The 72,089-nt window shown below is 34.8% G+C and overlaps 2 protein-coding genes and 2 long non-coding RNA genes across 10 annotated transcripts; 2 read left to right on the plus strand and 2 right to left on the minus strand.

Moving 5' to 3' along the window:
* Nucleotides 1-4,778: 4,778 nt before the first annotated feature.
* Nucleotides 4,779-22,988, minus strand: LOC128234001 (uncharacterized). Of its 5 annotated transcripts, XM_052947932.1 has the most exons (8): nucleotides 22,862-22,988; nucleotides 21,270-21,365; nucleotides 19,376-19,466; nucleotides 19,019-19,112; nucleotides 13,059-13,197; nucleotides 11,714-11,803; nucleotides 9,260-9,544; nucleotides 4,779-8,726 (listed from the first exon to the last, which is right to left on the minus strand). In XM_052947932.1, the coding sequence occupies exons 7-8, from the start codon at nucleotides 9,510-9,512 to the stop codon at nucleotides 5,299-5,301; spliced, it is 3,681 nt and encodes a 1,226-aa protein (XP_052803892.1). In that variant the 5' UTR covers nucleotides 9,513-9,544; nucleotides 11,714-11,803; nucleotides 13,059-13,197; nucleotides 19,019-19,112; nucleotides 19,376-19,466; nucleotides 21,270-21,365; nucleotides 22,862-22,988; the 3' UTR covers nucleotides 4,779-5,298. The 5 variants fall into 5 exon arrangements, with proteins under 5 accessions (XP_052803892.1, XP_052803901.1, XP_052803882.1 ...); XM_052947941.1 differs by lacking the exon at nucleotides 13,059-13,197; XM_052947922.1 differs by lacking the exons at nucleotides 13,059-13,197; nucleotides 19,019-19,112.
* A 16,838-nt stretch (nucleotides 22,989-39,826) lies between these two features.
* On the minus strand, nucleotides 39,827-55,731 carry LOC128234478 (uncharacterized). Of its 3 annotated transcripts, XR_008260948.1 has the most exons (9): nucleotides 50,466-50,540; nucleotides 49,294-49,776; nucleotides 47,668-47,777; nucleotides 47,087-47,217; nucleotides 46,498-46,623; nucleotides 45,954-46,046; nucleotides 42,832-42,924; nucleotides 41,933-41,976; nucleotides 39,827-41,240 (listed from the first exon to the last, which is right to left on the minus strand). It is a non-coding gene; the product is annotated as an uncharacterized LOC128234478 (long non-coding RNA). The 3 variants fall into 3 exon arrangements; XR_008260951.1 differs by lacking the exons at nucleotides 49,294-49,776; nucleotides 50,466-50,540 and adding an exon at nucleotides 55,451-55,731; XR_008260952.1 differs by lacking the exon at nucleotides 49,294-49,776 and having other exon boundaries at nucleotides 50,466-50,530.
* Nucleotides 50,542-52,075, plus strand: LOC128234493 (uncharacterized). Its single transcript, XR_008260953.1, has 4 exons — nucleotides 50,542-50,625; nucleotides 51,095-51,191; nucleotides 51,431-51,527; nucleotides 51,823-52,075. It is a non-coding gene; the product is annotated as an uncharacterized LOC128234493 (long non-coding RNA).
* A 445-nt stretch (nucleotides 55,732-56,176) lies between the features above and the next one.
* On the plus strand, nucleotides 56,177-59,397 carry LOC128238791 (uncharacterized). Its single transcript, XM_052955045.1, has 2 exons — nucleotides 56,177-56,258; nucleotides 56,429-59,397. Exon 2 carries the CDS (start codon nucleotides 56,485-56,487, stop codon nucleotides 58,255-58,257), a length of 1,773 nt encoding a protein of 590 aa, XP_052811005.1. The 5' UTR covers nucleotides 56,177-56,258; nucleotides 56,429-56,484; the 3' UTR covers nucleotides 58,258-59,397.
* Nucleotides 59,398-72,089: the final 12,692 nt, after the last annotated feature.

The following is a 72,089-nucleotide window of genomic DNA, read 5'->3' on the forward strand; positions in this document are numbered from 1 at the left end:
TTTAATAAAAATTCTATATATTGCTAATAGTCAACATTGACTTCAAAAGTTATTGTGGCACTTTAATATTTATCGTTTTAGTTTTTTTCTGGCGCGAATAAAAAACACCTACAGCACACAAAACCATTCATGTAGCTAAATGAGCGTAGTAGTAATTTTAATATAATGTTCTTATAACATTTCCACGTCCTTTTAATAAAGAACTTTCTTCAATATCTTTAACATTCAATTCGTAACATTTTAAGTCCGTTTAAAATAAAATAAAAAAGTGTAATAACTCATCAAATGAAATGAAAAAAAAATAAAATAAAAATAAAATCCAACAACATTACTCAGAGCAGGTTTGCCCTCAGTTCCATAGCGAAATTAGAGTTTTATTAGTAGGAGTGAGGCCAGGTCAAACGTTCTGCTTAAAAAGTCCCAGTGTTTGGGGTGTTGAGACAGGTTCGTCCGGGAGCTAGATAGTATATCCCAGCTGCTGTAATTTGCTTTACGGTCAAGTGCTTTAGTAAATATATTTCTACTTATAAGATGAATAGTTTCGCTTGGTCATTACTTGGTCATAATTTAAATAGTGCCCTTGTTTGTATTCCTGCACTCATAACCAGATTAATTTGTAATAAAGCGAAATCAGCAGTGATCATATCGTATAAAGTGTCACATAAATAATTAATTAAGTTATTTCGTTAATTAACAAAAGGCCTAAGGCACGGTGACATTCCGTTAGGCCAACGTGAATTTCGGTCGGACACAAGATTGCTTGTACTGAATATTCTTTCATCTAACATAACTGTACGTAATAGCGAACCTTGCATTGGCAAAAATATGAAATGCAAACCTTTTAACATGATTCATGCATTGTCGAAAAGCAGCAATGAGTTAAATTGAAGTGGTCGGTAAGCTTTATACAGTGAAAATGATTTGATTCTTCACAGAACCTGCACATTTCGGTAACAACCGATATATATTTCCTCCTCCTAGTATCGCTTTTGACAAGCTTTTTAAACTTACTCGAATCCGTATAAACGAGACGGTGTGGGGTTCCTCTTCTAAGTTTCATCGGCAAAGGAACTTCTGAGTGAAATATTCAAAATACTTATTTGTTACGGGCTCATTTTTGATAATAGAAATATATTTTCCTAAGTATTAAAGCGAATCTGAAGGACTGCTCTTCATTTGTTCAAATAACCGGTTTTGCAAAACATTTATTAAAAAAAAAAATAGATCCACTACTAAATCCAACGGAATCCCCGTGGTTGGTACAATGTAACCGTTGCTGCTACGACATTATCGTGGATGCTACAACGTTTTCGTGTCTGCTACAACGTTTTCCCGTGGTTGCTTGAACGTTATCGTGGATGTTACTACGTTCTCGTGTCTGCTACAACGTTTTCCCGTGGTTGCTTGAACGTTATCGTAGACTGCTACGTTCTCGTGTCTGCTACAACGTTTTCCCGTGGTTGCTTGAACGTTACCGTGGATGCTACTACTTTCTCGTAGCTGCTACAACGTTTTCCCGTGGTTGCTTGAACGTTATCGTGGATGCTACTACGTTCTCGTGTCTGCTACAACGTTTTCCCGTGGTTGCTTGAACGTTATCGTGGATGCTACTACGTTCTCGTAGCTGCTACAACGTTTTCCCTTGGTTGCTTGAACGTTATATTGGATGCAACTACGTTCACGTGGCTGCTACAACGTTTTCCCATGGTTGCTTGAACGTTTTCAGGGATGCTACGACGTTCTCGTGGCTGCTACAACGTTTTCCCGTAGTTGCTATAACGTAATCGTGGATGCTACTGCGTTCTCGTGGCTGCTACAACATTTTCCCGTGTTGCTTAATCGTTATCATGGATGCTACGACATTTTCCCGTAGATGCTAAATCAAATTCATATACTAACCAATCAACTTGCTGTGATGATATAGTGGTATATATATAGCCAGCCGAAACTATTCATCTTTTATTAGTAGTAGCAATACTTTTACTATAGCACCGTAAAGTAAATTATTGTAGCCGGGGTAGACTGTCTAGCTCCCGGACTAGCCTGTCGCCAAACCCAAAACACTGGGACTATTTAAGAAGCGCCCACTTTGGAGCCGAGCGTGCTCTAACTATTCAATTTCTAATTTCGCCATGGATTTAAGGGCGATCCTGCTCGGAGTAATGTTGTTGGATATCAAAGTTCTTTCATTTTAGTTGATGAGTAATATAACTGTTTTATTTGATTTAAACAGATTTTAAATGTTATAAAAACATTTCTCAACTTATTCTCATTTATACTACACAAACCTTTTCTACAACTGATTGTGACATTTCGTCAACACGAAGTTCCGACAGGTTTTTACATATTGATATACCAGTCCCGTTTACTCGAACATTTTCTAGATTTAATCCTTTAATTGTACTGGAGAATTCTGCGTGTTCTAGAAGGCAAAGCTTAATTGGCGGAGGGATTTGCTTTTTCGGTTTGGAGACATAAGCCCAAAATATTTCTAATTTTGTAATTGGGATCTTGACAGTCTGTACATTTAAGGTCTGCACATCGATATACACCCTTTTGAGGTTAGTCATTTTTGACATGGCCAGCTCCTTATTCTCGTGCGAATTTAATGCTTCCATGCAGTCCGTTAAAAACTTTAAAACGGACATTCCTTCTTCTGAAGACACGTTGCGCACTATGAATTCCATTAGCTTGGTTGACTGTGACAAATCAAATTGTCCCTTCAGTTAAACATGAACAAGACATGCTACAACGTTTTAACGTGGTTTTTATAACGCTATCATGGATGCTACGACGTTCTCGTGGCTGCTAAAATGTTTTCTCGTGGTTGCTTTAACGTAATCGTGGATTCTACGACGTTCTAGTGGCTGCTACAACGTTTTCTCGTGGTTGCTACAACGTTATCGTTGATGCTACGACGTTCTTGTAGCTGCTACAACGTTTTACCGTGTTGCTTTAACGTTATCGTGGATGCTACTACGTTCTTGTGACTGCTACAACGTTTTACCGCGTTGCTTTAACGTTATATTGGATGCTACTACGTTCACGTGGCTGCTACAACATTTTACCGTGTTGCTTTAACGTTATCGTGGATGCTACGACGTTCTCGTGGCTGCTACAACGTTTTCCCGTGGTTGCTATAACGTTATCGTGGATGCTTCTATGTTCTCGTGGCTGCTACAACATTTTCCCGTGTTTCATTAACGTTATCGTGGATGTTACGACATTCTCCCGTAGATGCTAAATCAAATTCATATAAGAACCAATCATCTTGCTGTGATCATATAGTGGTATATATATTTAAGTATTTCAATCCTCGTTACTGTTTTGAATCTTCTTGTGTAAAGTTATTAAAATATCATTCTTGTTTAGTCCACTTATATTTGACCATGTAAGATAAAATGAGAATAATATGAGGAATGTTTTATAACATATAAAATCCTTTTAAATAAAAAAAAAACAGTTAAATAACTCATCAACTAAAATGAAAGAAATTCGATATCCAACATCATTACTCCGAGCAGGATCACCCTCAAATCCATGTCGAAATTGGAAATTGAATAGTTGGAGCACGCTGGAAAGGTGGGAGTTTCTTATATAGTCCCAGTGTTTTGGGTTAGGCGACAGGCTAGTCCGGGAGCTAGACAGTCTACCCCGGCTGCAGTAATGTACTTTACGGTGCTAAAGTAAAAATATTTCTACTTCTAATATATAATGAATAGTTTCGGCTGGTCATCAGTTGGTCACGTTTTAAAAAGTGCTGACCGAAACAGTGCCTTAGTTTTTATTTTAGCACTCATGACCAGATTAATCGTAATTAAGCAAAATCAGCAGTGACCTGATAGTATATAGTGTCACATTATCACAGATGTGATAAATACCGCGACAAAACAGCTTGGACTCAGGAATGGCTAAATGCCTTGTTTTCGCACCAATAATCTGATCATGTGCATTATAAAACTTGCCATTGTTTTGTTAGCTTGATTTTGTTTTTGAACACTGAATAAAAATTCGGGTCACAATATTTGTCAGAACGCCTCAACTGCCATTCAAATCTCAGGTTCACGATTTGCCATGGTATGGAGAGTTTTTCTGCAGTCCCATGCTCTGAGGTGCAATACTGTTGCAGCTAACTGTGACGTGTTCCTTTTCGGGACATCTTTAACTAAGTCAAGAGTTATATCTTTAGTAACATATTGTGGAATGTCACTCAAATCGGACGGGCAAAAAACAATCATTTTGACAAACAATCTTATGAAGTTTAATGGTTGTATGTGCATACTATTAGAGTTAAATCACATTACGTGAAGAGACACATATAGCCCCATTAATATATGACCAAGTTACAGCCCGAACAATTTTTGAACACATGGACCCTTAAAAAATGCTTTGTTAGATTTAGTTTGACTCACAGACATGAGTTTTGCACGCTCTAAGTCTTCTTATTTAAATAAGCATGTGTGCGAATTATAAAATCCCATATGTTGAACTGTTTTCATTAGTTGTATTGGTTATAGCAACAACTGCAAATAAGTTACCCAAGGCATTTTTTGTTATACAAATGTCGTGCATTTCAGTTGAAAGCAATTCAAAACCACAACTAAAACAATTGAGAATAATTGTGAACAGTTTTATGCAATGCTTACATACATGAACTTATTATTTAAACATTCATTCTAAATTCCTCACGTCTTTTCCGCACGCGGCCGCAAAAACGAACTTTGCAATCAAGCTTTGAGTTGCTTCAACATGTCTTTAAATGACAACAACGACCGTAGTACATACAGTTTTCATTTATTTCATTCTCAAACAAATAATTTATATTTTAAATGCATTCCTTGACTAACAATATAGAAAAGGCAACATTGCATAATTTACATTTCTACATTAAATTAAATACATGCAACCAAACAATAACATACAAAAACAACAATTATAATAAATCACAAACTCATATTTCTTGAATAATAACCAATCACAACCATTACAAATTGTACTGTTCATGAATATATTCAAGTAAGATTTCACCTTCACAAAATACAGCGGCTATAATTACACCTTTTACAAAACTAAACCTTGCCTATGCATATGACGTACTAAGGTTATGACTTACCTTTTTTATATTGCGACTAATATTGATATTGAACATGATTGTGCTATTATTCTCCATGCGTGTTCAAGAATCATCTTAAAATGTAACACCTTAACTAAGCGTTTTGGTTTCCAAAGTATGTATTTAACATTTGGCTCAAAGTTGGAGACGCAAGTTCTTACATATGAGATGTCCATTCAATACGGTCAATGATTTGTCTCAAATTTCAGGTAATAGATTTGATGGCTCGATGTTTCAACAATGCTGTCTATAATAATCGGACCCTCGGTAATTCGGCCAACCTTCTTCAATTTGTCAAAAGCGTCTTCAATGTTTGTGCTCAAAATGGTGCTTTTCCTAATGCTGCATTTCAAACCTTTGGAGCGCTTTGCAATATCAATAAGCGCTGCGTCCGTTAGAGACATATCTTCAAATTCCATCTCGTCAACACGTATCTCTGCGAATTGGTCGACAATGTTTTCTACTCGAGTATTCTTGAATCGCACTGATTTGAATGTCTGCAAAGTACTCGCACTTTTAAAAATGGGCAAAGTGGCTTGCTCTTCACAGCGCTCAAATGATAGTTTTGAGAGATTGCCCAATTTAGCTTCGAATAACTTTGCCATTCGATCTTCCTTTACGTTAACAAGATACAGTTTTTTTACTGCATATGCACAAACCTTTTCTACAACTGATTGTGAAATTTTGTCAATACGAAGTTTCGACAGGTTTTCACACATTGATAAATCAGCTTCGTTTACTCGAACATTTTCTAGACTTAATTCTTTAATTGTTCTGGTGAATTGTGCGTGCTCTAGAAGGCAAAGCTTAATTGGCGGAGGGATTTGCTTTTTCGGTTTGGAGACATAAGCCCAAAATATTTCTAATTTTGTAATTGGGATCTTGACAGTCTGTACATTTAAGGTCTGCACATCGATATACACCCTCTTGAGGTTCGTCATTTTTGACATGTCCAGCTCCTCATTCTCGTGTGAATTTAATGCTTCAATCCAAAGTTCTTGTAGCTCCTTGCAGTCCGCTAAAAACTTTAAAACGGACATTCCTTCTACTGAAGACACATTGCGCACTATGAATTTATTTAACTTGGTTGACTGTGACAAATCTAATTGTCCATTCAGTTCAACATGAACAAGACTAAGATGTTCCAGATTTTTAAAATTGGACGAGGCAGCGACGGTAACAATTAGTGGTTGAATCGTATTTGCATTCGGTACACAACCATATACCCATAATTCACTTAGTTTCCCGGCCGCAATGATGATTTTTTCAACCTCCACATTTTCTATAATAAGTCGTTCGAGGTCTTTGAGAAGAGAAAAATCAAGTGTGATATTGTCTGGATATTTTAATGACACTAATTGTACCGATTTCAAATGTGTAAAATGATTAATGTTTTGAAAGCATTTTGCATTGTCTTCGGGACTGGAAGTAATTTGTTGTATTACTAATATCTGTAAATAAACACAATCAGACAAATCAATAGGAGTGATAAGCTTAACATTCATGACACTCAGCTTTTTCAGTTTTGAAGAAAAGTTTCCGTGAATTCGAAGCTCGGCAGGGGTGTTTGATTGTGTTTTATTTTTAGTGTACATCCAGAACTTTTCCAAGTTTCCCGCTTTGACGTCCACAGACGAAAAGTCAACATTTTCTACTTCAATATCAGTTAAATATTTGCAGCCTGTTAGGTCAACTTGCTTTTGCTTTAACTCTACATCTTTGATGAGAAGAATTCGTAAATTCCCACTTGACGGTTCTGTAAGTGTTTCGAGCATCAATGTATCATTATCGCCAGTAATGATAAGAGTACGTAATGATGTCAACTTATTTTCTCTAAACTCCGCATCTAAATCTTTTTCTGTTTCAGAAGATTTCAAAAGCAATGTAATAATATTTTTCACATTTTTTTCTACCAATGAGCAAGGCGGTCCCTTATTAGTTTTTCTGTCTATAAGCATGTGATTTAAAGCAATTTCTGTTCTTTGCGCCCCATTACTGGTGCATTTCTTGTGAGCATTGAGCACAGCATCTTGATAACTGATCAAATCGTATTCATAGTATTTTCCTTCTCTGTAGAAAAGTGTTTTACTTGAACTGAACAATTCAGCACACTTTATCCCCTGCTCATAGTTCATTACACACAAGAATGACATGATATCTGGAGATAAAGTTTTTTCAAAGTATGATAGAAACTGACCCCATTCGCCGCTGTTCAAAGGCTTTGTGGAAATGTATACACATGCAAGCAATTCTTGAAACATTTTGTGCAAAAATGAGTAAACCATTGAATTGTCACTGTATCGGCTGGAGGCAGATCCTGATATAAGACCGGATGCTAAAAGAAACCTTATTTCAGTTTTTTTATCCTTGTCGTGAAGATACTGACAAACAAGTCTTTCCGGCATTTCAGTTTCAGACTTTCGCTTTATGTCTTGAAATGCTAACTCTCCAAGACTAAGGACGAATGATGGTATGCTGTTGCATGTATCAGCTTCATCAAATCCCGTTGGTAGTAGTGGAGGATCTGATCTGTTCTTATCTCTGTCGGACAAAGTTTTAAAGCAATCAAATCCCGTTGGTAGTAGTGGAGGATCTGATCTGTTCTTATCTCTGTCGGACAAAGTTTTAAAGCAATCTGGCTCTTTCTCGCTTGCGAGTTTCAACATCATATCGACTGCGTTGGCAAACAGGTGCGTTCGTGTCGTTGCTAGTAAAAAATGACTCGTTCCTGTTGCATGTATGTCATATCGATCATGATAAATGCAAAGTAATTGCAAGGATAGTGGATTTGACAAAAGACTTTCCAAGTTCTGCTCTTTTAGTTCAGTAGAAAATGCAACATTATCAAGCTTTTTGGCAGACTGGCTATTCAAGCAAACATTGGCATTTTCTATAAGTTTAAGTGCACTTTCCAAGTTCATTTCCTCAAGCTGAATTTCCATGTATTCCGATGTAGACATGCCCAACTCGCAAAGTTTCCAAGGACGAGAAGTGCAAATAAGTGTGTATTTCCTAGATGCAAGCGGAGTCTTGAACTTAGATATGTTCATCTCGTCTAATCCATCTAATATGACCAAACTATTTGTCTTATTCAAGTTTTCTCGTAAAATTCTGTTTTTATCAACATTATCCCACGTATCATCAATATCCTCTAGAAGATGGCTGAATATAATGTCTTCAACATTACCAGTGTTGCATTTGACCTCTTTAAGACTGACATAGAAGAGGTATCCGAACTTATCTAAGTATTCTACGTCATGCAAATAATCTGCTTTCGCTTTGAATTTCTCCAATAGGTGCTTGTCGTCTTTTTTTACGCCACACCATAAACGAGCTAATAATTTACAGAACGAGGTTTTGCCAAATCCAGCGTTTGATGTGATGCAGGTGAATCTTTTGTGTTTGCCAAGTGGATTTAATAGTTGCTCTAGACTAGTTATTGGTTTACTTTCGTAACTGGTAGATTCAGTTTCCTTCCGCTTTGGTAATAGCTGAGAAAGTGTTGGTGGAACGTAAAAATCATCAAGGTCTGGATTTTCCTTTCGAAACAAGGGCCCCAAAGTTAATTTTGAGTTATTAGCCAGGTTATACTCAATAAGGGTCTTTTGAAGATCTGTTAAAAGAAGGAATTTAACATAAACATGAAATGATTCGTCATAACAGCATTTGATAAAAAATGGCATACAAGGTCCATGAGCTTAAAGAATTATTAATTGCCATAAAATTGAACAGTTTGAACGGTTTTAGAATTATAAGGCTTCAAGCAAATTTGTTTTCCTGGAAACAGAATCTTGAAATACAGGGACTCCAAGAATTTTGGTTACTACCAAATGAAACCAAATATCGTAGGGATTCACAATCCAATTATTTTTTCTCGTTTGCAAATATATTTGAAACTTTTTCAATTGTTTTTGCTTTGACCGTTTATGTGAACTTATGATAGCTTGATGGAAGTGCACAAACCTAAATTTAAAAAATAGCGAAAGGAACATGAACAAAGCTTGTACACATTATTCAATTAAATTGCTGCTTGGTGTGAAATATACTTCTGTTTATAACTTGCCATATTCATCCAAAAAGCAGTGATGGCGTTAAAGAAACCAGCTTGACTTTGTTAACATTTCTAAATAATCTACTTATTCCTACCTTTTAAAACACAGCTTTGATGAGTGTTGATATTTTTTTTATCAGCAACAACTAGTTGTATTTGTTGCTGACACACCACCTTTGTAACCGTTTTCTTTAAATATTGTGTTGTATTTTGTCCTGAACAAGATGGAACGTCTACTGGAACCTCGTTTTTAGGATCTTCTGAGCAGTGTTGCGTTTCGGTGCAACCTTCGGCAAGGCCAGGCTCTTCTTCTAGTTTTCGCCGTTTAGCAGGTATTTCATCCGACATCACGGCAGTATGTCCACTAAGTAGTTGAATTTCTGCAAGTTAAAATAAATGTTTAAGGAGGTGCATCAAACGCAGATAAAATGAAGAAAATTTCTCGTTTACACATGTTTTCATGTGCAAAACTAATGCAACCAGGATTTCTACGTCATACAACCTGCGGTAAGACAAGGCTCTCCTTGTCGTTTTCATCACGGCAGTATCTCCTCTTAGTCGTGGAACTTATGCAAGTTAAAGTAAATGTTTACAGAGGTGCATCAGACGCAGATAAAATGAAGAACATTTCTCGCTCACCCCCTATCTTGAGTCCCATTTTGTTGTTTCAGTGCATTTACCATAGTTACAATGTTTGCTACAAATGTTTTCTCAGAAACTTGCACATATTCAGTGTTCAATGATTGTTAATTAAAAGACAAATTAAGGCAATAGAGTCAGGATCCCTTATCATAGAAGTAACGGGGTTTACCTATTATTTTATTATCAATTGTTTCATTATTGTGTCTCCTCAAATTAATGATTTTTTTTTTATAAGATTAACAATTTTCGTTCAACTTTATTCGGGAATATTGGGGTGAAAGTGAGGTTGTGCACATTAACTAGTTTAAACAACCTGTAAATTAACAATTTTACTGACCGTTACAAGGCGGTACCTGACAATCCGTAATAAACACCCCTAGATTTTTATATGTTATATATGCAGTGTTTTGTTTGTTGAATTTTGTGTTGTTGTTCCATGTCTGTGATTGTTTGTTTTTGTGTTCTGTGTCTTTGGCTTTGACCCCGTGCCATTAAATGGGGCTTATAATTACACTTTCGACTACTGTACTTGTTTCTGTAGTTTTTCATATAATATTAAAGGTACGATTGAAGACAAATAGTTTTAATGCATGGAAAACAAAAATGTATATACGCAATTTATTTCAAATTAGACAAATTCATTCAGATGGTCCGATACAAGCGAAAGCAGCAAACGCTTAAAAAAATATTTGTTTTTAAATGTATGATACCTTAACTAAAACTGGCTTGTTCTGATCTTAAAAAAGCTAATTAGATTTACGAGTGAACATTGTTAAGTGTAATAATTAAGGCACCCAGCACTCTAGAAATAAAGATTATACACGAGCCCCAAAAAAGCTAGAGCGTATAATATCATTCACAAAGATTGCGAGTGACACAACTGACTGTTGAATGTTGTCAAGGACACCATTCAATAAATTATACTCTACCGTCGAAGGCAATGTCTGGTTTTATATTAAATAGAGAACTTCCTAAAATACAAAATATGTGGTTATATGAGTTATAAAATTGGTAAGAATTTTATATGAAATTAATATATACAATATATCATATACATACAGTTGTTTAGGGAATTCCGTATCGCAAACGACATTTTAACATGTGATTCGTTCAATGTTACCGCTACTTAGCGCTTTGTTTAATTTTATAAAAGCCAAATCCTTTCTCAGCTTAAACAAATGTAATGACAACCATATCATGAGGCTATTGTTGAAATTTACACGCTCGTGTGCCCGTTCCATTCGCTTAAAGGATTTAAATACATTGTCAAAGGATAACAATTAACGAAATTTTAACTTAAGAAGGTATTTCACAATGAACAAAAACAATGTGCGTCATTCATTTGTTTCAGTTAATGAATATTTTATGCCTTAGAGAAGGGAGTGAAGAGAATAATTACTTTAACTAGATTGTATTGAGTATAAGTATTAAATAAACAACGGAACGCAAAAAAACAAGTCTACGTGCACACATTGATTGAGATATCACTTATAAACGATTATAATAACAAAAAGTAAAAATTAATGAAGATGTAACAAACGTTTGGCTTATTTTTAGCAGGTCAATTTTAAAACATATGTGTAAATAACTGACTGCAAATAAGAGGTTATATAACAGAAATATATAAATTAGACATTTACTGATAAAGCATTAATTACATACTTTACTGGTAAAGCTATTTTGATTCTTGTTTGGTATGTTCGTTGCGTTTGAACGTTTGTGTTTCTAGTCTAATGTCGTTTGTTGGCCAACCATGTGGCTCTAAACATATTTTAAAGTCAGCTGTGCTTGACCTAGGAGTTTAATGTTTTTATTGACTAAACGTCACATGTGTAGAACACTCATTTAATAAAACAAGTATAATGAATGTATCAGTAAGCATGAACTTCAATATGAGATGGGTATACCTTTATTCAGATGCTAGCCAAGGAGGACAACTTTGACGTGGGTTCGCAGCTGTGATAACATAGATGCTATCCTCATCATATAAGACAGTTCTGAAAAAGGAGACACGCATGGAAGTGTACGTGGATCTGACAATTGAGTCCACTACAAGGTATCATCAATTATGTCTTAAACAAGATAAACAATTTAGTTTGAAGTCGTTTTAGTGTTGTGTTCAATAACAATAATCTCCTAGACATAGACGAAAACACAAATGGAAATACATGTGTACATATATTAAATAGATAACAATAAACAATGAAACCATTCCATAAGAATGACCTCGATTTGCATTCAATTTCATTGTTAAATCATTGAGCATAATCATAGCAAACATACGCGCTCATAATACATTCGTTCGTATACATACAGTTGTTTAAGATATTCCTGATCACAGACGACCTTTTAGCGTGCAACAATATTGGATCTTTAAGTAATATTAAATGAAAGGCAAACAGTTTCTCAGTGGAACAAAAAGTAGTCTGTCACAATATCATGAAGCTTTTGTTTAAATTTACACGCTCGTGTGACTTAACAATTAAGGTTATTTTCGGGTCACTTAGGTTAGTTTTGGATTATAGTGTGGTTGTATTTTGGGAACATTTGCACCACATTGCATTGTCAACTAAGCAAATATAGTCTGCTTAGTCGAGTGTTTTTGCATACTAACGTACATGAATAAGATTGGTAAAGTATAAGCAGGGAATAACAGCACACCTATCATTCTCGTCAGGGTCACAAGTTATGATGGTATAAATACTGCCTCCTCATAATATTAAGGACTTTTCTGAAAACCTCTGCTTTTATTCTAGATACATGACCAATGAGCAGACACGCAATTTATTTTATATATTACTGCGTTTGTCTGCGACCATGTCATGGACAGTTGCATTGTTTTTCAGCTCTGGCAGCCAAACAAGACAGGTCTGTCGGTATATGATGGCAATGTATGCGCGGTCAACTTAACGTTTGAATGGAGGATTTGTAATCGTTGGCTTGATCTGGTTGGCACACTGGTCTTTGTTTTGTAAATTGACATGGGGGTATTTACATTTCATTGATTTTTGTTCTCAATATATGTCCCGATTTCTATGGTATTTTTATAAAGGATTTGTAACATTAAACTGATTCCAGCAGCAAGATGGGCAAAATGCTTGGATCGTATTTAACCCGAAGACATAAAGGCAATACTTGTCTTTGGTTTCTGGGGGTGGACTCCTCACAGTAAATGAACCTTTTGCAGTTCCAAGGCGGAACCCAACAATCCTTCATAAATACCCTATGTATATACGTATTATATTTATATACCGTGTGTAGTTTGCGGATATTGTTGTTGTTCCGTGTTTCTGGTTTGTGGTTATCTGTGTTGTTGTTAGGTGTTTCTAGCTTTGGTCCTGTGTCATTGAACTGGGTATATGTTAAAGTTGTGCCAAATATCCCGGTGTTACTATGAAATTTAACATTCATTGTGATTTAGCAGTAATAGACATCAACAAAAACTGCAAGTGTTAAATTCGTTTGTTGTATGATGTATATTAATTAGAGTTTTTCAAGCGTACATTCACAGACAACATAATCAAAAAAAATAATTAAAAGGCGCACCATTATTTATGTACATATTAAAATAACTGGTCTTCGGACAGACGAGCAAGGTTGACAAAAGATGCAGAGGGTATTACAATTGCCAGATACATTCATTTTTGGAGACCACATAATACGGTTATGTGAAGTAAATAAATACAAAGAAGAAAGATTAATAATTGGTTGACTAACATCAAAATGATGTTTTCAAATCAAAACAGTTAATAATGGAAAATGATATTAAAAAGATGATTATTGTATACCAATTATCGTCACTCTTTTATTAACTGCAATATATGATAAAGCGCACATGTGTAAACTATCGGAGATGAAAACAACTCAGTGTCTTGTCTGTGGAAAGTACAAGTACTCTTTCGAACCATTCTGGTATGATAATTATAAGCCAGTTTCACATGATCAAAATATGTTTTAGGGGGATACAATTTCTGACAAATGCATTCTTCAGTTGTTGTCAATTAACAGTTCAGTATATGCATATACATCACATAATGGCACGTGCATTATAGAAAGTGTTAATGCATATTGGCATTAGCTAACGTCATATCTGTGCTCATTAATATTAATAAAACTATACTTTTACCGTTTAAATATAATCTTAGAGGATTTTTTATCTCAAAAAGTATGTGAATTAAACGATGGCATCGAGTTGGCTTTCGTGCTGTTTGTTTTTAACTCGTTTAAATAATTAACGTATCTTGTTTACACGACTCAGTAACTCTTTAAAACGACTTATTCATCTCGTTATAACGAGTGACGTTTCTCTTTTGAAGGACTGAGTATATCGTTATATCGAGTAACGTTTCTCTCTCATACAACTGAGTATCTCGTTATAACGAGTGACCTTTTTCTCTGAAACGACTGAGTATCTCGTTATATTGAGTAACGTTTTTCTCTGAAACGAATGAGTATCTCGTTATAACGAGTGACCTTTCTCTCTGAAACGACTGAGTATCTCGTTATATTGAGTAACATTTCTCTCTGAAACGACTGAGTATCTCGTTATATCGAGTAACGTTTTTCTCTGAAACGACTGAGTATCTCGTTATATTGAGTAACGTTTCTCTCTGAAACGACTGAGTATCTCGTTATAACGAGTGACCTTTCTCTCTGAAACGACTGAGTATCTCGTTATATCGAGTGACGTTTCCCTCTGAAACAACTGAGTATCTCGTTATAACGAGTAACGTTTCTCTCTCAAACGAATGAGTATCTCGTTATATCGAGTAACGTTTCCCCCTCAAACGACTGAGTATCTCGTTATATCGAGTAATGTTTCCCCCTCAAACGACTGAGTATCTCGTTATAACGAGAAACGTTTCTCTCTGAAACGACTGAGTATCTCGTTATAACCAGTTAATTTTTTCTCTGAAACTACTGAGTATCTCGTTATAACGAATAACGTTTCTCTCTGAAACGACTGAGTATCTCGTTATATCGAGTAATGTTTTTCTCTGAAACGACTGAGTATCTCGTTATAAAGAGTAACGTTTCTCTCTCAAACAAATGAGTATCTCGTTATATCGAGTAAGGTTTCTCTCTCAAACGACTGAGTATCTCGTTATATCGAGTAACGTTTCCCCCTCAAACGACTGAGTATCTCGTTATAACGAGAAACGTTTCTCTCTGAAACGACTGAGTATCTCGTTATAACCAGTTAATTTTTTCTCTGAAACTACTGAGTATCTCGTTATAACGAATAACGTTTCTCTCTGAAACGACTGAGTATCTCGTTATATCGAGTAACGTTTCTCTCTGAAACGACTGAGTATCACGTTATATCGAGTAACGTTTCTCTCTGAAACGACTGAGTATCTCGTTATATCGAGTAACGTTTCTCTCTGAAACGACTGAGTATCTCGTTATATCGAGTAACGTTTCCCCCTCAAACGACTGAGTATCTCGTTATAACGAAAAACGTTTCTCTCTGAAACGACTGAGTATCTCGTTATAACGAGTAACGTTTCTCTCTGAAACGACCGAGTATCTCGTTATATCGATTAACGTTTCTCTCTGAAACGACTGAGTATCACGTTATATCGAGTAACGTTTCTCTCTGAAACGACTGAGTATCTCGTTATATCGAGTAACGTTTCTCTCTGAAACGACTGAGTATCTCGTTATATCGAGTAACGTTTCTCTCTGAAATGACTGAGTATCTCGTTATATCGAGTAAAGTTATCTCTAAAACGACTGAGTATCTCGTTATATCGAGTAACGTTTCTCTCTGAAATGACTGAGCAACTCATTTAAACTATTTATTTTCCAAACAGGTATTTATTATGAAAGCCAGAGACTAAATGCGATTATTAAGATATTGAGCAAAGTCTTCCTCATATAATCAAACATCTGTGTATATCAAGGTAGGACATGTTCGACCGATAACAGGTACTCTACTTTTATGGTGCGAAGTCATTGAATTAAATTAATGACGACAAACAAAAGACGGTGGACAGCACAACAGGCGGTGACATCAGCATACCACGAGCCAAACCTCAACAAACAATGATGACACTATTAAGTGAATTCAATCAGTCGATCTTAAGACTTAAGTATAAATTTGTTGACGGTGCTCAATGATGAATTTTTTTTTTGTTCGTATGACTATAAAGAAAAAAAAATACTTACTAGACGTTTTCCAAACAATGACTAATATTAGTTTCTTTTAAAAATCACGTTTAAAAGCATTGTTGAAAAATCACGTGTTTAATAAAGCATTGTTTTACAAACTACAACACTTTCATTGAGTGAAGATCAATCGAGAACAATACCACCCATGCCTCGTTTGTTTTTTAAACAGAGTTCATTAACCTATTTCTTAATTTAAGTATACATCGCTTGCTGATCTGTCATAATCAAATTCAAAAATTGATGTTCAAAGGGTATTTATTATAATTATAAGATATTTCATTTTTATCGTCCATTTTCTTGTCATCGAATAACAAAATAGTGAGCCTATATAAGGAATCCATATAATGAACATGTGTTGAAATTGTGATGTTCATTTAAACAATATTAGATAAACTATAGACGCTTTTCTGAGTGTAAAGAGTTCATGAAAAAGGGAAGAAAACACACACACACAAACACGCACGCACACGCACACGCACACGCACACGCACACACACACACACACACACACACACATTTATATATAAATTAGACATTCAAAAATGTGAAGAAAAGTTTTCCAAGTAGCATATAGTAGTTTTGTTGCTGTCAACAATGTCAAAATGGCAATTGAAACAAGAGCTATTTTCACCTATATTAAAATATATGCATCTTTAAAAAAGGCAGGTGAAGTAAGCCAACAAAACTGTTTTAACATCTCCAGTGGTCTGATCCTTGGTCCGAAATTGTATTTGGACAAATTTTGTGGTCCCAGAAAAAAAATCAAGCAGACGTTAAAGGAACTTGCTCATGGTTTTTAAAAAAGCACTTTTGAAATTACGAAAATAAAGATTGGCGCTTCATACGAAGTGATAAATCTAAAAACCAAAAGCTTGAACCCTTCAGGAAAAATCAACATTTGCTCAGTTATCGTCTTTGAAGGCAACAATATACAATACCGTTACTACCGGGTCTCAGCGATTTAATTCAATTTTTGGCTACTGAGCTTGTTTCTGTAGTTTTTCACATACGTATTATCACGTGTTGTTATCAAAGTATTATTAAATCGTCAACATATCCAGAACTTTTGTTTAAGTCCATGTGGTATTGTGGTTAAGGCATCAGTAGTTTATTTGTATTCGACTGTACCGCCGTGGATTCGCACTCTACTAAAACCAAAATATTTTTATACTAAAATTATAAAAAAGTCGTGTAATTTCGATGTCATAGTGTAAAATAATGATGAAAATAACAGTGTTTAGAATCATAACCAGGAAAATTAATTGTTGGTCCAAAGACATGAGCAAGTCCCATAAAGATTCATATGTAATCCACCAAAGTGAAATTGAAATACAGGTCTGGATTTCATTTTGATCATTCTAGCTTGACATGCGTTTAAAATAGTGCGATAAAATTATTTTATGTTAATATAAAAACGGTAATGGTATGTGTTTCTTTTCACCAGCAATCGACGTTTTTTTTAGATGTTATCTGTAATGACAGGATATCAGAAAACAAATTAATTAGTTGCGACTGAAGTACAGCTTTGACCATGCATTTAGAAAATAATCCATTGTCTATATAAGTCGACCAGGATTTCATTTAAACAAAGCATTTCAATGGAGCCATTGAAAAAACAACACAAAAGAAACAATGAAGTCATTGTATTCTTAATTTTTATACTGTTAATTAACTTTCAAACCCAATTAATGTATTACTCAGCATTTTATATGTTCTAAAAATATATATATATTTATTACCCTTAGACTTTACCGAATTTTATTGAAGGTCATGGAATTCGCTTTGTTCAAGTCGTTCTAGATGACAAAACACCTATTTTAGTAACGTTTAATGTCCTGATCACTGCTACTCTAATGTTAATGTCCTGTTATTCAACCGCACAATCGTTTTTGAAAGATCAACGCCAATTCTGTTTGTAACCGATCAGATATGGATAAACTGAGTAAATGAAAACATAGGAAACACTGGAATACGGTACAAGTTTCCATAAACAAAGGAGCACATGTGGCAAAATGATGCCCTTCATTAACATCAGATAACATGTGTCCATCATAAACCGAACAAATGAAACGCGTTATATAGATATATACAAATTCCGGGGTATCACTTAGCAACTGTCCATCGAGAGCCCTGCGAGAGACCGTCGAAGGCCGTGTCTGTTTTCATATTAAATAGAGAATTTACTAAACATCTCACACCATGTGGCAATATATAAAATGTGTTGTTAAAGAGATACGAGATTTATATGAAAAAAGATACAATATATCATATACATACATTTGTTTAGGGTATTCCGTATCACAAAAGACATTCAATTCTTTTAATGTTATTGAACTGATCGTTTTGTTATATTATATGAAAACCAAATCCTTTTTCAGCTGAAACAATTGAAGTTGCGACCATAACATGAGGCTATTGTTTAAATTTACACGCTGGTGTGACCATTCCAATCGCTTAAAACATTTTAGGAACATTGTCAAATAATAACAATTAACGAAAGTGTAACTAAAGAAGGTATTTCACATTAACAAGAAACAATGTGCGGCATTCATTTGTTTCAATTTAGGATGTTGTTATGACTCAAAGGAAGCAGTGAAGAGAACAATTTCTTCAACTTATTTGTATTGTATTCAATTAACAACGGAACGCAAAAGTCAAGTCTACAAGTAAGCACTGATTAAAATAACAACGATAAGCGACTGAAATAGTATCATGGCTAATACATTGACAACTCAGAATCTGAGGCAGGGAGAGAATATCGGAAGAGTGGCAGTAGATGGACGTTTAAACAACTGCAAAAGTTAAAATCCTTAATGATTAAGTCCAGCACTAAGTGATTGCCTTTCTGAAATTTATTGGCTTAAAATGAAGGTTGAATTTTAATCAAATTTGATCAAGATGTTATCAATTTTTGACTCGTTTTGAACAGGTAAATTATGAAACATGCATACAAATGATAGACTGCAACTACGAGCTTATGTAACAGAAATAACATAAGCAGAGATGATTAAAATACTGTTAAAGCTAACATATTGTACCGGTAAAATTATTTTGTTGTTTGCGTGGTATGTTTGTGGCGTTTGAACGTTTGTGTATCTCCTTCAATGTCGGTTGTTGCCTCACCGTGTGCCTCTAAAAAGATTTAACAGTCAGCTGTGTTTGTCCCCTGAGTTTAATGATTTTATTATTGAATACACTTTTAACATCATATGTGCAAAACACTTCTTTAATAAAACTATTTTAGCATGTATCAGTAATCATGGTCCTAAAAAAACACTATTCATTAAACAAATTCACCATTAGCTGAGCCTTCTGGTATTTCGTGGAGTGTAACAGAGTGACCGAAATGTCAAATTTACTTGATGTATAGGTGAAACAATATGAGAAGGGGATACCTCTTTGTCAGGTGCTAGCCAAGGAGGAAAGCTTTGACGTGGGTTACGAGCTCTGATGACAAAGATGCTACTCTTCTCATCTAGAACAGTTCTGAAAAAGAAGACGTGTATGGTAGTGTACGTGTCTCTCGCAATGGAGGTCCTAAGAAGATACCTCAAACTAATTCTAAAACAAGATGAAAAAGTCACTGTTAATAAAAACATTATCTTTTTACTAATGTTGACAAATACTACAGCATTTGACGGGACTCCAATTATTTCACATGAAATTTATATTTTCCTATTCTATTATTTAAGATTACAGCCCGTGGACTTTTACATTTTATACACACTGGAAAATATGTGTATGTTCATGTATAATCTCAAAACACATAATTTATTATGTTAAAATTTTTGCAGGTTAAGGGGATGTTTGTTTAATCCATAAAACTCCTTATGGAATATAACTTCTTAGCTGCATGAATTTATTACCAGCGCAATATGTGAAGTGTTTGTGTTCCGTGAACACTACAGTGATATTTAAAATGTTCAAAACATTTAACTAGATTGTTGAATATGAATTAAACGCTCGAAATAATTGTATCACTGTTTGTCAAGCAATTTTGTTGAGTTTGCAATATTTCAGTACTTTTGACATTGAATCACTTAAAATGAGTTTTTATAACATATATGACAAGGACAACATGAACAAAGGAAATTCTATGCAATTCAGCAGAAGTCGTGACAGTTGAAGGTTGATATCTTCAAGATCATTAAAAGTGCTGAATAATTCATTGATTGCATTTCAATTTTTAAAATTAAGTTTTGCAAAATTTGAGAACCCATGGACTCATTATTTGTTTTTTATAGTGTATTTCAATAGTGCAAATTATTGTCAATCATTAAAACTCTGGTCTTTATAATAAACGTTTCACCTGGCTTATCGTTCTATTCAAATGCAATCCGGGGATGATTTTATAGATCATGGGATATTTACTATGTTATTATAAATTGAAAAGGTAATTGAACATATCATTGTTGATTGCATTGAACTTTCATTGAAAACCGAGTCAAAATTCAACATCTACCACGTAACCAACGACGAATTATGTTTTCAAATCGGTAGAAACAATAATTTCCCATTTGCTCTTTAGATTAGTACTATCGCCCTGACACCAGTTACAATACCACACATATTTTGAGCAATGTCTGCAGTGGAATTCATTTGACAAAACATATTCAACAGTAAGTGAAGTTCAAATAGGTGTGCTAGAATGGCTGGACGGTCGAAAAAACACTTCCAGCAGGAGCATCTATTTACCGGTCGGAGATATGAATTATCCGGCCGTGTCAAATATTATACGGCCTGATATTATTTTTCCTGTTTAGTTTGTATACGCAATATTGCAGTTGCCCTTAGTGAATTATGGGAATATCCACTTACCTCATCATATAGGTCATAACTCTTGAACAACGTTTTAACCAGTTTAAAGCACTTGCAGCAGATATGCCCAGAACGATAGGAAACCCGCTTTCCAGTTAAGTCTGGTGTCTACTACAGTGAAGTAGACAGAGTACCACCTAGTAGCTGTGGTAGGGAACAAGCCCACCTACCACCCATTGTAGGTAACCACTAAGTAAGACTTGTTCATCCGTTAAAAGCACCCGCAAAAGTGGACCCAAAAGTAATCACTAGAATTAAAGAGACGGAGAAGCGCATTGAAGGTGCGGTAGAGGGCATGCCTACCTACCACACCATATCGGTCACCACTCGGGAACATTCATTAACTCGTTTAAAACTATATCATTTGTTTGCCCAATATGATAGACAATAAGTTAACCGGCTTGGTACCGGCTTGGTGTTGTTTTCAACGGTGAGGTTAGTGGAGAAAAACTTAGTAGATACAAGGGATACCTTTTTGTCAGGTGCTGGCCTAGCCAAGGAGGAAAACGTTGACTTGGGTTACGAGCTCTTATGAAAAAGGTGCTATTGTTCTCATCTAGGACAGTTCTGAAAAAGGAGACATGTAAGGTAATGTACGTGTCTCCGCAATGGAGTTCCTAGCAAGGTACCTCATTAAACTCTAAAACAAGATAAAAAAAGTCACTTTAATGAAAACATTTAATATTTTTTACTGTGTACAATGATAACAATTACTTACACCAAAAGGCGGAACTCCAATTATTTCACATGCAATTTATGTTTTCCTATTCTTGAGGTACAGGGGTTATATAATTTAAGATTACAGCACGTGGCATTTTATATTTATTCACACTACTCTTTATATACTTTCAAAATAGTCAATCGGGAAATATTATAAACATATATTGAAAACCGAGCCGAAATTTAACATCTACCACGTAACCAACGACGAGTTATGTTTTCAAATCGATAGAAACAATAATTTCCCATTTGCTCTTTAGATAAGTACCATCGCCCTGACACCAGTTACAATACCACACATAATTTTAGCAATGTGTGCAGTGGCATTCATTTCATTAACTCATTTAAAGCACTAGCATATGTTTTCCCATTACGATATAACTTCCGTTTTCCGGCTGTGTGTGGTTTTCATCGGTAAGGTAAGTGTATTAGCACTAAGTAGAGGCAGACAAGATACGATCAATTATAACCCCACATAGATCATCACTCTTGAAAAACTCGTTAACTCTATTTAAGCACCCGCAAAGCGCGGACAAAATGCTAGACATTCCGTTTACCAACAAGGTTTCGTTCCCACTAAGGCAAAAAAGGCAGAGGACCACCAAGTTGGTGTAGGAATGGAAACGCTCACCTATCACCCAATTGTGAGTAAAGCAATTGCAAAGCAAGTTTTTCCCAACACGACTGGAAGCCCGTTTACCTAATTTTCTTAATTTTGTACTATGGAAAGGTGTTTGATAATACCTTTTTAAAAATATATTTGCACTACTTCGATTATTAAGAAATATATTCTTTTTTATATTAAATGACATCATTCGAATGTTGTATGTTGTAATTATTTTGAAACAAACGCACGATAATGATTTTACTAATCACATAATTGTACAGCAATGTAAACCTGAACTTACTTTTAAATAAAGTAAGTTATTAACGTTAATATCGCCTTGGTTGTATAAGAAAACAAATTTTGTTTTTATTTGTGAAACATCATGATCGAGGTACATCTTTTATAAATACATATAACGTTTATTACTGTCCATACAACTAATTGCCGTAATATGCAATTTTACCCTATTCGTTCCTGACATAACGTTACAAGAAGATATTAGATACCCAAGTTTGAAATAAATTTGGGCTTTTTTTCTTTTCTATATTCCGATTGCAATATGATAAGACTTTCCTATTGAATTATGTTTGCGAAGTTAAATAAATATCACACAAGCACAACCGTTTTTATTAAAATGCGATCAATTGTACAATGAATAAATATTGGTTTGATTCTACTACACAACAAAAATGAAATTGAAAATATTTTCCTTGTTTTAAAAAAAAGGAAATTTTACCTGATAATTTATATCTATCCATTCAGTTGCAAACTTACTGAATGCGTCCCGAGGCGATCTAAAAACCAATGGCTTGAAGAACTAATATATATTTGAATTGACGAGCGTTAATGTCATGAGCCGCATCGCGCGATTTAGGGCCTTTGTATATAGTTATTACAAATCAAATACTCATCAATAAAACATGTTACATAGTGTTTGTTTCAAATTACCAGATGTTTAAAACACTAAACCACTCATCGATATTTTCCTAATATATGTTCCATAAAAGCGTCGTGTTAGGATACAAACAAATACTTTTAACTATTAATACTTTTATACAAAAAAATTGCGTATACTTTCAAAAAGGTATTTTTGTTATAACGTAATGTGTGTGACGTCAAATCACAACATACGTCAAATGTGTATTGCTTGGATTTTACATGTTAACAGATATTTGCCGCAATTTTCGGTCCAAGAATTTAAATATTTAAATGTTCAAAGCAAAATTGCTGTATAAAATTTTGATACTGATTACTGTGTACACTGGATTTTGTTTAGATGTTTCCTTACCACCAAGAGAACTTATTTCTGCGAGAACATTCAAACACAAATCTCATTTTAATTGTCAAATAACGGAACAGTATGTAAAACGTTTGAATGCGCGTACGACATAATAACGTTTCATAACACACACTTGTATTAAGATGACTTACAAATCTAAAACTGAATCGAAAGTTTAAGAAGCAAATACAAAATTGAAGTATATTCAGTCGGAATATAGATAACGGTAATTGCATTGCACAAATATTTGGACGGAACATAGACAAAAGTTACTGATTTGCACAAATATAATCATTAACGCAACATTGATAAAAGTAACCAAGCTTATATTCAGACGAAAAATAGATGAAGGAAACAAAATGTTTGTTTATATACAGAGATAATTAGAAAAGAAAATTTAAGTGTAGGTAATACTCTGACGGATCATACATGAAGGTAAAAAATATGTAGCAATTATTTAGAAAATCTTCAATAATACAATAAGACTACAGTGAGAATAAACAAAATAAAAAAATAAGGTAACACAAAAACTGATTCAGATGCAGATTAAATGCGGTGCTTTTAGGGTTCTTATTCATTTTACATTTCTCTCTCTCGACATAAACATTTGAAAAGCTATTGCACATCAAAACTGTATAAGCAGTTCATTATTACAAACCAACTATAGGGTCAAGCAGTGAGAAAATGGGTACCTGATGTATATGTATGCAGCTGTGGCTTGTTTTGTTTTAAAGAGCCGTTTTTATATTATTTGTATAATTTGTTTTTGTGTTGGTATTGTCTTCATATAAGATTCACTGATTAACTGTTCGCCAAAAAAGATGCCGATTTAACCAGCTGCAGTAATATCCTTAACTCGCATTAAACATATAATTACATGATATCTGTATTAAGTAGTTGATACTTTGTTTGCGAAAACGAGTCATGTTTGATGGATTTATTTTGTCCAAATGCTTATTTCGGCCAGGTGATACAATCATAAAAAATGAATACACTAATTTTAGAGATTGTTATAAAGGTATTAAACGCATCTATTAATTGCCTTCTTCAAATGGCTCGAATTAGTACATAACGAAAGTGTCCCTCTTTCCTCAACAGGACTCATTTTCGCTTACAATTTGACATTTGATATCGAACTTAAGTTATATAAAACCGCACCAAAAGCGTGGCAAGGCATGGGGCATATTTGTATGTGTACGTGAGATTTACATTATAAAGCTCAAAAACAACCTCGAGTAGGTGACTGAACATAACCTTGTGAAACGAAACATGAGAGCAATAATAATTTGATTGATTTTGATGTAATTCTAAAATTGACAGTCGGACTTAAAATAAAAATAGACACGTGTTTGACAAATGTAAAGTTTGAGTGATAAACCTATTACTTACTTAATAATGCATTTATGGAAACTATATAATAGCGATAACAAAAGTATAACCGTGTATTTAATAGCTGAAAACGCCCTAAAATTAAATGATGGGTATTAAAACATAACTGTGAACAACTATCGAATCATCAGGTAGAAATACCATGTTATCTGCACTTGTCGTTCAAACATATCCCGCATAAGAACAACTGTTTTCGATATTTATTCATCCTTTTCGTAAGGTTAAATCAATTCTATTAATTGTGGTTTATATTGTTTGGTAGTAAGAGTGCATCTTTAAAGCCTTTGCAGACATGATATCAATATGTAGACTTAAAATTGTAATGACTAGCTAATTGTATCGTACAAATAGAAATACCTATGGCAAAGGTTAAATAAACGCACAAGTACGTTGTCTGGTTTCATAATTTGAAAGCGTAATGTACAAGTTTCATATTACCGAATGTACTCTACAATGACATATTATACTACAGGTGTGTTGTGAATATTTTGAACGACGAAGATAAGATTGTGCTATCACAATTTATCGACTATTACATAAAAAAACAAAGGCAAGCTGATAATCACAGATATTCTAGACAAGATTAGCAATGTATTGCATATTTGATCCTATTTTTTTATTTGAACACAGTATATAAATTAAGAACAACTTAATTTATATGTCAATTTTGTCAATTTTGCTCCACACCCTATCGGATATATTATATATACATTTTAGTGATATTTAATGGTTTTAATGTAAATAGTTTACACAAAAAAACAACATTGCTTTTAATTTGAAATTGAACTCAAATTGAAATATATTCTTACAGAATACCAAATTGTTAAGTGTTTCCGAAATTAAGGCCTGGCTAAAGCATAAAATGACTCTCTTATCGTTTCAACAATAAACTCTATCGATACACAGAACATGCAATAAATTGAAAAAATAAAGTTTGAGTTTATACAAAAATGATATGATTCAATAACTAATAATCGTACTTTAAGATTACAGAAGTACACAAGTAGAGATAATAGCCGCTCTCCTGACTTAGCAAAAAATATAGAATATATCATTTAAATCATGAGACAATTAAGTATAAAATTAAACTTCCGGTGCCGAGCAAGGCAGCAAATAGAATGTATAATAGGACATAAACAAAAACAAACACTACAAAAGATATATGACAGGTATATCGCTTTTCGCTGCAAAATATATTACATCGTAATTCGTTTCACTCCATCAAGCAAACTGTAAATTCAAAATTTTTATAACCCGCGTTCTTTGTCGGTATTTGACAATTAACATCGTAATTAAAAAAAATATCTTCATTAAGTGTGTAAATTCTGATCGAAATATTCGCCGACGTGCTATAAACATGATTTCTCGATAAGTGAACACGCATGGTAATCGTTTGATGTTATGGGCATTTTCATTGGACGACTGAAGTATCCGAGGCTGTCGTTCTTTTCCGTCAACTTCAGTATCAATTAAAGCTGTGAATTGGCAATAATTACTTGCAGTAGTGTCAGTGACAAGGGATAAGTGACATCTAATAAGTGTTTTATGGTTTCACGGGGACAAATATTAGTGGCCGCGGCCGCGTTAAACAGTTGGCCGTTTAATGCACGTAATTTATATAGTAAAAAGGTGCGGGGGAATTCGGAGTGACCCGCGTAGGCAGGTGGCCATTTAAAGCAGGTGACCGTTCAACCAGGTTTGACTGTAGTTGACTTCAGGATTCCTGAAAATGAATTTAAAATCAAGTTTGTCAAATTGAAAGTAACGTTTTAAAAATTTGCCTAAGCAGATGTGTACCATGGCAAAAGCGAATACGGTAAATTGAAATTGAACTACGTTTTATTTTTATTTAAGTGTTTCATTTCTCAAATGTATAATGTAATTAAACAACAAAAAATAAAAGAACAGTAGACTCATTTACTTAGTTGCGCACTCCTGGTGGACCCTTCTATGATAGCTCAGACCGGAACGTGAAATATATCATATACACCAGCTACGTTTGTACATTTTCTTCCCTCTGTGGGATCACAGATGGACCTCTAGATCGCTTCGAATATGGTATTAAGCATTCCACATTTAACATTCAATCTGGGCTTCTGTTTGTATCATTATCCGATGGTTAAACAAATCCTCATTGGTGGCGAACGTGCACTGGCACTGCATTCCCTCACCATGGGCACAACCTCTGAATTTTCATAAAATAGAAGTATTTGTATCTTATATTTGCATATAGAAACAGTTAAAATATTTCTAAACATTTCAGGTAATATTTCATATGCATCCATTATCATGAAAGCAACGAATTCAAAATACGCATTCTGAAACGGATACTATACTTGGCCGTTTCAAATGAGTTTGGCTAAAGAATATAAGTCCGCAGCATCAGTATAGTGCTTAGCCTGTATGTTTTCTTTCATGTCTGTTTAATGCGGCTTTGGTCTTGTACAACCAACAATGTCGGCTTAACATATTCTGCAACAAAATAAATGTAATGAAGTGTTTGGTTCGAATACTATTACTTAAGTGTTTGGTTCGATTAATTGTTTAAGCATTATTACCACGACGTTGTCATGTTAACGTAACGTATGACATATCGATAGGTGTACATGCAATGTTTATAAATAGTTCTGTAAACGAAATTGCGAAACTTTAAAAAAGGATAGTTTATGCTTTGTTTAAAGATTTCCTGCAGCACATTTCGCCTTGATTGAAAACTTCTGACACGCATTCCAAGTACGAAAATACTAAAATACTGTCTGACAAAATGAAAGTACCAAACCACGGGGGCAATAAGGCGGTGGAACATGGTCGATGTTAGGAAATTTAATTGTTTAATTGTGGGGAGAAAATAAACAAAAATACATACCATCTCAATGCGCACTACCAGTTTTAGTGCTTGGCATCAAAACAATGTACAACATGATAACCGCATCTGGCGCTAGTAATTAGTATATTACCTCGTTTTATTGTCTACACATCATGTATGAAACAGTCTCTAAAAATATTATCTCTTATATTGATTGAGCCTTGCCAACCGTTCCAAGCAGTACTTTCAATACTTTGATTAATCCGAAATGTTCAAGATTATTATTTGTTGAAAATGGTGCGATTGTTGACAAGGTGACTAGCGCGTGTTATTATCTAACACAATTACCGAAATTAAGGCTCGACCTTCCTGTACAGATTGTCACATGGTAAAAGGGCAACTCACAATTTACCGAATTAGTATTTTTATATATATGGTTTACGAATTGACATAAAAGTCTTGAATTATGATATAGATGTCGATAAACAAATTTGAGATATGCAATATATATAAACGCCGTTCATTTAATGAACTTAGCTTAACAAAAAATGCTGTTGATCGATTCGTTTGATGAAACAAGAGATTACCAATTGGCACCTAGGATTTTATTTCGGGCAGAGTAAACAATGCGCACAGATCCTGCCTTTCAGAGGTTCTAAAAATTTAAATTAAAACGGAAATAATTTATGTTTTCCTAATACTTAGGACTCGTTTGTTCATTTAATGAATGTTAAAACATGTATGTCCCATTTACATAAACAATTTCTTAAGCTAGGCTGTAGAAAAAAAACTGTTGATAGTTGATAGTATTCATCAAATGTCATTTGATCGAATTTCAAAGGAAAATATGAAAAGGACATAACAGCCGTAGTGATCATGTCATTGAACGTACCTAAAAGGGTTCTTATTATATCTAGCATAAAGACAATGAACAAAACAAATGAATTGAATTAAGCAGAAGTCGGTCCATTTAAAGGTTAATATGTAATAGGTCAAACATACTGGCAAATCAAACATTTAAATTTAAGTTTTAACGGATTGACAATTGAGAACACTGTATTTATTGTTCGTTTTGTATTGTTCATTTCAATGGTTGAGGTGATTATCAATCACAATCTTCGTTACTGATTTTAAGCACATTATAATTGGTATCCGTTACATTTTAATTCCACTCGAATGCTGTATTTTTCAAATGAAAAACTGCCGGTGGGTTGATTTTGTAGATAACATATAAGTTTTTAAAACGCATGGAACGGTTTGTACTTTAGCCGTTATTAATTCTCTTGTTTTCTGATCATATCAGATGGCTTCTGAAATTTGTCAAATGTCGGAAGTCACATCAAACATAATATTCCATTTAAAACAAAAGAAAGTTATACACGTCATACAATACAACTCCACCTTTTCTTAAGCTAATATCATGATAAGAAGTCAAAAGTTAGAATAATGATTGCGTTTTGTGCCCATTCCCGACTTATACTCCGATTTGACTTCGACTTTAAAAATATCAGACACGCCCTTTAAAAAAAATCACATGTGAATTTAAACATCTACAGTATTTTTCAGGGACAAAAGAGGGGACCACTTGGGTGCAAGATCAGACTGTTGGAAGTGTAAACAAAGTTCTTGGAACACGCCCACATACCACCGAATATAGGTGACTACTTTAAAGAACCCAAGTTTGGCCCAAAACGTTTTCGGGCTGGGTCTTGTACCCAATAGAGTGGACTGGCTGAGTACTACCTCGTAGTTGCAATAATGGACACACCCAACTACAACACTTTATATGTCATCACATTGGGAACACTTATTTACTAGGTTGATCCTTTAAAAAAACGATAATTTGTTTAAATTACTCGCAAATTTGGGCTTAAACGATAGAAAAGTAAATTTTCTTGCTATGTCTCGTACTCACCGATTTAAAGTAGACATAGTCCCATCCAGTTGATTAAATACGGTTAACACAGAATAAACATCCAATATATCTTATCACTCTGGAAAGAAATCATAAAGTCTATTAAAGCACTCTCAAAATTTGACCAAAGAAAATAAACATGCCGATTTCATGCTGGGTCTATAACCCACTAGAATGAAATAGGCGTAGCACCACCTTGAAGGTGTTGGATTATTTACGCCTACTTACCATCTCACACACGTCTCCTCTCTAGTAAAACTCGTGCGTTTGTTTTCTAAGCAAAAGCCAAAAAGAAAAACAAAATAACGATTCCGACTAGGTTTGATTCTCGTTTCAGTCAGATAGGTGGAGTACCACCAAGTAGGCTTGGTATGGGACTCGCCAACCTTCACCCCAAAACAAGTTCCCGCTCTAAGAAAAATCGTTAACTCGATTAAAACACACGCAAAATCGTATCTGAAACGATTTGAAATATGTTTCCTTCGGAGTATGGTGCAAATTAACGGGAGATGGGAGGTGCATTAACTACGGACTCAACCACGTATCACCCTGTATAGGTTAACACTGTGGGAAATCTCATTACCTCATTTAGAGCACTGGCAAAACCATCCGAAGCCCGTTTTCTGACTTGGTCATGAACTCACTAAAGTGAAGTAGACGAAGGCCGTTTTAAACAGTAGAGTTCAGTATTTCTTCAAAAGTGGTACCCTATATGGTGTGGAAGTTGAATGTGAAACTAAATCTATACAGACCAAGACCTATACACGAATATGCCATTATCCTGATAAAGCTTGTTCAGCTTGAATAAAATACATATTGAATATATGTTTGCTAGCAAGAAAAGTGAAAAAGAGCCCAACAGTGATTTGATCACACATTGAATCACACAATGAATGTTGCAGCACACACATGCCAAGTACTACTACTTGTAAAAGCACTCGCGGCTACAAACTATTCCCCCTGGAAGCACAATCTTTCACTAAGAAAACATGATTCAAGGATACATACCCATCAACGTTGTGATACACTGAAAATTCTGCAAGTACATAAGGCACGAAACAACAACTGTTTATGAGAGGTTCTGCTGCCCTATTTGCCTTGCCATTAAACCCATTTTCTATGACTTTCTATCGTTGTTTCAATCAAGGATTGCAAAGCCACACGCTCAGTGTGGAAAAACATTGGCTGAAACATATAGCATGCGTTATATAACGTGAAACATTTGGATGTTTTGGCATAACAAAATATCTTGATATAGTTATGTAAAGTAAACGATCCTATAACTTGAACTAAAAGTGTTGTAAATTTGTATTTTTTTGTTAAAATAGTGGTATTGTAACAATGAGAATGAACATATTGCTTTGGGTTTTATTTCTTAAAACAATTAAATGTTACCGGATGTATGAGTTAAATTAAAATAATGTAACATTTTATTTATTTGTATAATGTAACCCACTTTTCCATACACAGAGCTATAGAACAGACGCATCGGATTCTACTCTTAGATGATTTCATGAACGGTATCATGAATACATCAGGCTATGTTTTTTTACCATGGAATCACTCGACCTGAAGGTGCGTAAACATACTGGAGAGTGTGCGGAACCATCATTCGAAAAGCCCCATACAAAAACAACCGCCAAAAATCTATGCTTAGGTGATGAACCATATATAAAGCATGATACGCAACAACATGCTCTGCTCCACTTCCTCCGCCTCCTCCTCCTCCTCCTCCTCCCCCCTCCTCCTCCTCCTCCTCCTCCCCCTCCTCCTCCTCCTCCTCCTCCTCCTCCTTATAGTAATGAAAAGATTCACAGTAACGATTAGTTGTATTTGTATAGCATTTATATTTGTAGTACTGTATATTTATATATGTATATATAATGTATTTTATTGCTTAACAATAGAAAGCTATTATGTGTTGTATGTTTTTGCATATGTATAAACACTGTTTAAATTAATTAAAAGTAGCCTTAACCTAAGCCTGTTATCTTCTTTTAATAAGAAATTGACGCTAAAGCTATCAAATGACACGCAGGTTTATGAAACGCTTTATAAAATGGACAGTCGTTAGCTTAATCTGATTAAAATCAATAACACTCTGTTTAAATTCATGACATAGCATTTCTTTGTCTGTAAACAATTTAAATCTGTAATGTATCGATACTTACTCTTTAAAGGCCGTTAAAAAACCAAAAACAATTATGAACAGGTGATTATGAGTTTTGTCATCTGATAGGGTAACAGATACAGATTTAGATAAACAACTTAATTATTTGCACATTAGGCAATTTCATCATACTCAGATCTATCTGAATTTGTGAACTGTAACATCACATTCATTTGTTTGTATGCATATGCCCTATGGTATGTCTGTAATAGGAAATCCTTCAAAGCAAGGTTTCAAAAAGGGAGCTCCCTCTTTAAGACAAGACACTAATGTGAGTTGTTTTTGTCATTTGATAGGTTTATAGATACAAATCTAGATATACAGCTTAATTATTTCTACACCTTTAAGTCGAATTTTAAAGCTGTCGTAACTGTTAAAGAGGAATTTGTAAATCATATCGATAAAACACTATCGCTCTTATCGGAGCGGCTTTTGGAGAATACGTAGCGTGCCCTATTTGCTGATCGCTCATTGTCAGTCTTATCCGGTCCGCTTTAAAAATGGCGTCTGCTAAGAATCCGCTTACGTTACACAAAAGAGAGCCCGAAACAACAATTTAATTCAACGAGTTCAAAAAATATGTAAGTAATCGAAACTTATGCACCGCTTTATTTCAGCTAGTTAATAGAAATCAAGGACAAACAGTGGCCTTATGTTATTTGGTTTAATCTCCCGTTTTGCAAAAAAATACCGTTTAAATTAGGATCTCCCACTGTGTTTTGTTTGAAATGAATACACTTGTCGTCTGCGTTATTCGCTATTTAAACCAAAGTAAGTATTTATCCTGGATAGATAAAGCTGTATGAATGGTGAAATGACAACCGCTTTGTATGTACTGTATACTTAAAGAAATTATATCAATGGATTGTATTAAAACGCATAATCATTTGTAAAAAAATACAAAAAAACTGTTGATAAATGATAGTATTCATTAAATGTCATTTAGATTGTCAAATTTCAAAGGAAAATATGAAAAGGACGTAGTGATCATGTCATTGAACGTACTTCAAAGGGTTCTTATTACGTCTAGCACAAAGACAACGTGAACAAAACAAATGAATTGAATTCCGCAGAAGTCGGTACATTTAAAGGTTAACTCACTCACTCACTCACTCCACTCACTCCACTCACTCCACTCACTCACTCACTCACTCACTCACTCACTCACTCACTCACTCACTCACTCACTCACTCACTCACTCACTCACTCACTCACTCACTCACTCACTCACTCACTCACTCACTCACTCACTCACTCACTCACTCACTCACTCACTCACTCACTCACTCACTCACTCACTCACTCACTCACTCACTCACTCACTCACTCACTCACTCACTCACTCACTCACTCACTCACTCACTCACTCACTCACTCACTCACTCACTCACTCACTCACTCACTCACTCACTCACTCACTCACTCACTCACTCACTCACTCACTCACTCACTCACTCACTCACTCACACAACCACACACCCGACCACCCAAGCACCCACCCACCGAAACCAACCCACCCACCGAAACCAACCCACCAACCCAACGACCCACTCAAACCAACCAACCAACCAAAACCCAACAAAAACACACCAAAAACACACCAACTCACTCAATCGCTCGCTCGCTCACTCACTCACTCACTCACTCACTCACTCACTCACTCACTCACTCACTCACTCACTCACTCACTCACTCACTCACTCACTCACACAACCACACACCCGACCACCCAAGCACCCACCCACCGAAACCAACCCACCCACCGAAACCAACCCACCAACCCAACGACCCACTCAAACCAACCAACCAACCAAAACCCACCAAAAACACACCAAAAACACACCAACTCACTCAATCGCTCGCTCGCTCACTCACTCACTCACTCACTCACTCACTCACTCACTCACTCACTCACTCACTCACTCTCTCTCTCACTCTCTCACTCACTCACTCACTCACTCACTCACTCACTCACTCACTCACTCACTCACTCACTCACTCACTCACTCACTCACTCACTCACTCACTCACTCACTCACTCACTCACTCACTCACTCACTCACTCACTCACTCACTCACTCACTCACTCACTCACTCACTCACTCACTCACTCACTCACTCACTCACTCACTCACTCACTCACTCACTCACTCACTCACTCACTCACTCACTCACTCACTCACTCACTCACTCACTCACTCACTCCCTCCCTCCCTCCCTCCCTCCCTCCCTCCCTCCCTCCCTCCCTCACTCACTCACTCACTCACTCACTCACTCACTCACTCACTCACTCACTCACTCACTCACTCACTCACTCACTCACTCACTCACTCACTCACTCACTCACTCACTCACTCACTCACTCACTCACTCACTCACTCACTCACTCACTCACTCACTCACTCACTCACTCACTCACTCACTCACTCACTCACTCACTCACTCACTCACTCACTCACTCACTCACTCACTCACTCACTCACTCACTCACTCACTCACTCACTCACTCACTCACTCACTCACTCACTCACTCACTCACTCACTCACTCACTCACTCACTCACTCACTCACTCACTCACTCACTCACTCACTCACTCACTCACTCACTCACTCACTCACTCACTCACTCACTCACTCACTCACTCACTCACTCACTCACTCACTCACTCACCCTCCCACCCACCACACCACCCAATGTGTTAAACGGACTTAAAGCTATCTGGGTAGAGGTTTAAATACGTAAACATTTTTTAACAAAACACCGCCAACCAGGGACATTGACACACCCAAAAAATGCGAACGAAAAACCTCCAACCAAGGACATTCTGCCTCCGACCTCCAAATGAGGACAATTTATTACCAGGCAAATTTGAAGAAAAAAACAAAGCGGTTGTTCGGGAAACGTTATACGTCAACCTGTTCGTTGTGTGATTTGACTGTAAACCCTCATTTAAGAAAAAAAATATACTCGGACAACGAAGAACCCAACGGGGGTCACACCGACCTCATTGGTTCATTTGTTTAACATTCTGCATGGCGTTTTTTAACAGATTCCGTCTGTCATTCTTACATGTTTGCTTCCTTGATCCACATATATCCCTCGATATTCTTTGTTTATGACAAATAACAACTTCTAAATCCCAGAATATGTTCAGGATGCACATTATCAAGTATGTTCATTCTAGATGGACCTTCGATTTCGATTTCATTATTCTGTCAAAGTCGACATTGTTTCTCCGTTGTGTTTTTTTTCACTGGTCCATGGGACTCGTTTCGTGGCCGTTGGAGCGCTAGATTGCAGAGTTGGTGTCATGGACGTTGAAACACAGGCTCGCGGGCTTGGAGTCATGGTAGTTCCGGCGCTGGGTCGCGTGACGAGACACGTAGTCGTTTGAGCGCTAGGTTGCGGGGTTAGAGTCAGAGTCGTTACAGCGCTGGGTTGTTTGATGAGAGACGTGGTCATTAGAGCGCTAGGTCGCGGGATAGGAGTCAATGTCGTTGAAACCATCGGCTTGTGATGAGACACGTGTTCGTTAGAGCGCTAGGTCGCGGGAATGAAGTCATGGTTGTTGAAACGCTGAGTCGTGTGATGATAGACGTGGTCGTTAGAGCGCTAGGTCGCGGGAATGGAGTCATGGTCGTTGAAATGCTGTGTCGTGCATTGAGAGACGTGGTCGTTAGAGCGCTAGGTCGCGGGAATGGTGTCATGGTCGTTGAAATGCTGGGTCGTGCATTGAGAGACGTGGTCGTTAGAGCGCTAGGTCGCGGGAATGAAGTCATGGTTGTTGAAACGCTGAGTCGTGTGATGAGAGACGTGGTCGTTAGAGCGCTAGGTCGCGGGAATGGAGTCATGGTCGTTGAAACGCTGGGTCGTGCATTTAGAGACGTGGTCGTTGGAGCGCTAGGACACTGGAATGGAGTCATGGTTGTTGAAACGCCGGGTCGTGTGATGGAAGACGTGGTCGTTAGAGCGCTAGGTTGCGAAATTGGAGTCATGGTCGTTGAAACACTGGATCGTGTAATGAGAGACGTGGTCGTTGGAGCGCTAGGACGTGGGAATGGAGTCATGGTCGTTGAAATGCTGGGTCGTGTGAAGAGAGACATTGTCTTTAAAACATAAGATCGCGGGATTGGAGTCATGGTCGTTGAAACGCCGGGTCGTGTGATGAGAGACGTGGTCGTTGGAGCGCTAGGATCCGGAAATGTAGTCATGGTCGTGGAAACGTTTGGTCGTGTGATGAGTGACGTTGTTGCAGCGCTAGGTCGCGGGATTGGAGTCATGGTCGTTGAAACATAGGCTCGCGGGGTTTGAGTCATGTTCGTTCCAGCGCCTGGTCGTGTGAAGACAGACTTGGTCGTTGAAGAGCTGTATCACTGGTTGAGGTCGTGGTCTTTGAAGCGCTTGGTCAGACTATGCTATCAATATACAAGATAACACTGGGCGGACACTTATTCTTAGTAAATCAATTAGGTAATTGACCAGATAAGGCGTTGTAGGTATATAAATCAAACAGTTCAATGGAATTTCGCTAGATTTCGCTTATGTTTATTTTTATTTAATCAAGTTCTGCCCGTAATCATTAGCTGCATTATGACTTTGAACTGCCATGATGCTATCACTACATGTGTTGTGGTTAATGAACTTAGTAAGATGAGATAGCAGTGACTGCACTTCTCAGTCAATTTATATGAACATTTGAAGAAACAGAGTGATCCGTGACAAGAGATCCGTGTGCGAAGCATGCAACCGCTTGGTTCTTTAAAGCACCGGCACTTTCCTTTGTATCACCAGAACAAGGCAAGAAATGTTTATTTGTAATACACGTGTATTAACAAATGAGCTATTTCCCAACACGTTTAACATCATAATAAGCAATATCATAAAAAAGTGCACAGCGGGAAAGAAATACAAGATATTAAATTTAATGCCGAAAATAGAACGACACAAAGGCAATCATAAAGTTGATTCCTAAATAGTGGGTGATTAGGAATTGATTCACACAAATAGAAACATTATCATTTTAGGCCAAGGCATAAGAATAGCTAGCATAAATATAGCCGTGATCCATGACAACTTTATAAATATTCTTCTTTATGGTTGACTTCGCCAGCATTCTACGATTTTGAATAATATATTTCCTTAACTTTTTCTTAATTTCGAAAATAAATTTAGATAAAACAAATAGGACCATGGGATATTCATTTGAAAAACTTTGTCGCCAAAGACTGTGAAATCTACGGTCATTTTTCAAACTTGCATATTTTAAAGCATTTTAATACTGTACTTTGATAGCTGTATTGGTAGGGAATTTCTTATGCATTTTGTTTTCTTTTTCATAAGCCGAACTTCAATGAATAAAGATTTTTTTTTCAATATATCTATAGAGTCGTATATCACCCAATAGGGCGGTGTTTTACCCTATACAGTTATTCACACTATTACCAAATAAGTTTACAGTCGGAATGCTCGAACGAAATTTAACAATGAATTAAAAAATAATTAACATTATACAGGATCCCCGAAAGGGCCGTGTTTTCCGTATACAAATATCATAGGGCCTTACTTGGGCCGCATTTTACACTAGTTTACAATCGGAACACCCTGACCATCTCCGCCATAAAACGACGGCCGAGGTGTTCCGATTGATTACTGTAAAAGGTTGCGTTGCACGAAATTTGTGATGGTTGGCTTATACCATATTTATCGAGTACCGCGATTGATTTGTGTTTATATACGAAGTCGATACATGTGTATTTATTGCAAATATTTACACCATAATAATAACTTAAAAGGTATAAGTTTTAGGTAGGCAAACAAGCTCTTTCTCCGGTCACCTGCCTTAAAGTGACACTCTTATTCAAAATCAACTCATACCCATGTATAAGAAACATACATTTTAAGCGATAAATCTTTAACTACTTACTAAATAATACATATATGGAAAGTATAACTTACTGATAGCACGATTGTTATCGTGTATTTAATGGTTAAAAACGCAAAAAAATATTAAATGATTGGTGAATGCTAAAAGATTTCCTGTGATTAACAATAGTCGTATCAGGTTGGAATAACGTGTTTTCTGCAACTTTCTTTCAAATATAACTCGGTATCCTTCATAAGAACCATTGTTTTGACATTTATTCATCCTTTTTGGTATTTTTAAACAATCGTATTAGTTATGGTAAATCTTACATGGGTATAAGAGTGCATCTTTAAAAAAGGGTATGTTTGACGGCAAATCTTTTTTATGTTATTATTTTTATTACCAAAATTTACCCTTTGTGACCCAAAACCATAGATTCTGTGCTTTAAAACATCAGAAATTCCAGCATTAGAATCTTTGACATTATCTAAAGCCTAAAATACTTCAGTGTCCTACTTATGGTGAACCCAAGCATAAATGTATAATAAAACTATGTACAATCCTCCAATGTATATCAGTGTCATGGCAAAGGGTTACTTTATTTAATGGAGCGATATCTTGGTAAATCATTGTCAGGGTGCATGTAATGTAAATTCATGCATATAATTATGTATGATTATTAAAATAATGCAAATTAATAACCAGTTCTCTTCATTATAATAGCAGGGTTGCAGACGCTTTAATGCTAAGAAATATCAGCCTCGACTATAGGCAGATAAATTACCCATTTTTTACTTTCAAAAATCCATTGTTCGAGTGCTCTACACTTATTCGAAAAATCATGTAATGTTTGTTCGAGATTTTCTCAGTTTGTTCAGGCGCGTAGGAGCTGGTACCACAGGGGGCGTGGCCGCGGTCCCAATATTCTAGCTAGTAACGGCAATTGGGCCGCAAAATTTGATACCATTTTTTTTTAAAATTGTATTTCAAATGAAGCTACGCGCATATAGATTAATACATGTCTGACACGATATTGAATATACAGGTCACCATGGCATGATTACTCTAATTGATTAAAATGAATTTAATGTGTGTGATTTATTAATTTGTGACTGTTTGTATTTGGTACAGAAATAGAAAATACTAGTATTAAATGTGTGCTTACAAACGTGTCCATAACATGTGTATTACTGTTTTATCATATTAGCAATTTTTTCTCAGTGAATAAATGTTACCAAACGATATTAGTTTTAGATTTCATAACTATTTGAAACGTAAAAAGGTTTAGAGAAAAAAACATGAAAACAAAACCTGAACTCACTGGAAATCGAGTCTTTCAATGCTTACAATTGAAAAAAAATATCGACCGGAGGGGACACACGGGCGTGACACGAGCCCAACCCTTCCGCGGACCAAATGTCATTTGAAGTCCTTTGCGCCTGATGTGTTTGTTTCGAAAGATACCCCGCTTGGTATCTTCCTAACTGTAAACTTCATTTCTATTTTTGTTCCTAGATATGATCGTAAGAAGAACACATGGATTGATTTGTTCGGCCCCTACTCAACCCCCCCCCCCCCCCCACCACGCCCTTCCATCCGGACTCGTCAGTTAATTTCCACCATGCGGAGCCCTTCATGTATCTTAGTTCTGGTCCATAAACGAAATTCAATCCACCAGTGTTAAGCAATGTTGAGGCTCTTTGCTGCTTGAAATATTTTTTGTCTTCGGCGAGTAGGCTCTGGCTGCCTTCAAATGGATGGAACTTGGAAAGGGTGTTTGAATGTATTTGTGAAATGCTTTTATTATGTTGTTGTTGCTATTCATTGAATATATGATCAGACCATACTTTTTGCATTTTTGATGCATGAAAAATGCCTAATTTAGCGACGCCGAAGGGTATCAATCCAGCGAATTCGTACGGTACTACAGAACAGAAATGTTGTCGGTGCGTTTATAGGTCAAGCTGGTAAAATCTTTCTCACTGTTTCTTTTCTAAAAAAATGACACCTCTGCATATTGTAACTCTTATATGGAAGTAAAACAGATAGTCATACTAACTGCCCTTAATTTCAATGGCTATTTCAGCGTGTGATAACGACTGCGTTGAAAAAACTGAATCACCCAGTGTGTTACATGTGACTAATACTATAATGTAATGCGAACAACGCATCATCTTGTGGAACTAAAATGACTCCTTTGCACTTTAAGGATGTGACACAGATATCTGTTTGCATATACATCAAGGATAATGTCAGCAAGTCAGTAAAGTTTTCAGAAGTATTTTATTGGTCCGATTGTAATACTGTAATAGTTAAGTGTCAATAAACAGAAACTTCAGATGGATGGATCTATTTATATAGCTGATCATTACAAGACAGGTATTAAATACGAATATATCAATACTAAGTAATCAGTATAATGTAGACAAATGGATACATAACATGCTCGGATATGTGAAATAAGTACATAATTATCAATAGCCGGAAAGTAGATAATTTTTAGCTCCAAAGAGCAGAATTCATACTTCTATTTATATGATAAAATATGTTGAAAGTCCACTTTACACAACAATCACTATTAAAGCTATTAAAGTCTAAACTTGATTGTCAGACTTTCCCCTGTTAGTTAAAATAACTTACAAGGCATATCTTATTTCAACATTGAACCTTGATCTCGCCAAGGTCAACAAGAGCGCCATGAAGAAAACACCAGCACTCGTCTGTTTTTTTCTCCTTCGAAAATGAGGCATAACTCAATACAAACTAAAGCCAGAGTTATGCTCCTTGATGTACACATGCATATTGTCCCTGGCAACATCCTAACCAAGTTTTATTTAAATATGAAAAGATTTAGTTACTGTCCTAGGTAAAAGACTGCATGATGCCCACAGCCCTGACAGGTGCCAAGGCATATCACAATACCAAGATACTTTTTTTCTGAAAATTTTTCTTTTACAAAAAATAATGCATATCAATTTTCAGTAATAAACAAATCTTCATTCATTGACTCTAGATACAATTCAGCCAAACAAATACTTAACGTTTTGATAGCAAACAGAAGAAAGTTAATACATTTTTGTTTGACATGTTCATACATGATGATATTTCATTTGCATTTCATCAATTTATCCAACAACACAAAAAACATCACATCACTGAGAAATGACAGAATCATTCAATACAAAACAATACCACACACCATTATTTACCATGGAACAAAAAAACAATTGAATACACTGCAGTGTAAATGACCACAAACATCATGGACAATTCTAGCAAAATCACCTCCAATTGAGGACAAGTTATTACCATATTCAATTTCAAAATTTTAATTGTTAAAAAATAAATAATAATAGAACAATATCCAAAGAACATGTCAATCACTGATGGTATTCAGATATAAAGCTTAAATCAAAATGCAATCTAGTCTATTCTATAATTTAAAGTATCTATTTGTTTAATTGTTTGCTTTTTGATGAGCCTATTGCAAGGCGAGTTGCATTTTTCTAATGTACCCTTTCACCATTGTCCTTGATCGCCTGGCAAGAATTGGATACTTCTTTATAAGTTCAAGACATTCTAAATTATTTTTGGTAAGAGTATTAAGCTTAAAACACTTTTTAGGGCCATTTTCTACCACGTCTTCTTCAGCCTAGCTCCAAGGTGTTCTGACTGTGGCTGTTCGTTTTTCCTAAAACACAGAAATAAGGCTATTTTATAGACAAAAAAATCACTATATTTTCATCTATTTTGAGCACTAAAATATGAAAGTGTTTTCTTGATAGTCCTCTATAGGACAAATAACCATAAAACATATAATCCTACATTAAAACATGTTTTATCAATTGAAGTTGTCTAGGAATTAGCAACAGTGCCTCTGCAAGTCAATATATAAATATGACCTGTATTCAAGATGATGTGTTTTCACTGATAACCTTTATATTATTTGATTTCTGAATTTGTACAATAAAATGGGCACGGTAAGCAAACTCATTTTTCTGTAGCACTGACCCTAGCAACATGTCTTACAGTGCTATATAATATACATTGTTGTCCATGTTAAATATGTTTGACTTCAGGATTTTATTTGATGTAGAAATTCAATTCAAGGCCTTTCTGTTAAATACAATTACATATTTTTACTGTAACTTTTTACACTGATCAGTAACATGACACACATTCTGGTAATTTAAACACTGAATAGGTTTTTTTTAAGATTACAAGTATGGTTGTTACACAAAATTAAATGTATACTAAAAAAGACAACAGAAAAGCCTGATCACAAAAGTGCACTTACTCCTTTACAGAAACAACTATTTTTAAATCAAATTTGCTTTAAGAATAGAAATTTCTAATTGCTACAAATTTCAATATGATTCTTACATGGTTTGTGCCAATCCCAGCATTTACGACTGCTTCGAGTTGACCTATGGAGACAAAAATATATATATTATATACGCAAATAGGTCTGCTATGTTTCTTAACGCTAACAATTAATGCTATTTATAATAATGAAACAGGTGTCTCTCGACGAGTATTATTTGAATGAAATTGATGGACATTAACAAAACCTCTTTCTGAGGACTTCTAAAAATATCACCTCCAATGGAGGCCAGTTACTTTTATTAGACACCATGCCTGTATTGAGATCTCAGGTATTTCAAATTTCCTTGATGCCTATTATTTAAAATGCAGTACTGGTTATGAAATATTGAAGATGTAGTGTTTTTAATACAGGAGATAATTTATCTCAAACACACACACACACAACTATCTCTACACAACTAGGCTAAAAGAGACATGTTGCAACAAAATGACATAGTATTTTGTCTTTTGAACCTCTGGTATTTTGATTATGTTCTGTGGTAAGCATAATACTGAAAAAAAGTATTCAGCTTTACTGATTGTAAGCACATGCAGGTACATTATTAAACATTTCGGTTAATGATAATGTTATTTACATACAATGATGTACAACCAAGATTGTGAAATGACCTTCAACCTACGACTTGAATGATGTCAAACTGATTTTAATATCTCTGGTGGTTTGAATTTCTTATTTGTTAAGCAAATTTCTACATGTAGTCATCACCTCAAAAGACAATGAATTTGGTCGAACACCCATTGATGTCCAAATGAAGACACTTCATTCCAATCACTTTGAACCCATTATGAAAACTACATTCCAAAGCTAATTCTTTTACAACAAGGGCAAATCTATACATGAAAACATCAAATATCAGGCACCCGTTTATCTTATATTATAAAAACGATAAGTGTACCTATTTCAGTCCCTAGTTGATCAACGGAGGCATCAACATTATCAACATCCACATCATCAGCATCAACAGTATTCACATCATGGCACTGTCCAGCTGCAATACAAAAACATCACATCACTGAAAAGTGACAAAAGCATCAAAAACAGAACAAGATTATACATTATGGTATTTACCATAGAAGAAAAACTACTGAATACAGTGCAGTGTGAATGACCTCCAACTGAGGACAATTCTAGCACAAACACCTCCAATTGAGGACAAGTAATTACCCTTGGACAATACATAAAACTATTTCATAAATATCTCTTGTTTCAAATATCATCCTACTCTAGGCACTTCAAACAATTTAGTCTTTAAGAGGCACGTTTAAAGAAAGTATTTAAAGAAAACCCACTGACAACCAATATAAAAAAAACTTCTGCAACTTCTAGTTAAGAAACAAGAGCTGTTATAAGACAGCGCGCTTGACTACGCCGCTTTGACTTAGAAGTGAAAACAATAACAATGTTATATGTGCCTATCAAACACAATAAAACAATCAAATTAAAAAAGTGAACAAGAAGCGGGATGTGACCAGGTTTTTAATGATTGGCAGAAGAGATTCAGTTTCAACTGCTTTCTTCTATCTTTAGTAGCAGTGACCTTGATGCCATGGGCCCCAAACACAATCCCATGGAAGTCCTCCATAAACTCTTCCTACATATTAAGTTTGGTCACAGTATGTCAAACATAACTGAAACAGTAATCTATTTTTAGTAACAGTGCCTTTGACCCAAGAGGGCCGAAAGGCAATCCATCAAAGCTCTGCATATTGTCCTATATTCCAAGTTTGGTCACACTATGTCAACCCTTACTTGAGATATTCAGTACTAAGCATATTTTTATTTTTAGTAGCAGTGACCTTGATTCCATGGGCCCCAAACACAATCCAATGGAAGTCCTCCATAAACTCTTCCTACATATTAAGTTTGGTCAAAGTATGTCAACCATAACTGAAACAGTAATCTATTTTTAGAAACAGTGACTTGACCCAAGGGGGCCGAAAGGTAATCCATGAAAGCTCTGCATAAACTTGTCCTATATACCAAGTTTGGTCACACTATGTCAACCCTTACTTGAGATATTCAGTACTAAGCATATTTTTATTTTTAGTAGCAGTGACCTTGATTCGATTGGCCCCAAACACAATCCAATAGAAGTCCTCTATAAACTCTTCCTACATATTAAGTTTGGTCAAAGTATGTCAACCATAACTGTTACTACATTTTCCTGTGCTACAGAAGTTCATTACTTTTATTTGGATTGGTTTTTCTTACTGCTTAAAGACCGACTGAATTAGTTTCAGTAAGTTATCTGTCCTCTGACGGTACCTTCACCATTTTTACTTTCCTGGGCTCTGTAAGGTAAGGCGTGGATTCCCTGTGGGCCACTCACATTTTTTCATATAGGTTTTCCAATTTAAAAACTTGATTATTGTACCTGAGATGTTATATTTCTCTGATTTTTGACAGTTAGAAATAAATTACTTGGAGTTTATTTTTTTATACTGTGTTTGTCAATTTTTGACACTCGACAGAATTGTTTCAAACTTACAGCCTAAAGTTGCATTATGGCTTGCCTGAGCAGCTAGGTATATCTAAGGCATTAATTAGTTTAATAGTTAGTTTGGTTTTTACAGTGTTACTTCCATTTGAATTTAATTAATGAACTTGAATTCTTGAATAGATTGTATAAAAAAATGCAAACATCTCAGTTGTTCTTCACACCCAACCTCCCTGCCTTTGCCCTGTGTCGAACCTGAGGGTTCTTGTAACCGCCCGTGCGGCTTACTACCACTTGTTGAGGTTCGGTTACACAGTAATCTATTTTTAGTAACAGTGACATTGACCCTAGGGGGGCGAAGTCAATCCATGAAAGCTCTGCATAAACTTGTCCTATATACCAAGTTTGGTCACACTATGTCAACCTTTACTTGAGTTATTCAGTATAAGCATATTTCTATTTTTAGCAACAGTGACATTGACCTAGACCATGACTCTAAGGACCCAAAACACAATCTCAGAAAAGGTCTCTATAAACTCTTCCTATATACCAAGTTTGGTCTATTTATTTCAAACCTAGCTAAAATTATTCCATTCATAAGGTGACTTTGACGCTGCCTCCCACCAGCCGCCCGAACAATGACGCAAGTCGACATTCAAATAACTGGTTTTCCCTTTATGAAAATGTGGTTAAGAATATATATAAAAATGTGCCTTTCAAAGAATATAAAAAAAAAATTGAAAAAAAAATCATTCCCATAATTTGTATTAAGGGTTAAAATGGAGTTATGTTCCTTCTTCTAAGATGGTCGTCAATAATTATGCAAAGTATTAAGGGCATTGAATGAAGGGTATAGATGTTTTCTTATTAAAATCCCAACTTGCCCTACAACTTTAACCTGCCCTAAAACTTTAACCTAAGTCAATCAGGGGCCATAACTTGTATTAAGGATAATATGGAGTTATGTAACCTCATTGTGTGACGGTCATAAACAATTGTGTGAAGTATTAAGTCAATTGAATGAAGAGTATTGGACTAATAAGTGAAAATCCCAACTTGCCCTAAAACTTTAACCTGCCCTAAAAGTTTAACCCAAGTCAATCAGGGGCCATAACTTGTATTAAGGATAATATGGAGTTATGTAACCTCAAAGGAGTGATGGTCCTGAACAACTGTGTGAAGTATTAAGTCAATTGAACAAAGGGTATAGAAGTTATTAATAAATATCCCAACCTGTCCTAAATCTTAAACCGAAGTTCAATAGTCAATCAGGGGTCATAATTTGTAAAAAGGATAATATTGAGTTATCTAACCTCATTGTTTGATGGTCATGAACAACTATGTTAAGTATTAAGTCAATTGAATGAATGCATTGGACTTCTAAGTGAAAATCCCAACTTGCCCTAAATTGCAATTTCTAACCGGACGCTGACGCTGGGGTGAGTAGTATAGCCCTCCTAATTCTTCGAATAATCGAGCTAAAAACTGTATTCCAAGGCTTATCATAAAACAATTTTTTTTGCAATTTTGCTCAAATATCAGGCACAAATTCATCTCATATTATAAGAAAATAAGTGTACCTATTTCAGTCCCTGGTTGATCAACGGAGGCATCCACATCATCAGCATCCACATCATCAGTATCATCAGTATTCACATCATGGCACTGTCCAGCTGCAATACAAAAACATCACATCACTGAAAAGTGACAGAAGCATCAAACACAAATCAAGACTATACATTATGGTATTTACAATGGATGAAAAACTACTGAATACAGTGCAGTGTGAATGACCTCCAACTGAGGACAATTCTAGCACAAACACCTCCAATTGAGGACAAATTATTACCTTTGGACAACACATAAAACTATTTCATAAAAGTCTCTAGTATCTAATTCCTTTAACTCTAGGCACTTCAAACAGTTCTGTCTCATAAGATAGGAGGGACCTCTACTGAAAGTATTTGATAGAAACCCCACTGAAGACTAATATCAAAACACTGCAACTTCTAGTCAAGAAAAAAACTATATTCCTCTAGGCTTATATTAGAACAAAAAATAATTGAAATATTACTTTAATTACAGGCACCCATTCATCTTATATTATAAGAAAGATTAAAGTACCTATTTCAGTCCCTGGTTGATCAACGGAGGCATCCACATCATCATCATCATCCACATCATCATCATCCACATCATCAGTATCCACATCATCAGTATCATCAGTATTCACATCATGGCACTGTCCAGCTGCAATACAAAAACATCACATCACTGAAAAGTGACAAAAGCATCAAAAACAGAACAAGATTATACGTTATGGTATTTATCATGGAAGAAAAACTACTGAATACAGTGCAGTGTGAATGACCTCCAACTGAGGACAATTCTAGCACAAACACCACCAATTGAGGACAAGTTAATACCTTTGGACAACACATAAAACTATTTCATAAATATCTCTAGCATTTAATTCCTTTTATGCTAAGAACTTCAAAGTCAGTTCCGTTTCATAAGACTGGAGACACCTCTACTTAAAGTGTTTTATAGCAAACCCACTGACGACCAATATTTAACACTTTGCAACCGTTAGACCTTTAAGAAAAAAACTAAATTTCAAGGCTTATAATGGAACAAAATTAAATTGCAATTTTACTTAAATATCAGGCAACCATTCATCACATATAAGAGAAAGGTAAGTGAAAAAGCGTACCTCTATTAGTCCCTGGTTGATCATCCGGGGCATCTACATCATCAATATCCACATTATCAGCATTATATCATCAGTATGAACAGTATCCACATTATCAGTATCAACAGTATCCACATCATGGCACTGTCCAGCTGCAATACAAAAAATCACATCACTGAAAAGTGACATAAGCATCAAAAACAGAGCAAGATTATACATTATGGTATTTACCATAGAAGAAAAACTACTGAATACAGTGCAGTGTGAATGACCTCCAACTGAGGACAATTCTAGCACAAACACCTCCAATTGAGGACAAATTATTACCTTTGGACAACACATAAAACTATTTCATAAAAGTCTCTAGTATCTAATTCCTTTAACTCTAGGCACTTCAAACAGTTCTGTCTCATAAGATAGGAGGGACCTCTACTGAAAGTATTTGATAGAAACCCCACTGAAGACTAATATCAAAACACTGCAACTTCTAGTTAAGAAAAAAACTATATTCCTCTAGGCTTATATTAGAACAAAAAATAATTGCAATTTTACTCCAATAACAGGCACCCATTCATCTTATATTATAAGAAAGATTAAAGTACCTATTTCAATCCAGAGGCATCCACATTATCATCATCCACATCATCATCATCCACATCATCAGTATCCACATCATCAGCATCATCAGTATTCACATCATGGCACTGACCAGCTGCAATACAAAAAACATCACATCACTGAAAAGTGACAGAAGCATCAAAAACAGAACAAGACTATACATTATGGTATTTAACATGGAAAAAAAAACTACTGAATACAGTGCAGTGTGAATGACCTCCAACTGAGGACAATTCTAGCACAAACACCTCCAATTGAGGACAAGTTATTACCCTTGAACAACACATATAAAACTATTTCTTAAATATCTCTGGTATAAAATTTCATTTAAGCTAGGCACTTCAACCAGTTTTGTCTCATAAAACTTGAGGCAAGTTTACTGGAAGTTCTTTATAGCACACCCACTGACAACCAATATTATAACACTTTGCAACTCCTAGTTAAGAAAAACACACCATATTTCAAGCGTATCATAGACAACAAAAATCTTCAATCACTTATGCTTTCTCAAACCAGGGGACAATTCAATACAATTTAACAGAGCAACCTTGGAGTTTACCAATTGCACTGACGGCAAATAAAAACTTTCTAGTAATTTTAATTGTAAACAAAACATGTAACAAGCATGCAAAGTTTCAAAGCCAGGTGTCAATGGACTTTGAAAATATTTGAGGTGGTACGTAATCTTTAACGTAAATTCTATGAAGAAAAAGGGGCATAATTTTCTCAAAATGCTTGATAAAGTTACCTCAACATTTGGTCTTTGAAAATATTTGAGGTGGTACACAAACTTTAATATAAGTGGTTACGCCGACGCTGCTGCCGACGCTCGGGTGACTATGATAGCTCTCCTTATTCTTTGAATAGTCAAGCTAAAAAATCATTGATTAACACCTTATGCTGGGGCCTGAACTATAACTTTCTGCCAACAAAGTTATGTCCTGTTATACATGTAAAATAGGTGAGTATGTATTTTCCCCAATTCTGCGACAATATTTTCCTTTAGATTGTCCTATTTATGAAAAAACATTTGATAGAAATCAGGTAAGAATTCCCTTATGAAAATACGCTCTTTCAATAAGATCGTACGAGCTCGCGACAAGCTCGTTACGACCTTGCACAATCTTAATTTCCCCTGTTGCTTGCTCGTACAAGCTTGTATGAGATCGCGCAAGGTTTTGACAAGAGCAAGCTCGTGCGAGCTTGCTATCTTTACGAGCTTGCACGAGCTTGGACCACAAATTATATTATATGGAGCAAGCTATGAGAACTTAGAAATTTTAACAAACTCTGAAAAAAGACTAAGTCCATAAAATATCAGAAAAATCACCAAATGTCACATTGATGCACATTGTAAATGTAAAACATAACTTAAGTACAAGGACATAATTTTTTTTATTTAATTATATATATTTATAATTATTTATGATTACTGAATAATAATATCTCTTATAATAATAATCATCATCATACGTGTTGAATACTAAGCACGTATTAAACATATTATACATGTATGAATATCATTAATAATAACACTCAAAAAACAACAGTTAATTTAACCAACAAAAAGATCCAACAAGTACTAGCAATGGGAATCCAACCAATATGACCTGACAACCTACAGTAGCAGTTCAATCATCACTTCATCACTTCATTTTGGTCAAATCAGGCACAAGTAGATATCCATCCATTAAATGCAGTCCAACCAACACTTGTGCTTCCATTAAATATTGTTCAACCAAAACTTGTAAATCAACTGATTATAGCTGTCCAAACAACAATAACTGTCTATCCAACAGTGATTCAAATAACACTAGTTGTCCATCACACATTCTGTCCAACAAGCAGTCCAAACAACACTGGTGGTCCAACCAACACTTCCGGTCCAACCATTTATAATTGTTCAATCAACACGTATGGTCCATCCAATATAGCGGCCCAGTAAGCAATAGATGCCCAACCAACATTAGTGTTTCAACAGGCACTAGCTGTCCATCACGTTGCTACCAATCTAGCAGTCCAACCAATTGTAGTGATGTTCTTCATTGAAAGCAATGATCTCAGAAGATAACATCAGCATATTTGAATAATATCTGTAAAGAAAGGAATGGAACATAAAAGTATATTTTTTATAAAAAAAGTAAATAACTCTCAGACTTATTTATGGATGGGGTTTAAGACAATCTGGACAATTTAAGTGCAGGCCTAGGTGTATGTGACTAGTCCTGTGGCCATCATAATATTTAAACATAACTAACTAGTAACAAATTATTCAGAAGACTACACAGGTGACAGCATGACATAATTGCTCTTTCTAAGTAAAATGTTTATTACATAGTAATAAAATACACAAAGCATTATAAATATCATACCTTATATTGATGAGGATTTATATATGTTCATTCATAAGACTTATTAGTTATACCTGGTCATGTACATACAGATTCCTTATAATAGATTTTGATGGTCAGATAGTAAAACAGACTAATGTATTATTTGTATTGATTTTCAAGTAAAACAGACTAATGTATTATTTGTATTGATTTTCAAACAAATATTTTTAGAATAGATGAGAATTATTTGTTGTTAATAATACTCCAATAAGAAAAGTACCGCAGTCTTTTCTGAACCATCTACCCCACCCACCAGAACTAAGTGTCCAGGTAAACAGTCAAGCGATTTATAGCTCAAATAACAAATGTCATTCAAATAATATCACAATAATGTAATATAAATTCATTAAAATGACAAATCTAATATAAATAAATAAATTATAACAAACCTGGAATGATAATTAGTCCGCTGTTATTGTACTTCGTTATAACCCGGAAATAAACCGGAAGTCACCCTGGACCGCAAAGGATTATGGTCTATTGGAAAGTCGAAAATGTTTGTCGAAATAATGCGCCAAATAAACTGAAGTGTTGTTTCGTTTATTAAAGGTAAGTTCAAGCAAAGTTTGGGGTATAATTCAATTACATTTATAAGGATCTTTTACGCTAACATTATTGTTTAAAATAACATAGCAACATTTTAAAGTAATGAACAAATATGTTTTGTTGTAATACATTTTCGCGACAAACGTACGAAATACGTTTTTGTAGAAACACAGTTAAATGAATGTTTGTGACTAGCGTACAGCTAATACTTCATTGTTATATATTTTAACAGCTATTATATTTGTTACTTAATGTAAGTAGGCTATTTTTGTATAAAAAAAGAATCAATTGCCATAAATGTCCGGCAGCGATGCAAAAGTGGGTGGGAAGGTCAAAAACTAAAACGTTTAAAAAGTCCTTATATAGTTTTGAGGAACGATCTTTTAGGGGAGTGAAACATCTATTATTGGCAACATGTTTTGGTGTAGTAAGTTATAGTTAAGTGTCTGAAATGTTGTTTCGTCTATTTTAGCCGGCCTAAGTGAGCTAACAAAGAAATCATCAGTCCACAAAAGAATCAACCAGGGAAGGAGAAAAACATTCAAAGCTGCAAATTGCCAAATCCATCAGTGAGTAGACTATTTTTAAAGCACATGGTAAGATTTCCATGTTGCAATGGATAAATGGGTATGAATCATGCTAGTGAAATATTGAACCTCAAAACTAAGTAGAAATTGATTTTTTTTAACATTTTAAAGTTTGGTCCTTCAATGGGCTTTTGCATCACTGCTGACCCTTGACCTTTTAAAAAACCACTATGCAAGCAAATTATGGTTTAGTGTCTGAAATGTTGTTTCGTCTATTTTAGCCGGCCTAAAGGAGCTAACAAAAAAATCATCAGTCCATAAAAGAATCAACCAGTGAAGGAGAAAAACATTCAAAGCTGTAAATTGCCAAATCCATCAGTGAGTATATAGACTATTTTTCAATTCCCATGGTAAGATTTTCATTCTGATTTTGAAAACAATATGGTGAATGTGTGGAGTGGATTTTATTTGTAACGGACAAACACTTATAAAAATATTTTTTAAAAATAAGACTCAATAATTTGAGCACTTTAGTTTGAACAAATACAATAATCTATCATTAATTTATATACCTGCGACATTGAAATCTTAATTCGCACTGATTTGATAACCAACTGGCCGTTAGTTATTGGAAAATATTGGCAGTACAAATAAAAAAAGAAATATTTTTCAGGTTGGAAGATGGATGTCAAAGTCTCAGACAAAAGCTTCCAGAGTTAAGGAGAGAACACTTCAACAAAAACAAGCACGAGAAGAATGACTGCAAAAAAGTTTTTCGCAGATTCGTTTCCTTATCAAGTGTATTTAAGGAAAATGGACCTGTCTACAGAGACTAGATGTAAATGTCAAGGACTGCAATGAGCAATTCAATGACTCCTTTCTAATTGTGTCAAGTGTCATAAAAAATTAAAACTGTTATAAATGGACGTGTAGTAATGATGAAATTATTACCCTGTTGCGAATAACATTAACTATTCATGAACTTAGTTCATGAATGACATTTTGAAAAAATCATGTTCATGAACTGTCAAGTTCATTAACTAAGTGGGAGTTCATGAACATGATTTGTCCAAATTGTCATTCATGAATAGTTTATGTTTTTCTTTAAAAGCACACGCCAGGGGCTAGAATAAGGTTAGGTGAATAAGGGTCCTCTTATTTAAACTTCAGATAGGCTTGCACAAGCTCGCAAAGTGAATTGTAACGAGCTTATCAAGCTCGTAATATTGCTCATACAAGCTCGTAAAGCTGCCCATGACGAGCTTGTACAAGCTCGCGACGTGAAATGTAACATGCTTGTCAAGCTCGTAAAATTGCTCATACAAGCCTGTAAAGCTGCTCGTGACGAGCTTGTACGATCTTGTATTTAAGCTTGTACTATCTTAATTTTGAGCGTGTACGAGCTTAAACGAACACGTACGAGCTGGTATTTGTTTCAATTACGGCCCATAATAGCTTAAAGCTCGGGCGCGCTTGCTCGCGAACTAGATTGGGAAGTTGATCGTACGATCCCTTGACAAGCTCGTCTTCTAGCTCGCGATTTTCATAAGGGTTGGCCAAGAAAAAAACTTTGTCTGCAATAAAATAATTAATTATGCCTCCACTAGAATATGTGAATGCAAATGTTTATATGGCACATCATCACTTACATTCATTTCTACTTTGATAATAATTATATTTTACATTTTTTTTTAATTATGCTTCCTTGTTTTAAACAGTATTCTATTTTACAGTCAATTATTGGTTACAATCAATTGATTAGATATTGGCTGTACTTGAATGTAAAGCTGTTGCTATTTATATATTGTTTAACTGTTATATATAACAGTAAGTCACTCTAAGTTGAATTTTATGTATTTTATCGGATAAACATGGTAAAGACTGATTTAGACTCTTAGATTGTTTTTTAAAAGAAATAAAGAATATACATTATATCATATCTTGCTTTCAACCGGCTAGTGGTAACATTCAATCGTATTTGGAGTTTTTTTATAAGATGAAATTAAACAAAATGTATGCCGTTAAATATGATATTGTTTTGGACTTCTGCTACATTAACAATATATCTGACTGCAAAACAACCATGTATCTTAAAGATAAGTGTTTAACATCACATCAGTTCACATACAACTTCTGAGCATAAGCGACAGTAAATTTTGGACATATAGATCTATATTATTTTTGATCTTGATTGTTTTAATTCCTAATGACCACACTTGACTTAAACATTAACATTAGAAAGTTAAGATTAGTCACTGTACCCTAAACAGAATAATTTTGCATTCACAGTCACCTGACATAAAAAAAAAACATAATCGGGTCAGGATTCTTTGTCGGTAGGGTTTGGTTGTCTTGAAAACCTATTCAAATCATATTGTAGTTTATTTTTCAGAGGGCTATAAGTTTGCTAACAGAAGTCGTACCAACACAAACTCGCACCAATACGAGTCGTGCAGAGTCGTGCAATATACGGACAGGTCGCCCCACATATGTATTATATAGGCGGTATGGGTAGATTCATATAAGTAGCTTGTCATATAGACTTTATATTAATTTACCATCATAAATTCTTAATCAATAAAATACCTTTAAAAAAGATAGCCAATAAATATTGTAAAATTTGACAGAAATAATATGTACTACCGTATATAATCCATATGCGGGGCGACTTCTCTATATATATGGTGAGACTTCATAGTAGTACTAGTTTGTGTTGGTACGACGGCTCTTGTAATCACGTGTTTGATGAAGTTCATGCATGGTTGTTAGCTACAAGCATGATTGTATGCTAGTCTAAAAAATAGACGTGTTATACAGGATTCTTCCAATACCTAACGTCTAAACGGGTTTGTGCAAAAACAGGGGTTTTTGAAACGTATTGAAATTTTATTTCGAGAAGAATTTTATGTTTGAAATAGGTCATAAAGGTTTATATTCATATTTACCATGTAAGTGCAAATATATTTTGCACAAAAAGCATAAATTGCAATAAAACAAAACTTGACTAACACAGACTAACACAGACTACAATTATGCAAAGCTTAACAACAATGCATTGTTAAATTAAACCACAAAGGTTACACTTGAATTATTTTTAGACAATACCTTTCTCTTATTACACTTAATGCACCAGTCAATTGTAACCTCGGCCCCCGGGGTATACCGGGGATAGCCGGGGAAAAGGGCTGTGTTTTTATTTTCCAGGTGCCCCGCAGGGCCGGGTGATCGCGATAGTTTAGTCATAACGCCAAATTTAGCAGAGATTGGGCCTTATATAGAGTCTCTGGGGTGCGGGGGCATTTGGCCGGCAGTTAACAATCAGTTCGTCCCCACAAGGCGGGGATTTTACCCGGGGTTTGCTGGTTTGAAAGTCAAAGTCCGGTTATTCCCTTGGACCGGGGGGGGGACGTGGTTACAATTGGCTGGTGCATAAGTGTTTCATGAAACCAGTCGTCGATATTAGACTTTTGGATGAACAAGCCTGAATTCTTAAACTTTTGCTTGGCATCAATTTTTTTATCAAGCCCTGCTATATAAAATTCAGAATATTAACAAGCCCGGAAGACATTTTTCCAATGCAGGGGTTGCTAATTCATATTGGTCTGTCAACAAAGCATCACCAATTTAAACTACCTAGCAGGTGCCCTTTATCTTTCCGCTCAATAAACTTAGCGCTGGGCTCTGTCATTCTTGGCTAGGAAAACAACAGGTGGGACATGGACGCTTAGAGTCGCCAAATAAAAACCGTCTCTGAAGACTGAAGCTAACATTCATCAACGTACAATTATTTGGACTAAGATGTATGCTAAGCATAATGCTTTAATGCACTGCTTTTGTAGATACATAAGCTTTAATAAATTAAACCATTAAAAAATAACAACTGGCGAATAGCTGGTGTTTAAACATAACAGATGACCAACATAAATCTTGTTTTGTTCATTTTTACAAGGATACACTGAATGTCTCCGAAAACTCGTCGTGTTGACATATAATAATTCTTTAAATTAGCATAAAAAATGAAATAAATTTCTATTTAAAGAAAAGTATATCGTTTCTTATATAAACAGCTAATGGGCACATCATAATTGTAGAAACCATCACTGTATCTTCATTTTAATGAAATTTTCCGTTTCCGGGTCAGACATCGCGAAAACATATGACACTCTCAAAAATCAATCGAAGTAAACAACGTCTGGTCATGACCGTATCATACTGATAAGATAACACCTTTAAAACATATATTTTACGATAAAATATTGTTATAAAGTTAACTAACAATTGAAAAAAGATGTTTCACTCACTTGATGATGCGCGTAACACAGCCAATCGAGACCACTGGAGTGTGACCAAAAAAGAGGCAAAAAATGGAAATTTACGGACGGTCACGCACTTCCCATACACTTGACCCTTCTGACCTCCAACTGAGGACAGTCCATTTTTATGATTTTATTTTTCGTTTCAAGTCATAAAACGAACTTTGAGACTACCTTAAAAAAATGCCAAATGAGACCGTCCTCAGTTGGCGGTAATGGTCTCAATCGTTGCTGTTATTTCTAAGGATTGTCCTCAGTTGGCGGTGTGTGCAAACCCACCCACCCACTCACTCACTCACTCACTCACTCACTCACTCACTCACTCACTCACTCAATCACTCACTCACTCACTCACTCACTCACTCAACAATTCATCGGACGAAGGCTTACAAAAGTCTAGTCAACTTGACAACGAAATAAAGAAAAATAATGAAAATAGAAAAAGATATGTAAGTAACGATTTTTGTCAAAACAAATCTTCATTATGAATATCCTTATCGTCTTGTTTTTGTATCCGAATGCAACGTGACACAGGCATGTTTAAACACTGCTCACCTTCTTATCTTTTCAACTTATCAGCATGCAAACACTCAGAGATCATAGATACAAACTATCGGCTCGCAAATGTATTTCAAGTTGTTTGTTTTAACGGCGAGTCAGTATAAATCGTTCGGTTTAAACTAAGATACAATGAAATGTATTTTACATGTATTTACAACGAAAAAAACTTTCATTGCGGAAGATTTCGTAGATACCACGGTGTTATATATGCTTTATATGGATATTTAAAAAACTGGTACTGTATAGCATTGACTTTTAAATGAAAATAAAACCTTCCAATGTATTTCCAATATCATATTCGTGATAATTAGCTCTTTATAAAGATGTTTTAGTTTATATCAGACGCAACTGTGTGTTCATGTCATGTTTATTTTACAAATCAGTTCTTTTTATCAAATTCAACAGAACAAAAGAAGAATGTCGGTTTCGACTTATAAACTAATTTGACGTTTAAACAGCGGATGAAAATGTTATGTGAAATGAAAGATGAACAATTATGCGATGGACAACATGAAATACCGGAAACAGCCGTCGCCATCTGTTTTGTACATCAAGAACTTCTTTGTGTTGACTGTTTAATTAACAAGAAACAATCGGAATGTAAGTTGAAACGTATAAACAAGCTCTCGTCGAGTGAGAATCAATTGATTGAGGTGTTAAAAATTAAGAAATGCCTCGCTGAACGGAAACGTTTAGTAACGAGACACAAAAAAAGTGTGCGTGAAGAAATCGATACATTGAAAAGTAGAATCAAATATCACGCTCAGGAATTGATTCTTAGAGTGCAAGAACATGAAGCAAACACGATTAGGGATCTTAACGATAAATCGAAGCTTCTGGTTGTCACGGATGATGATGAAATGGAAAAGATTCTAGATTTAGAAAATGACATTTCTGTAGTAACTAAGTGTTTCTCTGCGGAAGATGGTAACATAAAGCAATCAGAGGTTTTAAGATTAAAAGACAAGTTAGAAAATATTGTGATTATGAAAGACAATACAGTATTGAGTAGATATACTAAAAAACTATTTTTATCCTCTTTAGACACAAATGAATTAGGAACTGTGGAAATACTCGATGCAGACAATATGCTAGATATAAAAGATGTTCAAACGAAGAAACAGTTTGAAAGCGAATCTTTTGAATATAATCTAGGATCTGAAGAAACGACTGATTTAAACGCCGAAGAAGACGTATATGTTATGACAGTGCCATCGAATGGAAAAGAAAATCATATTAAAAATAGATCACTTCTAGAGTCAGAAAAAAATAAAGAGGAATGGCAAAAGTGCACTAGTCCTTGGGAAAAAGACATATCAAAAACTCAAGAAACTCCCAACAAGGAGCAAGGGTTCCCTCCTTTCTTTGGTTTTGTTGGGTTGGAAAACAATCAAATTGTTATTCATGAGAAATCTGAAAAAGCCAAACTTTCCACAGCATCATTTACTCACCTTTTAGTAACGGATCATAATGAGCTGGTATTGTTTGATCAATACACACATGGACTTATTGTTTGTAATTTTTCAGGAGAAATCAAAATGAAACATGCACTTTTAAAAGCTCCACTGAAAATCACACAGTATGAAAACAACTCCTTTGCAATATTGAATTGTAAAGACTTCACGATTCAAATCTTCTGTGTCGAGAACGAACATCTAGCAACATCGGATATGGACTTTTTAATACCTGTTTCGAAAGCGTTCCATGTGCTTGGATTTGCGTACGACAATAACCGCAAACAATTTGCTTTACATGGGATTGAGAGAGACGAGGGCTTATTGTTTCTAATACGCGCCACGGACAATGAAATGTCCTATGAAATCCGTAGATTCCACGTGTCTTCAGTACAGCAACAGTGCAGACCTGGTGATTATCAAACACAGTATGACTTTGAAAGGAATTGTGTTTACATACTAAATAAATCGCACAAGACAATAAAATGCTTTTTGTTTGCAAAAAACAAGTTTGGATGGAAAATCGCGTGCAATGATGCCAGTTTTGTCCCTGATCAGCTGGTGTTCGATCAACAAAATCTGTACATTACATCAAAGGAAAACGTCACAGTGTTCTCGAAGAATTCTGGGGAATGCAAGACGACACACAATGCATGTATCGGAGAGTTGAAGGCAATCTGTTTAATGAAACATCATCACATAGCAATTGTGTCGTGTAACTCTTCCGATCCACAAACATCAATGACCCTTGAATGTGTAGCACTTCCAGCTTGTGACTGAATTTGAAATAGTGATCATAATTAGAATCAACCCATTAAAACGGACATAAAAGAACAATATGAGAATGTATGCGACTGATTCCCCGAGATTAGAGTGAAAAGTTAAAATAATTTGAATTGTCCCTGTATATATTTAACTATATATGTATATAAATAATCAGATTAATGAATATTAAAACATAGTTTGTTTTTACCAGACAGTTATGAATACGTGTTGAATAAGCAATAATCTTAGAAAGTAATGTCTATGTTTAAGATATGGCGGACACATGCATGTGTAAATGCACATGCAATGTTTGTGTATAAGCTTGTAAAGGACGATTTGATAGTATGCATGTTTTACCAAATATTTTGCAGGATATCCCTGGATTTTTTTTATTTGTGATTTTAGAAAGAAATTCATGCATTAAATGGATTTGATTACGTATAACTAGACATAATCATTTTTAAATACTGTGTTTTGAACACTCTTGTGCTGGATACATTTAAACTAATTTCATTAGTCGATAAATTAGCATGTAACGAAATGAGAAACAAAAGGGCCAAGCTGGCTCTATATCGCTCACCTGGTTAGGTCAAAGAATATTGAAGAAATTGATCGGTCAACATACTAGATACAGATTAAACGCCGGCCCACTCGTTCACGGCAGGTGAAACTATGAAATGGCCCGTTCTTTAAACGGGCTTATAAAAAAAAATGTATTTCTTATTAAAATCTAAACGACCATAGCTCTTGTTTATTTGGAGTTATATAACTTCTCACAAAATAGCCATTACTGTCAATTAAATCATGAAGTTAGAAGTTGATATCTCAATGATTGTAAAACAATAAATTAATAAAAAAATAATAATTTCGAAAAAGTTCGGCAGACGGTTGCTGAAGAGGAGATTTTAGGTAATATTCAGCATATTATTTAATATAAAGGGCAAAGGTAGAACTAAAGCGATATTCATTTGTGTATTCATTTTGAATATATATAACCATTTTAAACCTTTTCACGATCTGTGTTAAGCTATCTCCGTGCAGTTAGTGCTGTAAAGCACGCCCTAATTTCGTATCTTTGATATATGTGTTTTGTTTATTATTGTCAGTGTTGCCGACTATGCCAAGCATCAACTGAACGAGCACTTGTGTGTTTTGTACCTCGAAATAAACATATTGGTTTAAACTTTGTTTTAAAAAGAATACCATTCATTTTTAATACCAACCTATGCGGCCTCTAGTAGTTACAGGTTTATCTAACACAACATCATTCGGAACACCTCGTCCATTGTTATCGAAAACAACTTAGGATGTATGCCTGTACATCAGTTGAAGTAGTTCGTAATTGTCTTAATTATATTATTGATTAAATGTATTGTTTAAATTAATTGCCAGTGAAGTGTTTCATTGCAAACATAATTAAGATTCCAAAGAGTTAAGTCATAAAGTTTAACTGCTAAATAAAATTACTACGCGATCTACTTGCAGCGGACTTAAATGTACCGCTTTTTGAGTATTTTAACCGTCCAAATACATCCGAGGTTGTTTTCGATGAAAATGGCCGAGGAGCTTCGAATGACACAACATAACATTTAAAGCCTTTGGGAGTCACGTTAAGTGTGTCTGTGACTCTAAGTGGGTTTGATTGGGTATGCAACAAAAGATTGCGTACAGTATAATGAAATCGACATGCTTTAAAGATAATTTAACCTGGTAAATGGTATTGTATTAATATTGTCGTTCAATAATTTAAGTTCGCTTCTGCAATCACTTTACAGTAAACTTGTTCAATTTACACAAGCAAAACATGATGCATAGCATCAAGTCGGCGCGATAAATATAAATGCATATAGATTACCAAAACAAGTTGTTATTTATATTAAATATACATGTGCTCGAAAGGCACATTAATTGCTGATTTTACTGTAATAATTGTTTTGTTTTATTTGTGTGAAGACCCTTTACTGATACAAGTAAATTCAACGAGGAATTAAAAAGATTATACTTAATGAGGGAACAATATGAATTTGTTTTTAATGGCATTTGAAGAGCAAACAATTACGCTTAATGCTAGTTTTTCAAAACTCCATTTGTCGCTGCTGGCCAAGGGGAGACTACTGCGTTGGAGATGGGAAACTTATACGAAATTGTTATGGCACCGTGTAACCTTCATCTATTCGGGGAAAGTTGGTATTAAAAATCAGTATCCAATGCCGTTATGATTTAAGAAATCATTTTCAATTAAAGTATACATTTTTCTTTAAACACACCGTACATCACATTAAATAGTTCAACGTGGACACTATCAAAAGCGTTCTTCATGAACTGGTCCCTAAGTTAAAGCATCATTTTGGAAACCGACTCCTTGGGCGCAAGTAGTATTTACTTGGCTTAAAAAGTGGTTTTACCACATACAACATACAACGATTTGAGTGATTGCATAAGGGTATCGTTTATGTGCAATATTATTGTTCCAGTAATGTAAAACTGCTTTTAAATTTCCAATGAATTCTTACTTATAAGTATTCCATGACCGTGTTAATGCGGTTACCATACAGTTACCGATAACGACGTTCTGAATGTTCTATAATGTTTATTTCTTGTAGTTTTCTTTCACTTTTTGAGTGTTTTTAGGCCTTGCTCAATGCGCCTTTAAACAGGATCTTGGTTACACTTAGGGCTACTGGGCTTGCCCACCAAATAGTTCCGAGTGGGTTACCCTTTTTTCGTGTCGATTCCTGTTTATATTTCTGTTCCTGTAAACCGTTTCAAGTTATATAATACGTGTTAATGCCATTATGTTAACAACAAAATGATTGAAAAACATTTAAATCTAATTTGAGTCCTTATGCTATAATTTATCCCTTTATTATTAAAGTTCACGTACGCTTTATATTTCGTACTGTAACCTTGCACACACTTATTCTTGATTGTTGGTATGCGCGTACTAATGTGCAAAATATCACGGTGAGCTTAAAGCACATAAAGGGCCTTCCATTGGGATGAGCCATTGGAAGGACCAAAATATAAAATGTTAAAAACCAACCGGGTTTATGTTTTGACGATTTGCTACTGCGCTTGTTTCTGTATTTTTTGCATAAATAATGAAGCTCAGTATTTAGCAAGAACAATAGATTTAAAAGTTGTTAAATTTGTAGCTGTAATTAGGAGTTGAGCAAACTTCCAGAAGGAATATTTTATTAAATTTCATAAAAAAAACACAACTTTTCTATGTCACTGGAAATGTCTTTATACAACATGAGTATGTCTTTTGGTCAAAATAGCCATTGTACCCAATCTAAAAATGTCTTATGGGTTGGTATTGATTGGGGATATTTTAAGAAACAATTTGCAATTTCGTAGGTTAAACCAGAAAATCAAATTCACTATTTGTTATAATGTTATTGAATACCTTTTGAATTTAAAAGATATCCTCAAAATATTTCATACATTGCAAATTGGGTAGTCTCTGTCATTTTAACACAAACACATGGTCATATAGTTGACAGACTTTTCCGAATAAAATACATATGCTTTTTGGTCCAAACTCTGATAAAATTCCTCTTTCGTTAATATGTATCGAATGTTTATTAACTCAGCCAAAGCCACAAAGGATGCTTGTTTTATCATCTGAAAATAATGTGCATGAAAACTGAATAAAACATTTGAAATTTTAATGTTTGGTCATCCCCACATTTGCATTGTGGAAGGCCTTAAAAGATGACATGTTATTCAACAATCACATAAATTGCGACCTATACCATTCAACGTCATCTGCGCGGTTGTTTTAATCAAATATACAAAAACTTATCAGAGCAATTCAATAAACGTTTAATGACTTTCCTTCTAATGTAATAAACGTTTTCATGACGGATTCCTGTAGAAAGCCTTTCCAATCATATTAAATGGTTTATTTTCTAGGAACAGCGAGCGAGTTCAATATCTATGACCGATCTTGTTAGCAAGTCTGGTATTAAGCATTTCAAAATATTTATATTTTCCTTCTCCATGAAGTGATTTATTCAGAGTAAATATGTGTGAATAAATAAATCAATTGGCTAACAGAAGCAAGGAAATATGTGTTAAGATATACCGAGCATTCGTTAATCTCAGAGGAGTGGATGTACATGCTCAATCGGCAAATCAAAACCACTGAGTATTGCAAGGTTAATTTCAGAATCAAACTATTGAATTAACGACTCGACTTTCGACAGAGTGTAACACATTAGCCCAAGTAACCATCATTTTACACAGAAAGTTGTTCAAAAATGGATTGTGAACTTAAAAAATTATCATCGTTACATTCGGATAAATCGTACTAGCCACAAAGATCAGCGGAAACAAAATGAAGAATTCAACGAATATCATCAGATCTTTGCTCCAATATGACATCAAACTCATTTCCCCCGACGTCATCGGTGATGTCAACCAATCGTTAACAAGCATTGTTTTATCCAACACAACAGAGAGCGTAATGAATGGTACCACAGGATTTGACGAACTTCCTGGACAACTAGGATTTTTCATGACAAATATAAGGCTCATCAAAGCTGTTATATTATGTGTAGTTGTTGTGATACTTATACTTACAACATGCAGATTTGTGTTCAAGAGTTTCGCAAATTACTTGGATGGGGGCAGGAAATAATAATAATGGACTACTTTTGCATAGATTTTCCACAGTTGTTTTTGACATCTCGATGGATTACTTGTTCGTACGGAGTTTTATTCGTTAGTTTAGTCCAAGTTGATAGACTACTGCTTGTTTAATTCTAGAGATCATTTTTTTGTCAAAGGATTACTTTTCTCTCTGGACAGTTTAGTTTTGGTGAATGGTAATTTTTTCGACAGTATTTTATTATATTAAGCAGTTTGTATATGGTAAATGAATAGTTGTTTTCTTAATCAACAATATGTTTCTGTATCCATATATTTTGTATGTTTAAAAGTACACGTCCAAAAATGTTATACACACCAAATGATATAATTTGCAACATTCCATATGTTTTATTACGTCAAATTATCAATATATCAATATGTTATAATTGGGCTACAAAGCGCAAACCAAACAGAGGATATTTTGTTATTCCCTTCCACCTGTTATGTGTTTTTCATGTAAAGAAATAATGATTGTTGTAGGTTGTATTTAACTAATATTGTTATGTTTAATCAATCATGTTTCGGATATTAGCAAAATATATGCCCGATGCGATTTTAAAACAAAATCTGGCGGCTATACGGGATACAAACGGCAGACAACAAATGACATCTGTTCACCCTTTAACCTGTAACGATGAAGTGTTTAATTACATGTTAATAAATTAAGAGTGTTGAATACAGTTCTTATTTGTATACTTGTGAATGTTAACTGTCATCAGCCGCATAATTCCTAGATGAACCATCAAACAAATGCTAGTAGTCATCATTAAGGTTTCAGTGGTGATTTTCGGCCAATAATATTCAGTTTTTGGTTTATCTTCTACCACAGAGAGTCATATAATAGTATCGATAAAACACAACAATGATATCCCATTCCTGTCAAAACAGGCATGAGGCATACTTTCTGTGGCTTATTTATTCAGAATCCCATGACAACGCACTTCTATTTTTAATCTACTGATACATCTACGAAATTTGACATGACACCACAGTGATAAAAAATTATTCCGTCGTTCCAATATGAGTTAGCATTTAATTCGATTTTCTTGATATTTAAAGCGTATTGGGGCAATTCTAACCATTTTATGAAGCTCTGAACATAATTGATTTCAATTGTAATAAAATAAACAGTTAAAACACATAGTATGATATATTAAATACGATTATGAATTGTTCTTTGTAAGAGATAAAAAATGAAGAACAATCAATCTAATAAAACAAATTGTGCTATCGTTTTTTATGGCATTCCAAATTTGACTTACTGCAACCGTAGACAGCATTAACATACGAACAGATGCAATCAATTCTTAAATAATTATGACTATGTACATAGTGTACAGGCTTTAAGATTGGCAGTGAAAACATTATATTTTGTTTTAAAGGTCCTCGCGAATGTTTCGACCCCCTTTTTTTGTCGGTAATACATATATGTAAACTGTAATATTACACTTATTTTACTTCTCAAAACCTGAATCAAAGACAAATATGAATAAAGATATAAACAACTGGTTGTAGTGGGAAGCGAACCCATGCCGGTACAGTCAAAAAGAAGAAGAAAACGGTATCAGAAACACCTGCACACAAGGCGTCATACAAAGCTGACGGATGATAGACCTTTTTTTGAAAACATTCGTAGTTTCATATTATATTGTAAATCAACCAATCACGATAAAGCCTTTTACTAAATCACAACTGTAACGCTTTTCAAAATGAGGATATATTGATCATATATCACAATTTGTTGAAGGGTTCTAGACGTCAATATCTTAGTTGTTACACTCCAAATAACTTACCACACTCCTTCCTTAAGTGGCCATGTTATTGCATGATACAACATGATAAGCTTGTAGTAAAACGTTCATTTAAGTTAACTAAGTACTTTATTATTAAATTAAATACAAATGGTTAGGAAATGCTTCGTATCGTAAATACAATAAAAACTAAACGGAAAATCCTCGGAGTAAAACCAAACAAATCCCTGTTTAGCAACACAATGTCAAGCCCTATTGACCCTGAATGAGAGACGCAATTGTAAAAACACAACAAACTAACCACACACTCATCAAAATAGCCTTATCAATAATTGATAAGATTACCGCCATTGAACGGTCAGTGAAACACGATTACTGGATTGCAAGCTCATGTCGCTCTGCGCTCAAATAAGTTGTGCCTTACTACATCGTTGAATCGATGAATTCGACCACTGGCATACGACAGCAGACTATGATGATATTTTTATGCAAAAGGCGCCGTAATGATTCATAATCTGATTGTCTGATCCGCATTGACATCGCATGCTTGAGAACAGTGAGCATGCATGGTAGTTTGATCTGGACATGTGCTTTACGGGCATTTAAATTATTAGATTTTCTGGTGGCATCAACTGAATGAAGTTATAAAAAGTTCATATCAAAATTAAGAAAAAAATAATATCTACTATATAAGTACTGGCAAAGCAATACAAACAATACAGTCTGTATGCTATATACAAAACTGTATATTATACATGTTAGGCCCATTGTTCAGAACTTTGATAAAACTAGCAAAGTAATTAACGAAATATGTTCATCTAAACAGCTGTCCTCAATTACGTTAGAGTGTGAACGTCAACAAAGTTGTAAACAACCGGTGAATTCTTTGACAAAGTAATGGTGTTGTTACTTCTAAGGTGACAACGATTAAAGCTTCATCTGTATGAATGTATGTCTAAAATAAAGATAAATCACATTTAAAATATTCATTCTAGTACAAACTGAACAATCGAATTTCAAAAGGAAGTTATAAATTTTATAATCTGTTCTACACAAGCATCCAAAACGATTTCGCAATGGTAATTGGATTGCAACATTTGAACTGGAATCGAAACATTAAATCCTGGAAATTAGGTTGACAATCAGCAAGGTATGATAAAGTAACAGAACATGAAACAATAAGCAATACACTATTCATAACCTGATTACTTGTAAATGCTGAGTAAAGCTTGAAAACCAAATCGGACAGTCTACTCAACATGAACATCAGAAACTATTTAATTAATCAGTTTGCATTATTGTATTTAAGACTTTTCAAACAGCAGATACGCATAAGTAAAACGCATTTGTTTTGTTTTCATTCCGTTAAGTGAAGAGAGATTAAATGTCACATTGTTAAACTTTTTTCTCTAAAGATATTATAGTAAGGCAAAAACATTCAGCTTTACTATTTCATATTCCATTGGAACTCTTGTTCCTAACCAGGACCGTTGCCAAAACAACATCTCAGATTCTTTTAAGCAGAAGTGTAATAGTTTCCTGAACGCGTTTCTAACATGTTCTGTATTAAATCAATATATTTAAAAACACATCTAAATTATTCTTAATTACCAATACAGGCATGTGGTCTAGGCTGCTTTCAAAAAATATGTAGTAAAACGCGGACTGGGTTCATAAGTGTGGATGTCTGTGCATATTTCAGCATGTGAACCTTGCAAAATCAATAAAACTGCCTCGTTATTTGTTCATGGTTATAACAAATGTCAACCAAAACGTCCACGGTACACAACAAAGCATAGCATGGAAGAGTATCCTGGGGTATCAGACGATGGCCAAATTTAGGTTTTCATTAACTCGGTTTTTGGTTAAATAATGTAAAGGTATTTTTATTTTTAACCACGACTAGTTTTGCATATGGAGTATTTGAAAGGCGAATAATGAAATATTATCAGATTTGTATGATCCATAGTATTTGATAAACTCTATGCAAAAGTGTTGCAACTTCCGGTTGAATATGGTCCTTCACAAGATATCAATTAAGGATGGGATATCAGCCTTGATAAAACCTTAGTAGTATTTGTTTAATTGATCACTGTTCTTATGAAAGTTTTTCATTCAGATTTTATGAATTGATAACAGTATATTTATATTATTAACAAACAGATATTGGATTACCATTTTTTGACGCAAAGGGAAGAACACTTATATAATTAAATATTGCAGTTATCGTAAGTCGCCATCAGAATTTTTTATATAATTCAGAACTATGGGTATTTTCCATCATATGCTAAAAGACGGGTTTTAACGTGTTATATTCGTATATGAACGGTAGTCGGCAAAAATGATTTAGACATTAGAACAATTACTTCCCAATTTGTCTGCACAGAACTGTGATCTATTCGCCGTTAGATCACCGAATGTTAATGATCTATATCCCATTTCAATGTTTTGAAATAACATAAACAGCCATAAAATAGAGACTGCATAATCCAGTCTTTAGTTTATATTTTGTAATGTGAAACTAAACAATATTTATGGACCGTTACGATGACCAGTTACATCGAATATCTTCTTACCAGAAAGCGGTCAATTTATGTTCTAGTCTTTTCGTCTTGTAAATGGTAGCTCAATGTTTAACGGGAATAGATGCACATACAACAAACAAGAAATGTTTAGCAGTAGTTAAGGTATATGTATATTGTTTTTACATGCGTTAACTATGTTACTATGTGTTATGCTTACGGATTATTTCTTAAACTGATGTTTACAAAATAATTTTATAATGAGCAAAATAAAAATCTTGTATATCCTGTAAATCAGAAACGCTGATCATCAGCCACATTAATAACCAATATTATGTATCATCACGAATAGTTTGATCACAAGCCACCTAAATAACCATCAATATATATCATCACGGGCAGTTTGAACACAAGCAACCTAAATAACCATCGATATATAATCACGTGTAGTTTAAACACAAGCCACCTAAATAACCATCGATATATAATCACGGGTAGTTTAAACACAATATTTATGTAAAAAGCTACAGAAACAAGCTCAGTAGCAAATCGTTTAAACATAGACCCGGTTTAGTAGCACTGGGTAAACGCCAAAAACATAGAACATAAAATCACAAACAAGAAACACAGAAGAACAGCACAAAACTCCACAAACAGCACTGTGCATACATATTATATATAAAAACTAGGTATGTTTATCAAGAATTGTTAGGTACAGCCTTGGAACGGTCAGTAAAATGTAAATTTACCGGGGGTTAAAACCAGTTTATGTGCACAAACCTCACTCTTATCCCAACAATCCTTAATAAAGATAAAACGCAAAAGGTAAATCTTATCAAAGTATGTATTAACTTGAGGACACTTATCAATAAAACAAATACTAATAAACGTATGGGTAAACCCCAAGTACTTCTATGATTAGATATCCCAACTCTATCTGCAGACGGAGGGATACAATTCAGAGCACCTAATGCAAAACCTTTTTAAGATACGATGCAGTCATTGTTTGAAACTATAAACATCCCACACAGTCTGCCTTATAAAATAAAAGGTTTAAAACTGTGGGATCATAGAGTTTCATAATAGAAAGCATCATTGTACTAAAACTTGGAACAAAAAAGGGAATTATTAAAAATGAAAGCGGCCTGTATTAGCTAATCTTTCCTTCCAAATGCTTTGAAAATGTAAAATATTTGAAGAAAATGCCATGTCCCATGCCAAAACACTCCGAGTCAGCCAGAAATGTGTTCGCCAAATACGGTTTTAAAGATAACATGAATTAGTACAATCTTCATTAAAACTCATGGGACTGAAAGCTTTTGTTATGAAAGGATGCTATATTCAACCCTATATTTTGTTTCAGGTATTCATCTTAAAAAACTAAAAGGCAAGTGCTCTTTTAAATATTGCCTTTATATCCACGGTTTCAATAAAATCCAAGTAATTCATTAAGTCTATCTGCCAAACTACCTGATGGAAACATTTTAATTTTACAAATTATCTTTAAAACATCCCCATAAAAATCGTAATGAGCAATACTATTAGCACTCAGCGATTTAATACTACTATTGTACTTTGATATGAGATTATAATGACCATTTACAAATTTTGAGAAAGTTTTCCTTAATTTATAATATCTGAAACCCTGTTTTAGAAGTTTTTGCGTGATAATTATACTGCGAGAGCTGATTTTTTTTACATCTGTACATATTCTAGCAAATCTTATCAATTGTGCAATAAAAACACCACATGATGGTGAACTAGGAACATCACCATCTAAAGAGTTGTAATTTATTATTTTAAAAATTAAAATCATCACGTTTATCATAAAGATTGATACTCAATATAAAAAAATTATCTTCTTTTACTTCGAGTTGCAGATCTAAATAGGATGCTTTTAAAACGGATGTAATATATTTATTAAGTTGCAGTTGTGAAGAGTATATCGAATGAATGTTATCTGTAAACACAGGATTATCTAAACTTATAATATCATCAATATGTCTAAAAGTCCTATTACATTTATCAACAAGAGCTAGATCTCCAGACTTTGATAATTTTAACATATATTCACTTTCATAGCAGTATAAAAAGAGGTCTGCAAGTGCATCATTGGCACCCATTGGAATTCCAATCGTTTGCTTAAATAAACATTTACCGAATTTAAGAAAAGAATTATTGAGTACAAAATTTAAAACTTCAATGACATCTGTGCATGTCGAATAAAGATATTTATCTGAGCGATCATTAGTGAAAAAAGCTTTTCTAACATTAACTGCCATGAAGGTAGTTTTTTCCCTCGCAAAAGTTTTTTCGATAGGAGGAGTCAACTTGTTTGTAACTAAAAACTGTAGAATAGATGTATAGAGCGTTGAAAAATCATAAGTTTTAAGCACTGAGACCTTATACCGTCTATTTTCAAAATCATTAACTAAATCTAAAGAATTATAGATAGACCAAAAGAGATTAATACCAGAATTTTCATAAACTTTATTACAGTATTTTTTCACATGAAACTTTAAAGCAGTTAAGCAGGATGTTAATAATTGAAACTTGTTTAGTAGAACAAGAAATGGAATTAACAATAAATCGTAATTTATATGGATTTTTATGCATTTTAGGCAACCAGTGTATAGTAGGAATGTTTTTATGATTATCATTTAAAATAACTTGAAATTTAGCATTAGAATCAATATGATTTTTAAAAACACTTTCTTCATCGAGTTGGCTAAAAATGTAAGTATTTACATAATAAAAACGTCAAACTATGATTACACTATTAGCTGCTGGTAAAAATACAAGTTTTTATGTAGATATTTGATATTCATGATCAGCTTTGGAGTTATCGAAATAGTCTTTGGGGGAAGGGCGAATGGATTATTGTTGAAAAACTCTATTTTCTTATCTATTAGGTACATAGAAAATGTCTTCGGCTCACCCGATAAATTCCTCCGCCTTGCCAGATAAACTTCCTCCATCCACGGCACTAACCTAGTATTCTATTTATCCTGTTACTTTGTTTATTAAACACGATAAATCACCTTTAACACGTACCTTTAAAAAGGGGGGACAACTGTTTTTCCCCGATTGACATAGCCAGAATATACATGCAGTGTTTAAATACGCCCAAACAAAATAGTTTTTAAAACTGTTTATAAATTTAGAACAACATGGATATAGGGTAATAAAAGGCAATTTAATATGTTTTTATGTATTTAAAAGAGAACAAGTTTTAAAGTACATAAACATGGAACAAACAATAAACAAGTTTATCTAATCTCATAACAATTATTCTGCAAGTCACAGGTCACGGCTGTCAAGAGTGTGTGATTGTGAAAATCGCCTTGTGGTATAAAATGGAATTAATTCATGTTGATATTAAAGTGCTGGATGTTTAAAACTGCTCCGGTGAACAAAAAATTCATTTGTGTGTTAAGCGAGATGTTGTCATTAACGACATAAATGGAATTAACGGTCCTTGAACAGGGCGGCTGCACATTTTCCAGCATTTGCGGGAGGCGTGGGTGGGGTAAGTAAAGATTTTCTTGACGATTTTCTTTGTCAATGACATTGCCAAGCTGACTGATAGAACTTTCTGGACCAGTGATTGTGGATGTGGGTTGTTGGCGGACTTTAGATAATATTCTTGAGCATTGTTGGTGTTTTTCCTCAGACATTTCAGAATAATTCATGACAGATTGAATGTTTTTATGGCCACTAATCTGCATTATATCTGTTGGGGCAATTCCAGAGTCTCTTAGTTTTTTAACGAGGTGTTTTCTTGTCGAGTGGTTTTTTATCCTTTTGTTGCTGTCAAGACCACCATCACTAGCCATTTTCTTCAGAAGTCCTCCAGGCTTCTTTTCTCCCAATTTCATTTTCACAAACCATTTTTCATGGTCATAAACATGTGATTGTGAGGAGGTTCTCGGCGCTATGTAAAAAGGGTCATCCGAGGTGCAAAAATCAGTTGGTCTTTGCACTGCTTACTGCTTGTAAGCATGAACCGGACAGCGTTCTATGTCCTCTGGCATTGCAAACATTTTTGGCGTAACATCCCGTACATCTTTTATGTTTGACCCTGTTCGCGTTTTTGTCTGGCGCTCATTCAGCGCCAGGTATGCAAGTCCACTGGATGATGTTTTAAGCTCGACATCACCCCATCTGCAAAAGAATAGATTATCATTCATATGTCAGTATCAAAAAATTGAAGTTTGCTGCATTTTTATTGAGTTTTTTAGATTTTTAGATAAGAGGATGCTTAAATGTTCTATACAAACACAACAAAATTTATGTTCATGCACTATTTTAATAGCTTACACGGCAACACAAGACAAATGAAATGAACTATTAAGAAGATAAAAAAAAATCTTAATTGTGTAAGAAATGGCCCTTGTAGTTTAATTGGCAAAACACCTCATGTTAAATCAGTTCTTGAGGCACTGAGGAGTTCTGAGTTTGACTCTCAGCAAGGGCCTTAGTAACCGTACAAATTTATTATCATTTTTAACTCAAACTCAATTTTTTATAATCTTTTATTTGTCATATTGTGCGTTTCACGATTCTACTTTTAAGTATTTAAGCAAAACATTAACTCTAAAATCTCATTTAAATTTCTTTCCCACCTCAAATCATGGTTTTATTTCGTTCCACGTAGCCCAAACTGGATACACTTGTTGATCCATACTGTGTTGAGGAGTGATGCTGCACTGCTTGGGCCGAGGATCTTTTTTTCATAAAGCATATTTATTTCTTCGTCAGTGATTGGACTTGCTTTTAAGGGCTTGTTTCCCTTTCCCAACCTTTTTAAGGATTTTGTTTTGACCCTTAGTGCATCTCTTGTGAGTTGGAATGCATTTGTTTGCTCTGCGATAAGGCGAAATGGATATTTGTGCCTCTTCAGCTTTCTGTCAAGACT

Source organism: Mya arenaria, chromosome 1, assembly GCF_026914265.1.
Source record: "Mya arenaria isolate MELC-2E11 chromosome 1, ASM2691426v1".
Taxonomy (NCBI): domain Eukaryota; kingdom Metazoa; phylum Mollusca; class Bivalvia; order Myida; family Myidae; genus Mya; species Mya arenaria.

Bases quoted from the DNA above. Each gene is read 5' to 3' on its own strand.
- LOC128234001 (XM_052947922.1), bottom strand. From the start codon at position 9,512: ATGTCGGATGAAATACCTGCTAAACGGCGAAAACTAGAAGAAGAGCCT. The intron at 8,727-9,259 runs GTAGGAATAAGT...TTCTTTTAACAG, and splicing joins TCAAAGCTGTGTTTTAAAAG to ATCTTCAAAAGACCCTTATT.
- LOC128238791 (XM_052955045.1), top strand. From the start codon at position 56,485: ATGAAAATGTTATGTGAAATGAAAGATGAACAATTATGCGATGGACAA.